General features: G+C 45.9%; 3 protein-coding genes across 3 annotated transcripts in view; 1 reads left to right on the forward strand and 2 right to left on the reverse strand.

The window, feature by feature from the left end:
- The window catches only part of opn5 (opsin 5), a 12,609-nt gene extending 8,575 nt beyond the window's left edge, over positions 1–4,034 (forward strand). Inside the window, exons 4-7 of the mRNA XM_047022320.1 lie at positions 1,548–1,718; positions 2,047–2,381; positions 2,534–2,778; positions 3,943–4,034. Of these exons, the coding sequence (XP_046878276.1) occupies positions 1,548–1,718; positions 2,047–2,381; positions 2,534–2,778; positions 3,943–4,006 (815 nt within the window). The 3' untranslated portion in view covers positions 4,007–4,034. The remainder of the gene's footprint in view (positions 1–1,547; positions 1,719–2,046; positions 2,382–2,533; positions 2,779–3,942) is intronic.
- A 13,323-nt stretch (positions 4,035–17,357) lies between these two features.
- On the reverse strand, positions 17,358–34,633 carry ptchd4 (patched domain containing 4). The gene is made up of 3 exons (XM_047021792.1): positions 34,001–34,633; positions 31,007–31,487; positions 17,358–19,607 (listed from the first exon to the last, which is right to left on the reverse strand). The coding sequence occupies exons 1-3, from the start codon at positions 34,598–34,600 to the stop codon at positions 17,956–17,958; spliced, it is 2,733 nt and encodes a 910-aa protein (XP_046877748.1). The 5' UTR covers positions 34,601–34,633; the 3' UTR covers positions 17,358–17,955.
- Positions 34,634–35,966: 1,333 nt separating this feature from the next.
- On the reverse strand, positions 35,967–37,110 carry LOC124469002 (keratin, ultra high-sulfur matrix protein-like). The gene is made up of 2 exons (XM_047022084.1): positions 36,346–37,110; positions 35,967–36,086 (listed from the first exon to the last, which is right to left on the reverse strand). The coding sequence occupies exons 1-2, from the start codon at positions 37,108–37,110 to the stop codon at positions 35,967–35,969; spliced, it is 885 nt and encodes a 294-aa protein (XP_046878040.1).
- Positions 37,111–72,089: the final 34,979 nt, after the last annotated feature.

Here is a 72,089-nt window from a genome sequence, read left to right on the forward strand (position 1 = left end):
CCCCTCTCTCCTCCGAAAACATGTGTTTACCCATCACCCCTCTGTCCTGTACTGAACACATGTGATTATCCATCACATCATACTCTGTGTGTGCAGTCTGTGCCTCTGTCTGAATGAAGAGAAATAACAGAATATTACAAACATAACAGCTTCAGCAAGTCGTGTAAAAACCTCTGTTCACCTACAACACTAGAATGCACAGAATTACTTCCTTAACGGGTCTTCAGTGGTCAGTGCACTGATACACTAGAGTGTACACCAGCAGGTGAAGTGGTCGTTAATTACATTCAAGTCCCAGTTTGTACATGATTTGCCTCACAGTCTCCTAACTGTCTGGGCTGTGTGCTATATTCTGCTCAGAGAGAGGCCTCACTGCAGGACCTCTTGACCTTACAGATACTCAGGCTGTACATGTACACATAAAATCTGCCTTACACACACGTTGTCTGTTAGTTTGAGAGCAATATCATGGCATGGAAATATCCCGATACGGGTGCTGCCATCTTGCGCTGGTGATGTAATTTGTAGCCAGAGTCTGCCCTGCACAGTAGTGATGTGTGGTGGAGCCTCGGTATCGAGGTCCCGATCGACACTTGCCCGACTTAATCGCAAACAAACTCAAACCCCTTTTTCTATTGTCAAATAACGAATTAGAAACAAACTGGTAAGAACAATTTGCACTTGAACAGACATCAGCGTGATAAGAACTACCTTAAATGAGTGCTTGAGTACTTACAAAGCAGCATGTATAACAAGCCCTGGCTGGTGTAAAGACTCATCCTCCAATCATGGGACTTCCTCTTCTTTATCTGGTCATCTGTTCATCAGGAAACACCGGATGACTTTTGTCTGCTTGAATTTTGTGAATCGCTCAGTGGAGCAACACTGGTCACATGAAGATGAGGGGCAGAACGGCAAGATGTAGATCTCTTCTAGTCTTTCACTCCTCTGAGGAGATAAAGAAGTGTTTGTTTTCTGTGAGGAGGGGGGGGATGTAAGCTTGGCATCTTGTCACAGCACGGTGGGTGGAGCAAGGGCGCAGTGGGCGGGGCCAGGGACCTGTGGGCGTGGCCAGGGGCCTGTGGGTGGGGCCATGGAGCTGTGGGCGTGGCCAGGGGCCTGGCTATGTGGGCGTGGCCAGGGGCCTGGCTATGGAGCTGTGGGCGGTGGCAGGGCCCTGTGGGCGGGGCCAGGGGAAGACTGCCAGGACTCTTACCTCTAGAATAACGTGCTCATTTAGCAGACAATAATCTGCAATCAAAGGCTCTACCACTGAGCTGTAACCCCCCCATGAATAGATGTATACACTCAGTGTGGATCTAAGATCTTTAAGTCTGATGAATGTAGAGGAGGGTTAGGGTTAGCAAGGTCAGTGTACCGAGATTAGCTTCAACATTAGCTTCAACATTCATATATACTGAAGAGATGTATTATGTACTATACATATGCACTGTCGACATGAAATCAATGCGCACAGGAAACAATCCATTCACCTGATCAGCAGTGTTAATGTGGGTTTAAACCCTGTCTGTTTGTTCCACGTGCAGTGACAGGGAAGCCGTTTTTCGTGGTGTCCAGTTTCTCTCACCGCTGGCTGTTTGGCTGGGAGGGATGTCGCTTCTACGGCTGGGCCGGCTTCTTCTTCGGCTGTGGCAGCCTCATCACCATGACCGTGGTCAGCCTGGACCGCTACCTTAAGATCTGTCACCTCCAATACGGTAGCTGCCCTTCACATGCCTGCACACGCCTGTCAATACAAACATGAATAGATACTAGTGCAATATCGGATCTACTGATTGTGATCAGCACATCAATTGCTGATTCCTCCCACCAAGGATAGCATGGCCTGAGTGCATCCTAAGCCATGAGTTTGTGCCTGTTTGGGTGTGCTGTATGCATGTGGTGATTGTGTGCATGTGGTGTGTGTGTGCATGTGGTGTGTGTCTGTGTGTGCATGTGGTGTGTGCCAGTGTGTGGGGTGTGTGTGTGTGTGTTTGCGTGTGGTGTGTGTGTGTGGTGTGTGTGTGTGTGTGCCTGCTTTCCTAGGCACGTGGCTGAAGAGGCCCCATGCCTTCTTGTGCCTGCTCTTTGTGTGGCTGTACGCTGCCTTCTGGGCCAGCATGCCCCTGGTGGGCTGGGGGAGCTATGCGCCCGAGCCCTTCGGCACCTCCTGCACGCTGGACTGGTGGCTGGCGCAGGCGTCGGTCTCCGGGCAGAGCTTCGTCATGGCTATCCTCTTCTTCTGCCTCGTCTTCCCCACCGGCATCATCGTCTTCTCCTACGTCATGATCATCTACAAGGTGAAGTCCTCCGCCAAAGAGATGTCACACTTCGACACCCGCAACGCCAACAGCCACAACCTGGAGATCAAGCTGACTAAGGTACATCACCGTTTACAGTCTGCTTTCTATCAACGTGTTGTCAAGGCTGGACTGCACACCAGCACCAACACACCTACACCTGCCTATATACCTTTATGGGAGGTTGTAAAACAGCACATAAAGAACCTGCAGTTGTTGGTCTTCTCCACCAGGTGGCGATGTTGATCTGCGCTGGGTTCCTGATCGCGTGGATCCCCTACGCCGTGGTGTCGGTGGTGTCGGCGTTTGGAAAGCCCGACAGCGTGCCCATCTCAGTGTCCGTCATCCCCACCCTGCTCGCCAAGTCATCCGCCATGTACAACCCCATCATCTACCAGGTCATCCACCTGAAGAACTCCTGCGCCCAGTCCTCCTGCATGCAGGCCCTGAGGAAACCACGTCACTTCAGGAAGTCACGGTGAGGACTCTGTCACCATGCCAACCCTGGGGACACCCCTTACTTTCACCTGTGTCTCTACTACATTTACCTTTATTCAGTTAGGAAACGCTTTTATCCAAAGCGACTTCTAAGAGTCGAGGGAGTCAGATGGCTGAGCGGTGAGGGAGTCGGGTTAGTAATCAGAAGGTTGCCGGATCGATTTCCCGCTGTGCCAAATGACGTTGTGTCCTTGGGCAAGGCACTTCACCCTACTTGCCTCGGGGGGAATGTCCCTGTACTTACTGTAAGTCGCTCTGGATAAGAGTGTCTGCTAAATGTAAATGTAAGAGAGAGCTTTACAAAGTGCATAGGTCACTGATAATAACAAAAACATTGCGGGTAGTCAAAACATGAAGCACACATTTTGAACAACCAAACTAAGTGCCAAAGGGAAGAACCACAAGAGCATTTAGTTAAACAAGTTACAATTAAACAACATGAATTGCTATAAGTGGAAGTGTACCTGTAGAAAAGCAATCAACAGTAAAAAATTATAATAAATCACAGCGGGTACAACAATTTAAATCAGTAACCACTAACCAACAAGAGCAACAAGTCTCTAAGCAAGAGTCATTGTGATTCATGAGGAAACTAAATTGGGTCCAGCAAACCTTTCCGAAGTACCGTTGTGGTCCTGGAACAAGTGCGTCTTGAGCCTTTTCTTGAAGGTGGGGAGACAGTCAGTGTCTCTGATGGAGGTGGGGAGTTGATTCCACCACTGGGGTCCAGGCAGGAGGAGAGCTTGTGTTTGGACCGCGCGGTCTTGAGCGGTGGGACCACCAGGCGGTTGTCTGAAAAAGACCGTAGGTGGCGGGTGGGGGTGTAAGGCTGCAGGAGACACTTGATTTAGTCGGGTTAGGGTTAGCCCTAACCCTGCTCAGAAGGTCAGTACCAGGGTCTTGAATCTGATGCGGGCCGTGATGGGTAGCCAGTGGAGAGAGATGAGGAGCGGGGTAACGTGGGAGCGTCTGGGTAGATTGTAGACCAAGCGGGCCGCCGCGTTCTGAATCCTCTGAAGAAGGTGGGTGGCATTTCTCTTTCTTTCTCTGTAACTCAATCTCTTTGTCACTCTCTTTATCTTTGTCTGTCTCTCTCCATGTTCTCCCTCCGCCCTTCTCTCTCTGCTTCTCTCTCCCTCTCCAGGTTCTACACCATCTCTGGCTCATTAAAAGAGCCATGTGCTAACGGAGCTCAGATCGAGATGTGACCATGACGACCACGAGACTCACAGAAGACTGACTCCTCCCTCTGTGATCAAACACGCTGGCTCTCCCTCCCCACCCATTGGCTATCCAACCCTCTGCATTTGTCCAATCACAGCTGCTCACCCAGAAATGACTCCTCCTCCTTGTGTTCTTGTCCCGATTATTGACCTTCGACCCTGCCGACCTCCCCCAAGTCAACTCCCGAGTTGTGTTCACAGTGTTTTTGTCAAAAATATATCTCAAAACCTTCAAATGGACACAATAGATTTAGATTGATTTGAGGACGGACCAACTCCAGTATGCCATACAAACGTTTTAGCCATCAAGCATTAGATGTTAGATGTAGTGATGCTGTCCAGCAATGTTCAGACTTACTGTCAGTCCAGCTCCAGTAATGGTTGATGCTGAAAGTGATTTTTATAGTATGTGCAAGCTTTGCACCTATACACGCCAACCAACAGTACCATACATGTGTGAACATGTGACACATTCCGTTGTGCACAGAGAACTCTATGATCTACCTAAAAAGAGAGTCTAGAGTTGGACTTTTCCTGCTTCAAGCAGAACAAGACTTGAAAACTGAGATCCATACACTGAGTTTCCAGAAGAACCTGTCACCAAGGTAACCTGAAGAACCTGTCACCAAGGTCATGACGTTCTTCAGAGATGCACAAGCTGCACGTCTGCAGTCTCTAATTTTCCACAAACAAGTAGGGTGTGAAGAGTGACCAGCTGTAACACGCAGCCCAGCCATGGCTGCTATGGTTGTTAGGAAACCCCTGAGCAGGCTAGGCTAGTTAGGCTAATTAGCAGCAAGCTAGGCTAACTCGGAGCGAGCTAGCTCTGAGGAACAGCACAGATGTACTTTTCATGCAGGCTCCATTTTGTATGCACTGATGTCAATCCAATACCTCTTTTGATGAAAAGCAAAAAGGCAGTTCCTGAAGTTCCAACTGAATTTCTGCTGTTTAGGTTTCTAGAGAAATAATTTGTGATAAACAGGGTAGTGAGTGAAAGGAGAGGAAGAGTTTCCTTCCGCCAACAATATTTACCAAAGATGAACAGTTCAGGGTTTTGGAATAAGTTGTAAAGTATTCTTCATTCTAGAATTTATATTTAATTCCACTGATTCCACTGATTTGAAGAGAAATAACTTTTTCTAAGTGACCGTAACAGATCCCTCGAGGCAGTTTATTGTTTTGAGAGACAGACTGCGCTAGCTCGTCTGAAGATGTTTTGTCTCTCTGACAAAAACCATCACCGGGTATCCAGGCACCATCACCGGGTATCCAGGCACCATCACAGGGTGTCCAGGCACCATCACCGGGTGTCCAGGTACCGTCACAGGGTGTCCAGGCACCATCACAGGGTATCCAGGCACCATCACAGGGTGTCCAGGCACCATCACCGGGTGTCCAGGCACCATCACAGGGTGTCCAGGCACCATCACCGGGTATCCAGGCACCATCACCGGGTGTCCAGGCACCATCACCGGGTGTCCAGGCACCGTCACCGGGTGTCCAGGCACCATCACAGGGTGTCCAGGCACCATCACAGGGTATCCAGGCACCATCACAGGGTGTCCAGGCACCATCACAGGGTATCCAGGCACCATCACAGGGTGTCCAGGCACCATCACAGGGTATCCAGGCACCATCACAGGGTGTCCAGGCACCATCACAGGGTGTCCAGGCACCATCACCGGGTGTCCAGGCACCGACACAGGGTGTCCAGGCACCATCACAGGGTGTCCAGGCACCATCACCGGGTGTCCAGGCACCATCACAGGGTGTCCAGGCACCATCACCGGGTGTCCAGGCACCGTCACCGGGTGTCCAGGCACCGACACAGGGTGTCCAGGCACCATCACAGGGTGTCCAGGCACCATCACCAGTATGGAAGACGATAGTCATAGCAAACAAAAACCTAAACCTTGAACATCAGAGGTAAGAAGCCTCTTTGAACCCTTTTGGACATGAAAAAACGAACCCAAACCTTCAAACCAGATACTATGATTAGATCCTTTCTAGCTGATTGACTGAAGGGATGTCTTTTCTATAGGCTGCTGAAGATAAAGGCAGATTATTCTGTTGATTATTCTGTTATTCTGTATTCGAGAGGAACTTAACCACCAGCTGTGACAGGAAGTGTCCTATAGCCACTAACCCTAACCACCAGCTGTGACAGGAAGTGTCCTATAGTAATACAGTAGCCTGTCTACTCTTGCTGTTGGAACTGAGTGGGTTTAGTTTGGTTCACACTAAACCGTGTTAGTGTTTTACCTTACTGATGTGATGGTTTAGTTTAGGATGTAGCTTATTATGTTTTTCTCTTTTTAAGAGATTTAAATGATGTCAGAAAATACTCTCATACAACTGCTATCAACTTTGCCTCCAAGTGTGCTTTCAACATAGAGACAAGAATCATGATCCCATTACTGACACATCTTCTTAACGCACACCCCCCAAAAAAGGAAGAAATGTCGATGCCCTTAAATCTAAGAAACCTCAGGTATTGGTGATGAGCTGTCAGTAGCTAGTTTGTTCTGTTTGTCACATTCGCCCCGCGATGTTGATGCATGAAGACAGCGTGTCCAAAAAAACTAATAGGACTTGTTACCAGCCTTCTGTTTGTATCACCTGAGCCACGTCTGCACTGGCTGGAAGGGGCTGCCACTGGCTTGGGGGTTCCCAAGGTTTGAGTCTCAGGAAAGAAAGCGATATTCAATGATTCTATTTGACTTACTCAGACATGGAGAAGCTATGTTTTCTTCATGATGAATAAACTCAGAGAAGGAAGTCGTACCCAGGGAGGATGTCTGCTGTTTGTGCTGTTCCATGTCTAGAAGCCCTTCCTGTTTTCAGCACCACATCATATCACCCTCTTCACCACATCATATCACGACATATTGCAGTTCTGTATTTGGATGCTTTCAAGTCTGAAACAACTTCCTGTATTGTACATTTGTGTGAAATCCTTCATGGTATTGACTGATTGTGTGTTATAAGTGTGTTATAGGTGTGTTACAGGTGTGTGTTTGTCTCCGTCTGGTTCCCCTGCTGTTTCCAGTTCAGTGTGCCGCATCTTCTGTACTGTCCTGGTCCTCCCAGGGTTCTGAGCTCAAAACAAGTTGCAGCTTTCCTCAACCTTTGCAAAACCAACTTGTGTTCAGTAAAGTCTTGCATATTACGTGCAAATAAAGATGCTGAAATGCATATATATTTCGATGTACTTACGGTAATGTCTGTGTTTTATTCCTTCTTTAGTGTGTCTGATCCTTATCATTGTAATGTTATGTATTTATTTAACAGATGCTTTTATCACAATGATGTACAGAACAGTCTGGCGGTGAACCTGCATCCTTTTCATCAAATGCTCTAACCACTGAGCTGGACCCGAATCACTGGAGGATAAAGAGGACCTCCCCTCCCTGACAAAATGAAAAACACAATCACAAAAGTAAATGGTAGAATCTTCCGTACAACATCCCTTATGTAGGAATCATGGTGTGTATACAGTACATGTATCCAGGGCTGGGATCTGAGCCAGTCCAGTGAGTTCCAGTGACTTGAGCTTTTTAAGTCATGACATTTAGTGTACTGTACGGACTGCTGGGGGAACATGCTTTTCACCTTCAACAGCTTGAATATTACTGGTTCAGTAAGTCGTGTGTACGAGTAACTCTTGAATGCGTTTGGGCATCGGCAGTGCACAACAAGGAACCATAGTATTTTTTTTAAAGGCCATAATTGAATAGACAGTATTATCAATAGGGGTACTTGTGGTGGCCGAGACAGAATGTTTAAAGTTAATTAGCAGAACTACTAAAGGAGACATAATGTTTAAAGTTCATTAGCAGAACTACTAAAGGAGATGTTGTTTTGACAATTGCTTAATGGCCCTTTAAATGTCATTCATCTCTGACCCAGAGCCCGGGGAGCTAAGAGGGAGGTACTGTGAAGCTTCCCCAGCTGGTCTTAATAGCAACCAGTTAGTCATATGTTTTAGAGTCATATGAAAACGCCTTCACCAGAACTATACTCTTCTGGTCAGGGGTTCAGCTAGGATCAGATTGAGTTTTTATTTGGACTGTTCTTTTCATGAGTATCTACTGCCATCTCCTGGTGAACTGCCTCCACCTCTTTATCTCTCCACCCCTCCATCTCTCCACCCCTCCTCCTCTCCACCCCTCCATCTCTCCATCTCTCCTCCCCTCCATTTCTCCACCCCTCCTCTCTATCTTTCTACTTCCATCCTCTTCCCTCCCTTCCCCTCCATATCTCCTCCTGTCTACTTATATTACAGGAAGAGGAAGACTGGTACAGGAGACAGAGAGAGGGATGGATGTATAGACAGGCAGGCAGAGAGAGGGATGGATAGACAGGCAGGCAGAGAGAGGGATGGATAGACAGGCAGGCAGAGAGAGGGATGGATAGACAGGCAGGCAGAGAGAGGGATGTATAGACAGGCAGGCAGAGAGAGGGATGGATAGACAGGCAGGCAGAGAGAGGGATGGATTGATGATCAGACTTCCAGAGGTTGGATGAATGGCAAGCCAAGGTATTGAGGCAGGATATCAGGATACCATTGGATAATCAGGGTCGTTCGTAGATATACAGTTCCTTGAGAGATTACATGAAAGAGGCCAGTAGGAGAGGGGGGGGGGGGGGACAGAGATTGTGTGTTTGTGTGCATGTGTGTGAGCAAAAGATCCAACACTGCAAAAACAGAGAAAGGGATCAATATCCTGGCCTCAGTGATGACTTCCTTTTCTTCTCTCTCCTTCTCTTTCTCTCTCCTCTCTCTCTTTGCTTCTCTGCCTTTCTCTTGTCTCTCCTCCCTCTCTCTCCTCCCTCTCTCCTTTTCCTCCCCGCCCTTTCTTTGACTCAAATGGACTATTTTCATTATCTGATGGGATTTATAATGAGTACAGATGAGATTTCATGTAACGTAATTAATTCTGAATCAGACATTGGGATTGTCATTCCTCGCTGGATGGCAGGATGTCCCTGGGGTTGGTTTGATGCTGACGGGAGAGGGGGGAACCGTCCTCTGGTAGGGTTAAAAACCACAGAGGAACCTCAAATATTTTGACTGTCTATCAGATGATCAGCACAATGTGCATCACCATGATCCCCATAACAAGTAGACTGGAATCCTGTCAGTGCGAGACTGAAGAATCAACTGAGCTGGTGAAGAGTTTCTGTCCAGGTCTGTCCGGAGGGCTGCTGGCCTCTGAGGAGGGAACTACACGTTGCACATGCTCAAATAGCAAATACAGTCATATCCTGTCTGACTGAATACAGCCTTGATTAATACACGATTCAACATAAACTATATACATATATGTATAAACAGTAAACTGTTCAAATATGTATTTATGGTGTATGTATATTTGTGTGTATATATTGTGTATACACACTATAAATATGTATATATATATATATATATGTGTGTGTGTGTATATTGTAGCAACCCAGGGGACTTGAAGGCCAGTTCACAATAAAATAGGAGTCAGACACTCAACGAAAACATAAATTGCTCTTTACTACTAGATCTCAGGATAAGGGTAGTGGGACAAACTTTAAATCAGGTTTCTTCCCATCCGTGGTCTGTTGGCCTTCATGGGGTGTGCTTATGTGAGGGGTAAAAGCAGAGAGAAAGCTCAGTTGTTTCCATCCAGTCTCTAGTTTGGGCACCGCTCCTCCAGGGTCGTCTGTCTGGTCCTCTCCCCTCCCCCTGCAGCCTTGGGCTGGCTCCCTTTATGCCCTCCCCTGATCACCTGATGGGCTGCAGGTGTGATCAGTGCCATGTGCCAAGTGGCTGCAGCATTTCCCACACTTCACACTTCCCTAAATATGTTGTAGTATAAGTATGTAACTGGGAGTGGATGTATATACACTGAACAAAATTATATACGCAAAACTTTAGTTTTTGTCCTCATTTTTCATGAGCTGAACTCAAAAATCTAAGACTTTTCCTCTGTAAACAAAATCCCTATTTCTCTCAAATATTGTTCACAAATCTGTCTAAATCTGTGTTAGTGAGCACTTCTCCTTTGCCGAGAAAATCCATCCACCTCACAGTTGTGGCATATCAAGATGCTGATTAGACAGCATGATTACTGCACAGGTGTGCCTTAGGCTGGCCACAATATAGGCCACTCTAAAATGTGCAGTTTTACTATTGAGGGGTTTCGGGAAGTCGGTCAGGGTAGGGTGAGAATTTCTGCACAAACTGTCAGAAACCGTATCAGTGAAGCTCATCTGCATGCTCGTCATCCTCCTCATCAGTTTGATCTCATCAGATCGGGGTCTTGACCTGACTGCGGGTCAGGTCGAGGGTTAGCTAAGCCTGACCCTAACCCTGGGCAACAACCCTCAGAAACACCCTGGAGACAGAACACTCTGCAGAGCAGCCTGCTGAAGCCAGTCTAATAGCATGTTTTAGAGACAGAAAACGACCCAGTTTAGAACTAAGATACTCTCCCAATAATTAATCTTCTCCGACATGTTTATTGTTTTGTTATGGATTAAATTTCCTTCAGTGAAAATAACTTGATCAAATAATGAGATCCAGAGGAGTTTCATAGACAAAGTTTTTTTTTTAATGAAAATCATATTTGTCTTCATATAAAAAAATCAGCATACTATTTATATCTTTCAACATAGCAGGCAGTAGAAAATAGCTTACATTGAAAATATTCGATAGCATTCAAAAGCATACTCCTAATAAACCCAAATCAGGCAGAAGCATTCCCTTACCGTATCCACTCTACATATATCGATTTTTGGCTGGTCAGGATATTAGCTCGGCTGCTCCATCTCTACGATTTTAAACAGACTTCATTATAAGAAGCTTGATTAGTTGAAAACTCCTGTTGGGTTGTCAGAGCTGTGTCTGAATCCTAGTGTACTCTGCTGCAGATACAAGCCCAGCAGGTCTCACCTCATCTGGCCTTCATGCCTGGGACCTCTGGCTTTGTGGAAGACAGTTTGGTGCAGCGACCGGCTGCAGGTTTAACGGAAGCAGAAACATGGTTTAGGAGTCCTGTCCCTGAACACCAACCCCTTGACTCTTACTAAAGGGTTTTGCCCCTACCGAAAAAACTGGTTATGATAGAACAAACACACACACATACACATACACACTGCACAAGATGAAACTAAAGAATGTGTGTATATCTAAGTTTGAGGGTGATTCACTGAATCTTACTACTGTCATAAATGTACAAGCCAACCCAGAACCCAACACGGTGAACTGGTGCGTCCATGATCTGACCTGGTCTGTGACATGATGCAGACCCTAACCCAGACATGATCTGGGGAGAGAGCCCCTGAAGAGGAGCAGGAGGAGAGGGAGAGAGAGAGAGGGGGAGGGAGGAAATGAGGGAGGGGAGAAAAAAAAGGAGAGGGAGTGATAAGATGAGAGAAAAGGAGAGAGGGAGGGGGATCACTGCAGTTAAGTTATGTAACTTTGTTGAAGCATTCTGCCTTCAGCAGCATGGGAGCAGTTTTCACTGAATGAAGCACCTGCAGAGCCTGCCCTGCTGACAGCCCGATGAAGAGGGGGGGAGGGGACAAGAAAAACTGGTAGAACAGGAAGGAGAGACAGAGCATGAATAAGCTATAGCAGAATCACAACATGATTAAGACAAGGTTGAGCCAAAAATAGCATCTAGTGTAGTAGGATATCACAAGAAACACACACTCACACCTTATTCTGCCAACTGCTCAGCCCTGTCACTACAGTTACAGGATTATAGGAAGCCATGAGGACTTACAGGTCCTCAAATCAAAATGTCCTGGAGCATCATTACACACAAAGAGCTCTACCTGCTCTCTCCCCTGCTCTCAGAGACACGAAGAGCATCACAGACCACAGCCAATAGAAACCAATGACGCAAATCCTCAAACCGTGTTCTTTTCTTTCATCTCCATCTCCTTCATCTCCATCTCCTTCCTCCAGGACTAACTGCATCAGGAGCATGTGCTGGTTTCCTGATTCAGCCTACAGGGTAAGGGTGAGTTTACAGCCAACCTCCCTACCCAGGCCCCCCTACCCAGTCCTCTCTACCCAGACCCCCCTACCCAGGCCTCCTCTAGACTACCCAGACTTGGATTGTCTCTCTCCTCCAGAAAAGCAACTACAGTACTTCTTAAATCTGCTCATTCAAATGAGGGCTTACTCCAGTCATCCAAATCTGTTAACACTCCCCTGCAGACTAGCAGAGAGAGCGGGAAAGAGGGTACATGTATGGAAATGGAAGATAGAGAGGGATGGACGGAGAGGAGTTTTGGAGGGCGGGGGAAGGTAGGGATATTTCAGTGAAGCTGCCAACCATAAAACCAACTCTGTGACTAATCCAGTTCATCCACTGAGCAGTTCTGTTGACCAGAGCCTGTCTGACTACCACAGACAGCACGTAGCCACAACAAGAGTGTCAACCTCTTTCCTAGCACTGGAATGTTCTGGTCAGTGAAACAATAAAGTGCAAGACAAACATTACAAGAGTTAGCATCAACAGAACTGAGCAGGGAGAAATAAAGCTTGTGTGGTCTACGCTGTGTGACGTCTGAGGCTGTTTTCAGTTGCTATGGCGTGGTGACCGCTATTCTTTCAGAGCTTGGAACTGCATAATCTTATTGCTGTGCGGTGTCATGACGATCTTCACCATGGAAACATGATGTTAGTGTGCTGGTATCTGACCTCGGACTAGACCTGCTGATGAGGCGCGTCTGCTGTTAGCTGCTGGCACACTTCACACACACACACACACACACACACACACACACACTTGCGCTGCTGCTGTCTGGTTTGGGGTTAGGGTTCTAACGCTTTCTGCCTGCTTTGGAGTCCTAGCACCCAGCTGATGATCTGCCTGTGAACTCTGCTTCAAAGTTGACTTGTATTAATCAATTAAATTAATAAATATATATGCTATTATTCATTTTAGCCGTCGATTTAATCCAAAGAAATTTTGTAACAAACAGGTTGTAAATTAATACATTTCTGTGTAACCAACTTGACTTCTAACAGGAACGTTCATTCAAAACTATACCACGTTAGGGTTAGGGTTAACTCTACCAGGTTTTAAAATCCACAAATGGACCACAGTATTCTCCGTTCTTAATTCAGATAAGGTTAACAGCCTTTGATATTGATAAGGTAGTGGACACCAAGTGAAAGCAACAGGGAGGCCAACAGTTCGCTTTAAAAATGACTACTACAGAGCGAACACAGAAAGAGTTCCAGTAGCAACAGGAAGTTGCAGTGTTCATCATGGAGAGAGTGTGATGATAGACCCATTATTAGCCCTGCTCTGCCGGTCACCAGGATACACAACAAGCACAACAAACACAACAAGCACATTCTGGAGAGACACATGAAATGGCTTTGTTATTATTTGTTGGTTTGTAACTTTGAAACAATAAAACAATTAGAAATAATCATTATCAAGCTTGATTAAACTGTGTAGGAGACAGATGTACTGAATTTCCCTGTATTATAATAGCCTTAACCCTAACCCTGTATTATAATGGCCCTGACCCTAACCCGGTATTATAATGGCCCTAACCCTGTATTATAACGGCTGGATAGTGAAGGAGTAAGAACCCCATCCCAGATTACGACCACCCTGACCCTAACCCTGACCACAACGTGAGATGTATGAAGAGTACGAACTAACATGTTGTTTAGGAGTGAGTCTGGGTGGTGGATAAGCCTCTGGTTGGACTACACTGGTGTACAGGGGCCCGTTCTCCCTACGTCGCTTATTACATCCAAGATCAAATGACACATCCCAGATTATATCATCGTGCTAATCTTGATCAGGCTAATTTGGTTCTTCCAACACCCTTGTTCTTTATGATTAGTATAGCTGGATTGAGTTATGCGTTGGTCTAAAAGGGGTCATGTATCAATAGTAGAAACCTTGATCAGCAACGCTGCTATTGGCTGCTCACATAAATCTATGGCTGCTCACCATGGCCAAAAAGAGCGCCCTGTGTTTTCTGCAACAAAGCCAAACAGAGCAAGAGCTTGCCCGAATGCTACTCCAAATTAGAAGATTTAACCAAACGGCAGGGAACACCTCAAAGTCTGCAAAATCCAGGAGAGGGCTGGCAAAAAGTGGAAGACAAATTAAATGTAGTTAAATGTTTTATCGCTTATTACAGAAGGCTAGGCCAGTTTGTCTTTGTATTTTCTTCTTTTCATAATTACTTTGTTCATCATCTAATGTCATATAATAAATTAATGTGGTTCCAACAAATTAATGATGTAAACGACATCCTCACGAGAAAACCGATCTCTCAAAAAGTAGGCTACAGTAGCCTGTCTCGCTGTGCTAATTGGATCTGTCTATCACGCAACGCTACTTGTAGATTCTGATAATTATTTGTTCACCTTCTGCAACAGGTTGGTGTCGTAAAAACGGATAAGACATGGTTGTGACAGACTTCCTGTATCACCTCTGTCTGTAAAGCCGCAATCGAATCCTGTTTACATTCAGTAAAATAAACCTGCTCCCGAGCAGGTTCAAGCTTGCGGACCTGTTGCTATGACAGCAAGTCCAGGATGAGCTTTGAAGAACCGAACAATCCAAGATAATGACAAATCTTCCACAATCAAATCCAGTTAACTGAGTAAGCGACGTACGGAGAACGGGCCCCAGGTGAGTTTTCTACACATAAACATAAACACCACAGTGTGCAAGAAAGAGCAGAACTCGACTGTTAACATCCAGTTTATTACTGGCCTACAGTACTGGTTCAAACTTTTTATTCTTTATTGCTTTTTTATAAGAAAAGAAAATTGCATACAAAAATCTTTATACTTTCTATATTTAGTTTTCTTAGAAAATATATAAAAGGAATGAATGTACAATTATTTAACATTTCAGAATATCATCCTCTGGCTTTTGCTTTAGTTTAAAACAAACACGGTTACACGTGGCTTTACAGAGTCAGTCTACACTGAAACAGCGAAGGTTGACTACGATGCAGCAGACACTCCACATACCGAAATCAAAGACATGCATACATACCATACAGTGCCATGCATACACAACGTCATTTTGGGAATTAAAATAATTTCTGTTTTGCATTTCTTTACCGTACATAAAAAAGAAAGTTCATGCCTTCACGCTGCAGTACATGGCATGGCTTATGCAGGATGTGGTGACACTAACAGTTTAGTGTTCTGCGGTAGCTAGCCTGGTTCTGGTTCTCCCAGTTTGAGTAGCTACTTCAGCTTCAAAGTGGCGGTTTGAGGTTCTACTCTGCTTGTTAGCTAGTAGCTACCTGCACACTCCTGGACTACACTGCTGTCTCCTCCAGCACACAGGAAGGTTTGAGGTTCTACTCTGCTTGTTAGCTAGTAGCTACCTGCACACTCCTGGACTACACTGCTGTCTCCTCCAGCACACAGGAAGGTCACAAACAGCCTATCTGTGGGCTTCACTTTCGCCAAGTTCAACGCATGATGATCGAAATGTTTCGTTACGGGGAGGGGATGTACAAGAAGATTTTGTCCATCTTGGGCTGAGTTTAATTGCTCCTCTTACACAACAGGGACTAACCTGATGGGTAATAATGGGTATGGTTAGATAGGGTTAGATAGGGTTAGATAAGGTTAGATAGGGTTAGATAGGGTTAGATAAGGTTAGATAGGGTTAGATAGGGTTAGCTAGGGTTAGCTAGGGTTAGACAGGGTTAGCTAGGGTTAGATAAGGTTAGATAGGGTCAGATAAGGTTAGGGTTATCTATGGTTTAATCATGTGCCATGTTTTCTTCTCAGCTCCACAAATAAACACGATGTTCCCTCCATGTGGCACCAGATACATCTGCACCCTCTGCCTATGTCCAGTCCTGATCAGAAACCACACTGCACCCTCTGCCTATGTCCAGTCCTGATCAGAAACCACACTGCACCCTCTGCCTATGTCCAGTCCTGATCAGAAACCACACTGCACCCTCTGCCTATGTCCAGTCCTGATCAGAAACCACACTGCACCCTCTGCCTATGTCCAGTCCTGATCAGAAACCACACTGCACCCTCTGCCTATGTCCAGTCCTGATCAGAAACCACACTGCACCCTCTGCCTATGTCCAGTCCTGATCAGAAACCACACTGCACCCTCTGCCTATGTCCAGTCCTGATCAGAAACCACACTGCACCCTCTGCCTATGTCCAGTCCTGATCAGAAACCACACTGCACCACTCAGAGACATCTGGTCCCTTCAAGAGGAGCCTCAACCCATTCAAGCCATCAAACAGGAGAGAATAATGGATCCCATTTCAATGTCGAAACGAATACGCACAGAAAGAATTACCTATCGACTTGTACTTCCTTCCGGGCTTGATGGGGACCTCCGGAACAGGTAGAGACCAGCTAGAGGTCGCCTGCGATGGCTATCTCGGCTTGTCTGACCTTGCCTGTGTGTGTGGGTGTGTGTGTGAGTGTTTGTGGGGGGGAATGTATGTGTGTGTGTGTTGGCCTTAACACAGATGTTATCAGGTGCGCTGGGAGTGGCAGAGAAAAAGCTATAGACTCTCAGGTCTTGAGGAAGGGATTGAGGAAGGAAGGGAAGCAGGATGTAGTTTGTCCATGAGTGGACAGCTAGTGGTGTTTGTCAATTTGTCTGCATTCTTTGTTTTCAAATCATGTCTTGTGTAAATGATAAAAATGTAATGCTTTATCACACATGGGCTATACGAAGCACGATGTTTGTGTCATTATTATTTAGTCATGGTCAGTTCCTCTGACCCACACCTGGTTCAAAAAGGATTTCGAGAAACAACAGCCTCTTTTCCTCAGATCAGTGTCCCTCAAGGGTTTTGGGGAAGCTGTAAGTTTAGGCCCTCCACTTATGTGCTTCCTGCGTCACACCAAAACCCTGGCAGCTCTGTTAGTCTGTGACACCAGACCTAATATATGCAAAACATGCATCTTATCAAAGCTACAGTTGCATTCGCTGGCAACAGAAAACAGAAGTGAAAACTGAAACAAAGCAGTTGAATACAGAACCTCCTCACTGAGGTAAACCGGGTCAATCCTCACCACATGATTTACTGTGCAAGATCATTACCCATAATGAACACAGTGTACACCATCTGCCCTGTTAAGCTTGCTCCACACTGCTGTGTGTCTGCACGGACTGTGTGGAGCATTTCAATGCGGTCCCTGTGTCTGAGATCGAAAAGCAGAAATAAACTTTGGGTCTGTATGGATGCTTGTGACAAATCAGAACACAGATGTTTCCCTCGAGGTTTGAGCGATCTGGCCACCCCCCCCCTGCCGACAGGTCCATAGCGATACCCAGCAAAGCTGTGTTCAGCTGTTTGCTTTGGTGGCTGGAGAAGCATGTTCTCTCCCTCACAACACTAGGAAGGTAGAAAGAAGGGTTGACTCTGTCAGGACAGGGCACAGGGGAGAGGGGTGCTGACTGACAGACTAAGGTGCTTGCAAGTCGTCACAGCTCCTAAATACAGACATTTGTATCTTATCAGATGTGGTCTCGTCATTGTCATGTGATAAGATGTCTAACATGATAACAATAGACAATATGAGTCAGATCGTCAAGGACAATAATACAGGAGGGTGTCCATTCACTTTCTCTAGCAGACACAGGGGGGGCTACAGGAGCTCAAAATATATTTGCTCATTTGCTAATTATTCAATGTTGCTAGTATAGATTTTTCAGTGTCTCGTGTCAAGACTGTGTGTTTACGGTGTCAAGACGAGTGGTGGTTTCTATGGTAACGCGCCTCTGTCCAGGCTTGAGGACGGACCAATGGGGCGGCTCTCTACGCTGCCCAGCATGGCTGCTATTGGCCAGGGCGCCTGGAATGCCCGCCCTCCGGGGGCCGGGTCATCTCTGACACGTCTGTGGGCGGAGCCTCTTCGCCCCAGTGCTGACGCTCATCGCTCACCTTCACCAATGATCACTCAGACGTTCGTCACATGATCAGGGTTCTCCCTGACTTCGATGCACTCTACCTCCTCCCGCTCCCGCTCCCGCTCTCGCTCCTTCCTCTTGGCCCTCTTCTTCTTCTTGTGTCTCTTCTTGGAGGGCGGGAAAAAGGTGAGAAAGACAGGCAGGATGATGAAGCAGTGCAGCACGGTGCAGCCGGCTGTCAGGAGGGAGCACTTGAACAGCGTGTAGCTCAGGTTGGAAGGCACAAACACAAGAGGCATCATTCCGATCACGAAACAAGACGCGTTTTGCAAGATGGCCGCCCCGTGCTCCTCCAGTGAGATCTTGATGCACTGCGTCCGGGTGTGTTCGTTGGCCAGGACGAACGTGTACAGGTGGGGCGCACAGTGATCCATGGCGAAGTTGAGAGTATAAATAAGGCACAGGATGGAGATGCTGTCCATGTCTACATTCCAGAGCGTCATCAGGCCTAGCACGCCTAGCTCCACCGACGTCACTGTCAGGATCAGCCAGAAGTTCCCCAGGGGGCTGACCACCAGGAAGATGGTGAGGATGAGGATGGTGAGGACGCTGAAGCTAGAGGTGAGGATGGGCGAGATGACGGAGGAGATGTAGCGATCCATGAAGACGAAGGTGGGGTTGAACACGATGAACTTGATACTGTTGATGAGCGACAGGGGGCGGAGTCTCTCCAGAAGCTCCACCACTTCCTCGCGTGTCTTTTCCGTGGTCCTGGCCACCAGGTACATCCTGGACGCGATGATGTCATACTCCTCGCCGTTCTTGGAGAAGATGATGTCCTCCGTGAAGTGCTGGTACTCCGGGCTCTGCAGGAATGAGCCTTTGAGGATGGAGATGAAGTCGCTCTTGGTGGAGGCGCTCACGTTCACCACCTTCAGGTAGTGGAAGTAGTTATCGATCCAGGAGATCTTATTGAAGCCTTGTCCCAGCGTCCTCAGGTGTTCCTGCACCGTGGAGTTCCAGTACTCAATCGGCTCGTAGATGTAGAAGCCGATCACAGGGCTGTAGTTGCTGAAGTATTTCTGCTGCGTCATGGCGTAGGAGACGCTGGGAGAGTTAGTGGCCAGCAGGTTGACCACGTTGGACCCGTCGCTGATCTGCAGACACCCCATGAAGGAGAAGGAGGCATAGATCAGATAGAGGATCACCACGAACGGCTTCACGTACGTGTTGGTGATCCACTCCGTGTAGTGCTCCCTCAAGAAGTGCTGGATGAAGTGCTTCTGATAGGGGGCGCTGTCGTGGTGCGTGGACAGGTCGTGTCCGTCGCTCATCATGGTCTTGAACCAGGTGGGCTGGCGGTCCAGGTACTCCACAGATGGGATCTTGCAGCAGAACACACTGTGGTAGCGGTTCTGCTCCAGCTGGCCTGCAAACACCAGGCAGGACCCGTAGAAGGAGAACACGTAGCAGTAGTTGACCAGGACGGCCACGCACATGCTCTGGCAGAAGATCTTCACAGACTCGATGTTGGTGAAGGGGCTGGCGCCCATGCCAAAGGTGATGATGTAGAGCGAGCTGGTCATAGTGTAGCACACCATGACGTCAGCGAAGGCGTCAGCCACACGCTCCTTGAACGGGAGGGTCTCCCGCGTCCGTCTCCAGCCTGCCAGCAGCTCAAACACTCCTTTGGTTCCGTGGCCTGCAACCACAAAGGAGAGGAAACACTTAAGGCTTTTTGATATGCTTTTATCGAAAGTGACATACAGTACAAATATCACATGCTTTTTCACTATTTTATTTACAATAATGCTTTCATTTAGGACAGCTATTATCCAAAGAAACATGCAGGGGGATTAGAACCTGTGACCTCTTGGTCTGCAAATGCTCGATGGCTGAGCTGTACATTAAATATATACAATTTATATTTTTGATCAGAAGTTCATAATTATGACTATAATATTTTGGTGCAATGGGCTGTACCAGGCACTGTTTGGTACTATTGTAATAATGGTACAGTAATACAGACTACTAATAGTATATAGTAATGTAATAATAGTGTGTTGGTAACACACTAAATATATTGTCATGTTTTGACCAATAAGGATCCTTAAATCCCCACATTGACAACCCATGTGAGGTAATTACTGTTACGTTTAAATGATGTGACGTTGGCTTGTTGGTTTGTTATTGGAGTTCAGCTGTATTAAACATCCATGAGAATCTCACCAATCACAGAGGAGGAGGACATTGGAAAGGAAATGTTCTATTTTCACCCACGCAGCCACAAATACACACAAACACACAATCACACACACAGTCACACGCACACACAGTCACACACACACAAGCCCACTCATTTCCCTGCATTTGAGTGAAGTTGTGTATTTCTGGCACAGGGGTGTGTTTGGGCTTTTAAACATTTGAATAAATGTATCACTCATCCATCTCCTGTTTGCAGGATGTCTGTGGGTGTTCTGGATCCATCTCCCTCCTCTATGTTTCAGCTGAGCCCCCCAACCCCCCCCCCCAACCCCCCCCCCCCACCCCCCCCACCCCCCCCCCCCTCCTCCTCACCAGCATCATAAATATCTCCTCGCTCGACACAGGGAAAAAAAAGTTAATTAACTATAAAGGATTACGCCAATATAATGAGTCAGGTGGATTGGTTTTGCCTGCTTTTAGTCTTATTGAGCCGCGCTACAGGTCAATTAGTTAGTGTCAGTTGGTTTAGACGATGGGGAGAGGAAGACAAACGCAACAATGTGCATCAGTTTACCTGCGTAAGCAGGCGGAGATGACTTGATGATGATGGTATTTCCCTGCACCATGTATTTGGGGATGCAAAATGTCAAATGGCTTGGTGTGATTGGAGAAGCCTGGAGATCCAGTAAAGTGATTGATGAGACACAGGTGGAGAGATTATATTAGTATCGGCCCCATCTGGTCCTCCCCCCCAGGGCACACAGTCTATGCCTGGTCTGATGTCACACGTTTATAAATCTAAATGATTTCAGACGAGCTAGAGTATGGCACTGGCATTTCTGGACATTTAATTTTCTTTCCGTAATTGATCGTGGTGTAATCAATCCAATCGATCGGCTTATCTTCCTGAACAGACAGGATTACATTATATACAGAGCTGAACATCTTCCTGAACAGACAGGGTTACATACAGAGCTGAACAAAAGGGTTTTGGTGGCATATGGAGCTAAATCAGGGCCAAATGTTTTGTTTATATGAAAACAATATATAGAGTAGAGTGTAATGTCATCCATTGCATTTTCGGGGCTTTTATTCTCGATTCAGGCATTGTTTAGCCTCCCCTGGTCCCACCAGCCTCCCCTGGTCCCACCAGCCTCCCCTGGTCCCCCCAGCCTCCCCTGGTCCCCCCAGCCTCCCCTGGTCCCCCCAGCCTCCCCTGGTCCCACCAGCCTCCCCTGGTCCCACCAGCCTGGACCACCAAACGGTCACAGCTGAATGAGCAAACAAGGGGCTCTTCTTTGTGTTGTCGCCCAGAAACAAACTCCATGGAAACAGGAGCGCTGGCTTTAAATAGAGAATGAAGTGAAGCGATCTGAAACAGCCCCTAATATGGCTTACACACACACACTGCCATCTCTGGTATCTCTGGTATGCTACGCAGCACACTGGCTCCAGTACACACAAAAACACTGTCTGCAACAAGGTTGTATGACAGCACAGCTATGAACACCCTCAGTACACCACACACACACAGTCACATGGTGGTACCTACCGCCCACAGTAACACACCAACAGTGGAGTGAATAGTGAAGAGAGAGAGAGAGGGGGGGGAATGACAAAGAAGAGAAAGAGAAAGAGGGAAAGAAAGAGGGAGAGAGAACTACACACACAAGCACAGACACACACAAGCACAGACACACACAAGCACAGACACACACATGCACAGACACACACAAGCACAGACACACACATGCACAGACACACACAAGCACAGACACACACAAGCACAGACACACACATGCACAGACACACACACACATGCACAGACACACACAAGCACAGACACACACACACATGCACAGACACGGGCACATTGAAAAAATGGGACACACGCACACAAGCACAGACACACACACACATGCACAGACACTCGCACACAAGCACATGCACTCACACACTCAGTTTTTCTTCAGGAGAGCAGAGAGCCAATATGAGGACTACGTATTTATGACCCTACAGGAACCCAAGATCCATATATTACAGAAGTGCTACAAAGGGAATTGGAAAAGGTATAAAAACAAATAGAACAGAAAGATGGAGGGGAGAGAATGAGAGGGAGAGAGAGAGATAGGGGGAGGAATAGAGAGAGAGGGTAATGCAACTGGTTCCCTACAGAACTGGAGAAGTGGGAGAACAATGAGCTGATTTACACATGGACTGTCTGAGGGAAATATACATTAAGGTTTTTAACTTCATTCATCTCTACTGATATTCAGATCTCTAACCCTAACCGTAACCACAGCTTCCAGATGACCTGGGATACGTAACACCTGAGGCCGGTCATGATATGTGGCTCCATTAGAATCAAATCAAATGTATTTGTATAGCCCTTTTTACACGCAAGCATGTCACAGAGGGCTTCACATGCGCCCATAGAACAACCAACCTAAACCCTCAAGGAAGACAAGGAAAAACTCCCAACGGGAGAAAAAATGGAAGAAACCTTGGGAGGAGCAATTCAGAGAGGGATCCCCTCCTCCAGAGACGGCTGGTAGGAGAGAGGAGCAGAACACAAGCTAAACATAGTCATACAGTGTCAATTGTAGAACCCTTCTCCCCACCTCCCTCCTCCCCACCTCCCTCCTCCTTCCCTCCTACTCCCCACCTCCCTCCTCCCCTCCTCCCTCCTCACTAACTCCCTCCTCCCCTTCTCCCTACCTCCCTCCTGCCTACCTCCCTCCTCCCTAACTCCCTCCTCCCCTCCCCTCCTCCCTGCCTCCCTACCTCCCCACTGCCCTACCTCCTCCCCACCTCCCTCCTCCCCACCTCCCTCCTCCCCACCTCCCTCCTCCCTACCTCCCTCCTCCCCACCTCCCTCCTCCCTACCTCCTTCCCACCTCCCTACCTCCCCACTGCCCTACCTCTTCCCTCCTCCCCACCTCCCTCCTCCCTACCTCCCTCCTCCCCACCTCCCTCCTCCCTACCTCCTTCCCACCTCCCCACCTCCCCACCTCCCTCCTCCCTACCTCCTTCCCACCTCCCTACCTCCCCACTGCCCTACCTCTTCCCTCCTCCCCACCTCCCTCCTCCCTACCTCCCTCCTCCCCACCTCCCTCCTCCCTACCTCCTTCCCACCTCCCTACCTCCCTCCTCCCCACCTCCCTCCTCCCTACCTCCCTCCTCCCCACCTCCCTCCTCCCTACCTCCTTCCCACCTCCCTACCTCCCACCTGCCCTACCTCCTCCCCACTTCCCTCCTCCCTACCTCCCTCCTCCCCACCTCCCTCCTCCCTACCTCCTTCCCACCTCCATACCTCCCTCCTCCCCACCTCCCTCCTCCCCACCTCCCTCCTCCCTACCTCCTTCCCACCTCCCTACCTCCCCACTGCCCTACCTCCTCCCTCCTCCCCACCTCCCTCCTCCCTACCTCCCTCCTCCCCACCTCCCTCCTCCCTACCTCCTTCCCACCTCCCTACCTCCCCACTGCCCTACCTCCTCCCTCCTCCCCACCTCCCTCCTCCCTACCTCCTTCCCTCCTCCCCACCTCCCTCCTCCCTACCTCCTTCCCACCTCCCTACCTCCCTCCTCCCCACCTCCCTCCTCCCCACCTCCCTCCTCCCTACCTCCTTCCCACCCCCCTACCTCCCCACTGCCCTACCTCCTCCCTCCTCCCCACCTCCCTCCTCCCTACCTCCCTCCTCCCCACCTCCCTTCTCCCTACCTCCTTCCCACCTCCCTACCTCCCCACTGCCCTACCTCCTCCCCACTTCCCTCCTCCCTACCTCCCTCCTCCCTCCTCCCTACCTCCTTCCCACCTCCATACCTCCCTCCTCCCCACCTCCCTCCTCCCCACCTCCCTCCTCCCTACCTCCTTCCCACCTCCCTACCTCCCCACTGCCCTACCTCCTCCCTCCTCCCCACCTCCCTCCTCCCTACCTCCCTCCTCCCCACCTCCCTCCTCCCTACCTCCTTCCCACCTCCCTACCTCCCCACTGCCCTACCTCCTCCCTCCTCCCCACCTCCCTCCTCCCTACCTCCTTCCCTCCTCCCCACCTCCCTCCTCCCTACCTCCTTCCCACCTCCCTACCTCCCTCCTCCCCACCTCCCTCCTCCCCACCTCCCTCCTCCCTACCTCCTTCCCACCCCCCTACCTCCCCACTGCCCTACCTCCTCCCTCCTCCCCACCTCCCTCCTCCCTACCTCCCTCCTCCCCACCTCCCTCCTCCCTACCTCCTTCCCACCTCCCTACCTCCCCACTGCCGTACCTCCTCCCTCCTCCCCACCTCCCTCCTCCCCACCTCCCTCCTCCCCACCTCCCTCCTCCCAACCTCCCTCCTCCCCTCCTCCCTACCTCCCTACCTCCCTCCTCCCCTTCTCCCTTCCTCCTTCCCCCAGAGCTCCAAACAGCTGAACACGTTTCTGTAGAAGTGTGGAACAAAAAGAGAGAAAGTGTGTTTTTTAGACAGAGATCAAAGAGACTGATCTAGAGAGTGTGTTGGAGAGCAAGCGAGCATAGGTTCAAGTATGTGTATGTATGTGAGTGACTGTGAATGTGTGTGAATGTGAGAATGTGTATGTGAGTATGTGTATGTTAGTGACTGTGTATATGTGTGTATGTTAGTGACAGTGTATGTGTGTATGTTAGTGACAGTTTATGTGTGTGTATGTTAGTGACAGTGTATGTGTGTGTATGTTAGTGACAGTGTATGTGTGTGTATGTTAGTGACAGTGTATGTGTGTGTATGTTAGTGACAGTGTATGTGTGTGTATGTTAGTGACAGTGTATGTGTGTGTTCCTCCTGGTGAAGGAGGCATGCTCCCCTGAAGCGTGTGACCATGCAGACGCTTGTCTACGTGAGCTGGCTCCCAATACCATGCTGAACACGACGGACGGACGGATGGGGGGTCTGTGTGTGTGTAGAGGATCAATCTGTGTGTGTGTGTGTATTTGTAGAAGATGAGTCTGTCTGTGTGTGTGTGTGTGTTTTTTGTAGAGTGTATTTGAACAGAATGAGACTGTGTGTGTGTATTTGTACAGAATGAGTCTGTGTGTGTGTGTGTGTGTGTGTCAGTCTGGTGAGTGTGTAGCTCATGTCCAGGGCTAGCAGTGATGATCAATACTGACTGCCTGTACAAAACATGCTACACGCACATACATAGACACACCCTCTACATACATAGACACACCCTCTACACAGACACACACACACAGAGACACACTGGGCCCTATCTTGCACCCAGCGCAATTGACTTAGTCAACGACGCAAGTGTCATTCCTAGTTTGCACTCGACGCAAAGCCGACTTTTCCCTCCACAGACGCACGTCGAAATGACTTTGCGATCATGTGGGCGGTTCAGCGAAAAAGGAGGCGTGTTCCGGCGCTAACGTTCCCTGGTGCTATTTTGCAGTCTCCGAAAAACAGTTCCGCCACTGACCAGGAAAAACGTGGTCTAAAGTCAATGGCGTATTATTTAGCTGCTATTTGAAGGGCGCAAGTTTGGTCGTGGGTACTGCTGGCGAGGCCACTGGCCAGGGTCTTCTTTCTGCGAAGCTACGTTACATTGTTTTGATTTATGGCATGTTACATTGCTTCAATGGTTATAAAAAGATTTTCATGAGAAATCTCTATGTATGTGAACTTGATTTGTAACAATTGTGGCAATTTCCTCCCAAGCCTGTTTAACCGAAGCTAATTTGTGTGGGTTTCTTCTCCCATCTCCATCAGGATCAGAATCTGGTTTATCTGCCATGTAGCCTGTGTTACACTAACACGGAATTTACTGTGGCAGGAAGGCGCGAACAATAAACATATAGGGCCTACCAGTCTTAAATTAAGTTAAAAAGTACATTAGTTAAACTAATTCTAAGAACTAAACAATAAAAAAATATAAACATTTCAAAAAATATATATTTATATAAAAATAAGAATTTGAATGAACAGCATGAGTGGGCAATTTAGTGCAATGAGAAAACTGCTCTGCCTTTCCCATACAATGTCACTTCTCTATCTCTTACGGCCCTGACGAGAATGTCGGTCTCCTCGGCTGTGAACCGCTCCTGGCGTGCGCCTGGCATTTCCGGCGTTATAAGAGCAATCCGCCATGTAACAAGCGCTGCTCTTAAAGGGAATGTGAGATGACGCTCTTATTGGTTTATTGCACGTTACGCCCAAACCACACCCATTTGTAATGTAGCTCCTTCAGACCAACCCATGTTAGATTTGCGCCAGGCGCAAAGTCTTTTATTCCGCCGGTATAATAGCAACAGCGGCGGAGTCACGCCCACAAAGTTACTTGCGCTTCGCGTTTTGATACTTGCGTTTCAGATCGTCAAAATAGGGGAGACTCTCTACACACACACAGACACACTCTCTACACACACACAGACACACCCTCTACACACACACAGACACACCCTCTACACACACACACACACTCTCTACACACACACAGACACACCCTCTACACACACACAGACACACCCTCTACACACACACAGACACACCCTCTACACACACACAGACACACCCTCTACACACACACAGACACACCCTCTACACACACACAGACACACCCTCTACACACACACAGACACACCCTCTACACACACACAGACACACCCTCTACACACACACAGACTGCTGTGATTGATTCAAGGTTGGGGGCAAAGCTGCATGGAATACACAAGTCCTCATTCTCAGTGACATCACAAAGTGATATCACACAGTGACATCACACAATGACATCACACAATTACCTCGTAGACCTGATCAGCGTGATTCTGGATTTTAGCTGTCTTTTAGCTGTTCATCTGAGCACCATGATCATGTTGACACCATCCTACAACGCCAGCAGCAAGATGTACAACTGTCAGCTCCCAGGCAACAGCAAGTCTCTCTTTCTGTCTAAACCCAAACCTCCACTCAGGGTCATTAATCACAGCGTCCAAAAGTCAACAAATACATTAGCAGGAGTATTTTCTTTCCTCTCTGTCTTTATCCAATAGCCTTGTTCGCCCTCACTTTGTTTAACCAACTAAAACACATTGTCACTGTCGCTCTTACAGTAATCAATAAAGTTGGCTAGATTTGACCTCTGAACATTTCCTGCTAGCAGTGAACCGTCTGGTCTGACCGTTCTGGTCAGGAGAGGAGTAGGAGTGGGAGTCGTAACAGAGGTGGTTAGGGTTAGATGTGGGAGTCGTAACAGAGGTGAGTTAAATGTTTTTACACCATAGGAAGAAAAACAGCAGATATTTTATATTTTCGAGCCCAATGCAGGGGGTTATAGTTTAGTGTTTAAAGCACTTAACTACTGATCAAGAGGTTGCAGGTTAAAACCCCACTGTAATGGATGAAAATGTCTGCTGAATATACATAATTAATATGTAACATTTTGTGTTTCATGAACACAGTCCTCGTAACAGAGCCATAGTGTCCCTGCAGCTGTAATAACTATCATGAAGCTGTCGTCTCCTCCCCCAACCTCCCATCACTACGTGTGTGTGAGTGTGTGTGTGTGTGAGTGTGTGTGTGTGTGTGTGAGTGTGAGTGTGTGTGTGTGTGTGTGAGTGTGTGTGAGTGTAGGACCAGCCATGTCACGTGTCACCATTCTTCTTGCCCTGCGGTGTCAAATCAATTCTTCCCCAACAGCCTGGTCCATTAAAGAAATGCACAATGTCTGTAAATCAGTCTGCAGTTCCCAAAGAGCAATGTTCCTGAAGGTATACATCTCCTAGAATCAGAATCAGAATTCGTTTTTTTCACCATGTATGTTATACAAACACGGAATTTACTGTTAACGAATCTTAAATTAAGTGAAAGGGCAAAAGTTTTAATATTTCTAACAACTGAACAATCTAAGAATACAACAATTTAAATATAAAATAAAATATATATAAGAATAACAATGAGTAGCGTGAGTGGTCAACAGTGCAATCGGATACCGAGAAGGTGGCTTATGCATACTGTAACTGCCATTAGATAGACTTATAATAGTTAAATAAGTGAATGAATGTCAGTGGGAGTCCTTGGCCTTGAAGAGGCCAGTAGCAGATGGAAAGAAACTGTTCTTATGGCGTGAGGTTTTGGTCCTGATGGACCGCAGCCTGGGGCTGGGTGATATGGGTGAAAAATTATCTATATAACGCTAGATATTTATATTGACATTCGATAATGATAATTAAACGATAGACCACATAGATCTGTAGTAGCTAAATAAGTCTCCTCCTCAACTTTTTCCCTACACTCGGCATAAGGTTTAGCCAGAGCAGCGAGAGAGAAATGTGTATCAATACCTTGGCGCAAACTCACACTTTCTGCATGTTCCAACGAGTGATTTTGCTTCAGGTGGTAAAAAATGTTTCTTATATATTAGTAAATGTAGTAAAAGTAATAATTGGACCAAAACGCTGTTCATGTCCAGAGACGTTATAAGAAATCCGCAAAACCGGACCTAGCAAGCGGTTGCGAATTTACGGACCTAGCAAGCGGTTGCCTTGGAGATGTTGATGACAACATGGCGTCTGCTCCAGATCCGTCGTGTTTGATTTGATACAGGGAGTGTCCAGGGTGAGGAGTCGGCCACAATCTTCCTCGCTCGCTATGCAGGTCCTCGAGGGAAGGCAGATTGTAGCCGATCACCGTCTCAGCAGTGCGGATGATACGCTGCAGCCTGCTCTTGTCCTTGGCAGTGGCAGCAGCGTACCAGACGGTGATGGAGGAGGTGAGGATGACTCAATGATGGCTAAGTAGAAGTGCACCATCATTGTCTTTGGAAGGTTGAATTTCCTCAGCTGCCGTAGGAAGTACATCCTCTGTTGTGCTTTTTTGTTGAGGGAGCTGATGTTCAGTTCCCACTTGAGGTCCTGGGAGAGGATGGCGCCCAGGAAGCGGAAGGACTCCACAGTGTTGACTGGGGAGTCACTCAGGGTGATGGGGGTGAGTGGGGCTGTATTCTTCCTGAAATCCACAACCATTTCCAGTGTCATAAGAGCATTGAGCTCTAAGTTGTTCTGGCTACACAAGGTCACCAGGTTGTCAGCTTCCCACCTGTAATCTACATTTACCATTTTAAATTTAGCAGACTATCTTTAATCAAAAGTGACAGTACAAACAGTTAGCTTAGCGGAGTTAGCTCAGTAGAGTTAGCTCAGTAGTTAGCTTTGCGGAGTTACTCCAGTAGTTAGCTTAGCGGAGAGATACACATAGATGATGTAGCAGGAAGCAGTACAGAGCATGTATGTTTCATGAGCCCTGGCTCACATCCCAGATCTCAGTCAGTTTTTCTACATTTATTATCCAGGGTCCACCAGGACACACTGACAGGCCACGGACTTAATTAACTCACTCAGACGGCATGCTGGACTGACATAGGTGGAGGAGAGAGGGAGGTGGAGTAGAAAGGGAGGTGGAGGAGAGAGGGAGGTGGAGTAGAAATGGAGGTGGAGGAGAGAGGGAGGTGGAGTAGAAAGGGAGGTGAAGGAGAGAGGGAGGTGGAGTAGAAATGGAGGTGGAGGAAAGGGGGAAGGGTGGAGTAGAGGGGGGGGGATTGAGGAGAGTACTGGAAACACTATACTATTGACTTCTGTATACTAGAGGAGTCCCTCCTGTACTAACTACCATGCTAGTGTACTAGGACACTCTCTACTTTAGCACCCCAGGGGATGGGACAGCTGCAGTCTGCTAGGCCCTGTCACATGTACTCACTCTCCTTATGTCTTCTCCTTTAACCTTCCTTCTCTCTCACCTTCTGGTCACAACCCTCTCCTGTTCTCTCTTCCTTTTACAGTGTGATTTCTCCTACTGCTCTATCTCTCTCTCTCTTCCTCTCCTGCAACTCCACCTCTCTCCCCCACCCCCAGCCCCTCTCTCATCGTGTCCCTCTCCTCTACCCCCTCTCTCCTCCTCCTCCCTCCCAGGAGAGCTGGATGTTGGGTCTGCAGGACTCTCCAGCCTTCTGTTCCTGGTTTTTACTGCAACACAGACCTCCAGGGAGTCAGGGACCCAGTCACCATCTGAGTGTGTGTGTGTTTGTGAGTGTGTGTGTGCCCTCCAGGGACCCAGTCACCTTCTGTGTGTGTGTGTGTGTGTGTGTGTGTGTGTGTGTGTGTGTGTGTGTGTGTGTGTGTGTGTGTGTGTGTGTGTGTGTGTGTGTGTGTGAGTGTGTGTGTGGCCTCCAGGGACCCAGTCACCTTCTGAGTGTGTGTGTGTGTGAGTGTGTGTGAGTGTGTGTGTGCCCTCCAGGGACCCAGTCACCTTCTGTACCCTCAGACACGATAAGCAGAGGGAGGTAACATATTGTAAAAGCAGCTGAAGTACAGTAAATACCAGCAGACAGGCACTCCTGTCCCACATACGTACTGGATCTAAAGAGCTCTAAATAATGAAAGAAGAGCACACAGACACACACAGCAACACACAGCAACACACAGACACACCAGCAACACACACACACCAGCAAACATACACAAACAAAAGACACACACTGCGGCAGAAGCACCACCACTGTAACCATAACATGAGTCTCCTCTGCTGGTCACCCTGGGGGGGAAGCCCCACAGTGATCACTCTAATCCCCCCTGCTATCAGCCTCCACATGGAAACCCCTGATAAGACTGGAACAAGGCAGCCAGCCAGCCAGCCAGCCAGGCAGCTGCAGTCTCCAGTCAGTGGAACAGACATATGAGCAGTATCAAAAGACAGCAATCCAGTCTTTCACCCCACCCTCTCAGCCTATCCATCCACCCACCCCACAGCCCCCCCTCACCTCCCCACAGCCCCCCTCATCCCCCACAACCCCCCCCTCATCCCCCACAGCCCCCCCTCATCCCCCCACAGCCCCCTCTCGTCCCCCCACAGACCCCCCCCCTCATCCTCACCCTCTCTCTCCCACTCACCCATAGCGAAGAAGGGCACCCCCAACAAGGTGGAGTTGAACTTCCCGTCTGAGATGAAGAAGATCCCTGCAGCGGTGACGTTGGCGATGCAGATGGTGAGCACCCCCAGCAGACCCAGGAAGGGCTTCCCCCGCAGACAGTCTCTCATGGAGCTGGAAACAGTGGCAGACAGCAGCACCAGCACCAGGCTGACCAGCACCTCCCCCTGGGCCAGCACCCCCGTCTGGTGGAAGTCTCTCCACAGGCTGAAGGAGGTGAGAGCCTGCAGGTGCAGCTCCTCACTGGGGCCCAAGAGACGCTGGATGAGGGCGCAGAACTCCTTCTCCCAGCGCTCTGCGATGGTGTCTTGCACGGCTGGGCCATGGTTGCGGAGGTAGTAGGAGATCTGGGCGGCGCGGGCTAACTTCACCTGCTGCTCCCGGCTGCCTGGGGAGAAGGAGATGCCGCCCAGCTGGTGGCCGATGAAGGTCACCCGGCCGTCCTATGGGACAGAGACAGGGGACAGACGTCATATGGAGGCACAGACTAGTCCTGTTACAACTTGAACCATCAGAACACACATACACTCACAGTTCACTAACACAGTATCAGAGATTAATTTTAATTTGTATGTATTTATTCATTCTCATTCCCTTTCAATGACAACCTGCTGCGGTAACCCTAAACCCCTCCAGCATGTTTACATCATAAACCAGAGACAGGACACCAGACCCACACGCACAGCAGAGCGTCATGTCAAACCACATCCAGGCCTGCTGGTTTTCACTCAGGCTTATTCTGAGTGTCCCGTCCTGTGGGCTGCAGGGAGATGAGGGGGAGATGAGGGGGAGATGAGGGGGCGATGAGGGGGCGATGGTCTGGTATTCACTTCCCAGGAAGGTGGCTGATACTTGGAGATGAGGGATGTGACACAGGACACACCTCCGGAGACGGCTTTTCCAGACGAGTGGGCAAACAACCAATGGGTAAGTAACGCGGCGCTACTAAGCATCACTTTAACGCTGCAGGCGAAGAAAACCTTTGCCCATTGGCTTGCGGCATGGAGATCCACTTTAAACTGACCAATCACAGAACTCTGATAATGTATTTGTCATGGTAATAGTCAGTTAAAAATCTAACATTTATCTGCAGCAAATTCCAGTGTTTCTTCAACACGAGGAGTGCTCATGGAGATGAGTGGACCAGCAGTATGTAAACACTCAATAAGTAAAATGGTGTTAAATGAACACTTTGAAATGTACTGTGTGGTGTATCACAGAGTGTGTTGTCGCAGCAGAGCAGGTGTCATGGTGGGTCCACAAGGGGAGTGTACCTTGGATTGTGGACCAAGCAGTTAGGATGTGGAAATGAATTAGGGGCAGGGCTGTTATGTGCAGGCCCATCCACTGAATTACGCACTGATACAGGAAGAGGCATTCTGGGACAGGAAACAGGGCTACTGGAACAGGAAACAGGCTACTGGGACAGGAAACAGGACTACTGGGAAAGGAAACAGGACTACTGGGACAGGAAACAGGACTACTGGGACAGGAAACAGGACTACTGGGAAAGGAAACAGGACTACTGGGACAGGAAACAGGCTACTGGGACAGGAAACAGGACTACTGGGAAAGGAAACAGGACTACTGGGACAGGAAACAGGGCTACTGGGACAGGAAACGGGGCTACTGGGACAGGAAACAGGACTACTGGTACAGGAAACAGGGCTACTGGAACAGGAAACAGGACTACTGGGAAAGGAAACAGGACTACTGGGACAGGAAACAGGACTACTGGAACAGGAAACAGGGCTACCTCACACTGGCTGTTCTTATTGGAGGAGATCAAACATCTCCTTGACAGGTGTCTGACCAGTGTGTTGTATACTGTAGGGATACACACACACACACAGTCTGACCAGTGTGTTGTGTACTGTAGGGATACACACACAGTCTGACCAGTGTGTTGTATACTGTAGGGATACACACACACACACACAGTCTGACCAGTGTGTTGTGTACTGTAGGGATACACACACACACAGTCTGACCAGTGTGTTGTGTACTGTAGGGATACACACACACACAGTCTGACCAGTGTGTTGTATACTGTAGGGATACACACACACACACACACACAGTCTGACCAGTGTGTTGTGTACTGTAGGGATACACACACACACAGTCTGACCAGTGTGTTGTGTACTGTAGGGATACACACAGTGTGTTGTGTACTGTAGGGATACACACAGTGTGTTGTGTACTGCAGCCTGGATCTCAGGCCTGTATACCCTCTGTTTAACAGGGACTTATTTAAAGCCACAACTGGCGAGTTTGTTTATCCCCAAACAACCATTAGTTGTTGCATTTATGATCAATACAATTGTTACACGGGGATATTGTGGCTCTGTAACAAACTCAGACCATGGCTTCAGCAGAGACTGTAGGCTAATCCACGGCATCTGCAACGGCGGCAGTCCATGCATACTCAAGCTGTTAAGCAGCGTTTTACAAGAGAAGTCGGGCTGCACGATAGCCGCTCCATGCCTCCAGTATGTAAGAAAAGCTGACAGGAGCGAGGGAGACACTGCATCAAAAAAAAAATGAAAGAAAGAAAGGAAGCCAGGAGGACATTCCCCGCGCTCTCCGGGAGCAGTGGAGGACGATGCAGCCGAATCCTAACCCGCACTGAGCCGACTAGACCGCGAAAGGATTCCCTCGCTGATACCGAGGAATCATGCAGTGTAGATCGGGAGCTAGGGGGAGCAAATACGTACACCTCCTTCATTAGCACGTTAGGCGTCGATGTCAACCTTCAAAGCATAGCCGTAGATGCACTCTATATATAGATGTCTATATAATCCCGGAAATTCTGTTTAGGGCTATCTCGCTGCACGTAAGGCACGTGTAGCTATTCAGACAGAACCTGGCACGTAGGCTATGAGTAATTGATGCGTCCTAGAGACACTGCCTTTCGTTCATCATTAATATCCCTCACCAGGGGCCTGTGTCTTACCTTTAATGTTGTGTTTGGATAGCTCACCGGCACCTTGGAGAAAGTGCTGTTTGAGAGGATAGCCGATCGAATGTCTTCGAATATTGTGATTATATCATCCAAGAGGCATCGCTTATCCCGATGACTGAGGACGCAGAGATGAGCGAAAGTGTAATTGAATCCCTTGTAATTGACACGCAGTTCCAACACCTGCTTGTGAACCTGCAATACCTGGTCTGCTAGCTCCAGAATGTTCCCCCCTGACTTAGCCAGCAGGATCAGCCTCCCGTATCTGCCTGGAGTGTGCAGGTCTGAATACAGCTTGTGTTTAGACTGGTCAATGGGGAACAGGCTGTTGGCGAGACTCCGCTCTATTTTAGCGAGACTGTGCGTCGGGGCAACCAGTATCTCGAGGTCCGTCTCAGGCTTGAATCTGCTCAACACGGTAGATCCAAAAATGATGGTTAGGACTGCGGGTACGGTAAGGAAAAATACCGGATGCCGACTAACGAACAAGCCCAGCCAGTAGAAGGAAGCTTTGAGCCCTCTGTGGATCACTTGCCGCAGCATCCTCCTCCAGATCCAGCTTGCAGATGCCCCGTCTCTTCCGATGAGGCACATGTGACATCAGGCTCGCTTGCCCAGCTTGTTCAATCCGTACGAGAATAGTCCAGACACACGTTACACCTGGAAAACGGCACTGCAGCAATTTGCAAACGAACACAGTCAGATATTGATCATCACTCGACCCTAGCACGATCTCCTTATTTGTTTAAGCCATTCCTCCCTGGTTCTGATAGAACACCGCGGATCCGTGACTACCGGTGATGCTCCTGCTGCTCGAGCAGCCAGGCGCGGCGGTGTGATGTGCATGTGCGCGCGGTCCTGGCTACTCTGTTGGTGGGCCTGATTGATGTACTTGACTGTAACCATGTGCCGGGTTGAAGGGGAAGACTCGGAAACGCTGATGACAGGTTATTTTAAGAACACGCGCAATAGGCACAAGCGCCATGAAATATTTAGTGGCGTCGTTTGCTACACGGACATATGCACTTTCCTGGAATTACTCTCATCGTTTTATGATTATGAACCGAGAAAATCCTACAGTATACTTTTAAAGGTAAATACAGATTAGCCAAGAAAAGGCCGCTGTGTATCCTTGTTATAGATAAAGGCCTCTTTTCAATCTGAAAGCCCTTGCTTTCTCTCCATTTCTCTCCTGAGAAAGCGATAAAGAGATGGAAAAAGAGACTGAGGTAAAGAGAGAGAAAGTCAGTGGGAGATTTAGAGAAATAGAGGGAGAGGGAAAGAGAGAGAGAAAGAGAAAGAGGGAAAGAGAAAGAGGGAAAGAGAGAGGAAGACAGACCACAGGTCCTCTAAAACCTTTCAAAGTCATGGTGAGTTTGCTGATGGTGTGTTTTTATACCTCATGAAGCTTCAAAGTCAGAGAACACACTCTGGACCAGGCCTCTCTCCCCTTTATATCTCTCTCTCCCCTCTATCTCTCTCTCCCCTCTATCTCTCTCTCTGCCCTCTATCTCCCTCTCCAGGAAACACTATGCTGAATGTGACAGGAAACACTATGCTGAATGTGGCATGAAACACTATGCTGAATGTGGCATGAAACACTATGCTGAATGTGACAGGAAACACTATGCTGAATGTGACAGGAAACACTATGCTGAATGTGACAGGAAACACTATGCTGAATGGAACTTGATCTGAATGGAAGCTTCTGTTGGTATTTGACTTGCCAACATGAGAAGCCCTCTATACACGATGATACAATTTCTAAAGAGTACAAATAAGTCTTCCATTCTCTGGGTACAGTACGGTACACAGTTTCCATGATTTACTCCAGCTGTGTTTTGAATGCAAAGCCTCTGTTATTTAGAGTATTGAGTGGGAACCTGAAACACACATCCTATTGATGAACAGCATCTGTTGTGTGACCTTTCTCCTGGTCATCTGTTCTGCCACTGTCCAATCAGGACCCTGTGGTTGGTCTTATCAGGTCCCAGGACCCTGTGTTATCTAAATCTTCTCTCTTTGAGATATTTTCTGCCTCGGTGTCAGTGTGAATCCCGTAACCCTTGCCGATGGCACACTGTAATCCTGGAGAGTACTCTTAAACTCTCAGGGCACCTCCGAGTTAATAACCACTATTCATCAACACCCACGCTCACACGCACACACACAGGGATGCACGCACACACAAGTACGCTCATGCATTTGTATTTATACACACACAAACACACATACACGCACACACACATACCCAGACGTCCAGAGACAGACAGGCACACACACATACACCCGTGGTGAAAGACGGAGGACTGTGTACAGAAACAGACAGTCCCACACACCTGAGTCCCACACTCCTGAGTCCCACACTCCTGAGTCCCACACACCTGAGTCCCACACACCTGAGTCCCACACTCCTGAGTCCCACACACCTGAGTCCCACACTCCTGAGTCCCACACACCTGAGTCCCACACTCCTGAGTCCCACACACCTGAGTCCCACACACCTGAGTCCCACACTCCTGAGTCCCACACACCTGAGTCCCACACTCCTGAGTCCCACACTCCTGAGTCCCACACTCCTGAGTCCCACACACCTGAGTCCCACACTCCTGAGTCCCACACTCCTGAGTCCCACACACCTGAGTCCCACACACCTGAGTCCCACACTCCTGAGTCCCACACTCCTGAGTCCCACACACCTGAGTCCCACACACCTGAGTCCCACACTCCTGAGTCCCACACACCTGAGTCCCACACACCTGAGTCCCACACTCCTGAGTCCCACACACCTGAGTCCCACACTCCTGAGTCCCACACACCTGAGTCCCACACTCCTGAGTCCCACACTCCTGAGTCCCACATACCTGAGTCCCACACACCTGAGTCCCACACTCCTGAGTCCCACACTCCTGAGTCCCACACTCCTGAGTCCCACACACCTGAGTCCCACACTCCTGAGTCCCACACACCTGAGTCCCACACACCTGAGTCCCACACTCCTGAGTCCCACACACCTGAGTCCCACACACCTGAGTCCCACACACCTGAGTCCCACACTCCTCCTGCTCCCCTTGGTCACATATTGGTACTTGATCTGGAGTCATGGTTGAGTGGTTCTATCTGGGGGCGGGTCTCCTACAGAGTTGGATTAGATTTATAACACAAACAAATGTAACGCGATTCAAAAATGTATTTTGTGATTCACAAATAAATGTCACGCTATTCACAAATGTATTTTGTGATTCACAAATAAATGTCACGCTATTCACAAATGTATTTTGTGATTCACAAATAAATGTCATGCTATTCACAAATGTATTTTGTGATTCACAAATATATGTCACGAGATTCAACATCTTTGACCCCATTATATTTATTTGCAACCTGACAAACACGAGTTACAAATCTCTGCATTTTTGTGTGGATTTTTTTTAACTTTCCTGACGTGCTCAGATTCACAAATGCATTTTTTCTTAAATATATTCTCTGCAGAGATCATCAGATGTCTCTTCCAATTTTAGCCAATGCATTTGTGAATCTAAGCGCGTAAGGAAAGTTCCACAAATCTACACACACGACAATACATTTTTGATTTGCGTTACATTTGTTTGTAAATTATGAAACTAATCCAACTCCATAGTCTGCCTGCCTCTGAGCACTAGAGAGTCAGCCTGCCTGCCTCTGAGCACTAGAGAGTCAGCCTGCCTGCCTCTGAGCAGTAGAGAGTCAGCCTGCCTGCCTCTGAGCAGTAGAGAGTCAGCCTGCCTGCCTCTGAGCAGTAGAGGGGCAGCAGAGGGTCAATACAAGGCAGGCAGCATGACGACCATAAACACCTTGATGGAACACACAGACCAGACAGGGGAGAAGGCAGGGGAAGTGGGGATGGAGGACAGAAATCATCAACATGTTTTGGAGGTGTGTGTGTATGTGTCAACCCAATTCATCCATCTATCCATGAGCCTGTCTTTTTCTGCCTTACAAAGACACACTTACTTCCCCAAAAAAAAAAAAAAAAAAATCCCCTTTTCCATGTGATTAAAGTTCTGTTTCCTCTCTAAATTTAGTTCCTGCAGTCTTCATTTGTAGACCAAGCACCTGTGACAGCCTTCCAGTGTGTGTAAAAGTGACTTAGCAGAACACCACATGACTCAGCTGATGAGGCCCCTCTCTTCTTGTCCTTGCCTGTTCTCCCTGGAACCACTAAATGAGTCCTCCACTTTCAGAGCAAACTCGTTTCTCCTGACTTGTGAGTCATTAAGGCTCTTCCAGTTCCCCCAAAAGCAATTCTATCATGCATTTTAACAACAATCTTACACTTCTTGTGGAGTTTTGTATGCGTGGTATTTGTTTTTACATTGAGGCTTATTTTTGCTATGGTTTTTTCTTGTTATGCTTCTCATGAATAATAATCTAAAATATCTCCTTTCATTAAGTATTGATGAAGGTAAACATAGAAGCATTTGCTGTGAAAGGAACGTGGTCTTGAAGCTTTGAGAGAAAGAGGGAGAGAGGGTGGAGGGAGCAGGAGAGGTAAAGAGATGAGAGAGAGCAGCACAGAGAGAGATGAGAGAGGTGAGATAGAGAGAGAGAGCAGCACAGAGAGAGAGAGGTGAGATAGAGAGAGAGAGAGAGAGAGAGAGAGAGAGAGAGAGAGAGAGAGAGAGGAGAGAGGTGAGATAGAGAGCAGCACAGAGAGAGAGAGAGAGAGAGGTGAGAGAGAGAGAGAGAGAGAGAGAGAGAGAGAGAGAGAGAGAGAGAGAGAGATGAGATGAGATGAGATGAGAGAGATAGAGAGAGAGAGAGAGAGAGAGAGAGGGAGAGAGAGAGAGAGAGAGAGAGAGAGAGGGAGAGAGAGAGAGGGAACAGACAGAGAGAAAGACACTGAACCGGCAGAGATTCTCTATGGGTGAGAGAGCATTGCTTTAAACACAGCCAGTAGAATCCTTGCAGAGATCTGCTCTTATTGTTCATAAATCACCAGGACAAGAGTCAGAACACCACCAGCTCTGCCACCACTCCAAGCTACACCACGTCCATTCCAGTAGATTGGGATCTGGCCCATCTACTTCATGACGTTTGTGTATATGTGTGTTTATATGTGTACATTTGTGTGTGTATTTGTATGTGTCCATATGTGTGTGTATTCTGTGTAAATAATTCTCCATAGCTTCAGTAACAGAACACAGATGACACACATGTGCATGAATATTCATGGTTGCCTTTGAGTGGAACAGCACGATACACAGTATGAATTGATCACGCGGCACGATCCCACATGCAGTAGGCTGTCATTATCTTCTGACTGTGTGGGTGGTCTGTAGCCTCTTCATGTGGAGAATGCATGTATGAATGTAGCAATTACTGTGACGATGGTCCAACACTAACCACAGTAAACAATCACGGTAATGAAAGGGAGGTTTCTCTATGGAAAACATGCCTAGTACTGAGGCTGTCAGCAGCAAAGACTGGGGAAACTCTAATGTGTGTTTGTGCCTGTTTCAGCTGGGGTGGATATATTATTATTATTTTAATTGATTTATTTTCTGTGTCACCTCCAAACCTATTGTTTAAACTAATATAAGTGAATGCACTGGTAAATCGTGTAAAGGGAACAAAACGTATTCTGAATGACCTGCCTATAAACGCTACGGCCATTGCGTTATTACATTTAGGCAACATTACGTGTATTCATTTTATCCAAATCGACTTCCAACAGAGAGCTTTACAAAAGTGCATAGGTCACTGATCATAACAATGAGATAGTCCCAAACAGATGGAGCCCCCACAAAAGTTTCCCCACCTTAATTTTTTTATCTAAACTTGTTAATTTCTCTACCTAAAACCCACTAGAGGACAATATTGAAAAGTATGTTTTCAAAGATTTCTTCTGGGGGATCATGCCCCCCAGATCCCCCTAGTTTTGCTGGGTCACAGGAAAAATAATAGGCTTTATCTAGGGGCTTAGCCCCCCCAAAAGTGGGAACCTAGATTCGCCCCTGAATAACGGCAACGGCAAGGCTGTACAAAGATTTTTTTTTTGAATTATGGCTTTGTCAATTGTGCTGGTCCTAGCCAGGATGCAAGGCCAATGTGTGTCATCTGCAGCAAAAAACTGGCGAACGAGAGTCTGAAGTCAACTACACTTGAGAGACATAAAAACCCTGACCCCGATTTCGTGGACAAACCGTTCGATTTCTTTCAAAGAAAGGCACAGGAGATTAAAACATCTGCAAACATTCTCCGGAGAAATGTCACATTAAATGACAAAGCCAACTTGCCTCTCACATGGTTGCTTAACGTGTGGCCATTGAGAAAAAGCCACACACTATTGCTGAAAAATAAATTTTGCCTGCCACAAATTGACAGCTTATTAACAATGGCAGTAGGCCTACAAGTTCTGAAGTAACAATAAAATATCATTTATAAAATAAAATAACAATAAAATATCCTAATTAATGTTCAATAATGGTGAAATCCACCTTTTAATTTGTGATTTACGAATAATGTTGATTGGCTTGGGTTGCGAAGGCAGCAACGGACTGGGGGAAAAAGTGTCCCGGGAGTTACTGTCAGACCGGCCCACTCAGTACACGGTGTGTTGCCCACTCAATGCATCGCACGTATCGTCAGGGGCAGATCTACCGGGGTGGCATGGGATGGCAAATGCCACCCTAAAAATAGCCTTACCACCCCAGTTGACAGCTTTGAAAACGAAAAAACTAAGAAAAGTTGTGGCTCATTGGACTTTTGCGAGAGCGAATTTCTAATATCCCACTGCAAGAGAATGCAGCACTAGACGACTCCAACCACCCTCCCCACTCCGCTGAGTCGGACATTTGCGAGAGTGAATTTCTAATATCCGAATGCGAGTAAATGCAGCACGAAAACGCCTCCATCCATCCTCCCCACACCGCCACCGAAGTTGCTTTCTTTGAACACAAGGAAGGCGCAAACTGAACATAAAAGGCTCCAACTCAAGGAAGAAATTGTCGGCACGGACAGCAGACCACACTGGAGGAATGATGTGTCAAGAAAATTAGAAAAGTGCAGGGCTAACGGAGTTGCAACATTACTTTACTGTTGAATTGAGGTTAATAACATTAACTCGTGAATGCTTTGGGCAACAAAGCAACAACAAAGATGACTGTGGTAAAGTTAGTTTGAAATGTGATATTCAACACATATTCAGACGCCCAACGCGTACGTTTAGGGACCGTCAACAAATTACACATTTCAAAAGTCAATAGCTTTTCAACAACATGAACTAGGAGCGTCAAAATAATGTTAAACTGTTGAAGATGTATGCATTCATGCCACACAGCCTTCTGTTCATTTTCATCTCAGGTTATTAAAATATATTTTATTCAAAATAAATCTTCAAACTAAATAGCTGTTTGGTCATGTGACCTATAATCTTCAAATTCATGTCAGTGTTTACTGACTATGCATACATGTTGCACAGCCTTTAGTTTTTACATTTTGATCTCGTACACATTTGGGATGCCACCCCTCAAGATCTCCTGCTAACCTCTAGCCACCCCATGAATATTTTTCTAGATCCGCCCCTGCGAGTGACGCAAATGTTGAGTAGGCAAGACAAGGAAACTTTATATATTATACGTTATACATGTTCAAGCTGTGTAATATGGAAAATAGTTGGAGGTGCCGGCGATGTCAGAGGGAGGGCCGGTTGGTGAAGTGGGCCGGTATTTTGGACCATCCCAACCCCGTCGGCACCCCGTTTTTTTTTTGTTGCCATTTTAGCTAGCTTTTTTCCAAAAAGCTAACAAGCTACTCAACTGTTCGACTGTCTATAGGTAACCACGTGCAGGTTGGTGACGTTGGTGACTGTGGTTAGCGACAGTTAGCTTCACTTTTCGCCTTAAAAAAAGACTTAGTCAAGCAGACTCAATTACATTCACATCCTTTGTGTGCATCACCGTCCTGTCCTGTTCATTCAGCAGGATGCTATCTGTTCATCTGGTTACTTAAAGACATATTGATACAGTTTCTGTTGTAGGTCATTTTAACACCCCCTTTTGCTTCAGGACACACACACTCACAGCAGTCAAAGCAACCCTGAGTCATGATTCACCTTGGCGTAAGTTCAGGGAAGCCCACTTGCTGTTGAAATGTTACGTTCATTTCCAGAGAAGCTGTGTGCTGGCCCAGCCACCAGAGTAGCTGTGTGTTGGCCCAGCCACCAGGCCTGCATGAAAGAGAAATGGACACACTGATGTTGGTATGTACTGAAACCCCCGTATTTCTTACACATCTCCCAGATAGGAGCTGGTGTGAGACGGCTTGTTGGGGAGGCTTCCTGGTCAACCCACCACAGCACCTCTGTAGGTCAGTAACCCTCACACCGTTGCCAGGTTGGAGGAGTTCTTATTACTGTGTATTATTAGTGAGTGCTTATTAACACCCTGTCACATATGCCCTCCATCCACACCTTCCTTTCCCTCTCTACATCAGATAACACCTCCCTCCCTCCTCCTTCCTTTCCTCCCTTCTTAAGATTTCCCACCTGTGATAATAATTAATTGACAGTTTTTCCTTCTTCCTCCTGGCGCATACAAATGTGTGAGTGGAGGAGAGAGCTGTCCGTCACCCCCTGGCCCTGTGGAGGTGGTGTGTGTGTGTGTCAGTTGAGGATAAATTATTTGCACACACAAACATATACATACACACATGCACACACTCACTTTTGTACATTCAGTACAAAAATAATGATACAAAAAAAGGAAAAATCCAAATTGATGGAAACTTTCCATGAATGGAAACTACATTCTTATCTTATTAGGGAAGCCTGAGCAGGTCTATGAGTGGATGGGGAATTAATTATCTTTGATCTGTCTAATGATGTTGGTTCTCATGCGGTTTAAATTGGGCCAAACTCTTTGAGATGAGTGATCTGTCTGTTTCTAATGAGCCAGACTCTTTGAGAGGAGAGTGATCTGTCTGTTTCTAACCTGCCTGTTTCTTTTAGAGAAGGAGAGTGGTCTGCCTGTTTTACTGATGTACTGTTATACTCTCCGAAACACGCAGAAAGATACATTAACCCAACCTAAAGTAAGTAAGTAAGTAAAGTTTATTTGTATAGCACCTCTCGCAGATAAAATCAAAAAGTGCTTCACAACAAAATGCTACATAAATCAAATCAAATGTATTTGTATAGCCCTTTTTACACGCAAGCATGTCACAGAGGTCTTCACATGCGCCCATAGAACTGCCCCTCAACAAACCTAAACCCTCAAGGAAGACAAGGAAAAACTCCCAGAAAAACTCCCAACGGGAGAAAAAATGGAAGAAACCTTGGGAGGAGCAATTCAGAGAGGGATCCCCTCCTCCAGATAGATATAACACTACAAATAAAGAAAACATAACATTTAAATAGAAATAGAAACATGACAGACAGCCATAAAAAACGCTCAACTAACTAAAAGCCTGCTTGAATAGCAAAGTCTTGAGTTACTTTTTAAAAGCTTCGACAGAAGTTGCACATTGTAGGAAGGGAGGCGAGGCATTCCACAACCTAGGGGCCACTGCTCGGAATGATCGATCCCCTTTAGTTTTGAAATGAGTACAGGGAACCACTAAAAGCTTCTGACCCAATGACCTCAAATTACGGGTGTGGGTATGAAGCTGTATTAAATCAGAAATGTAGGGAGGAACTTCTCCATTCAGGGCTCTGAAGGTGAGGACCAGGATTTAAATCAAATTCTGTACTGGACTGGTAACCAGTGAAGTGATGCTAAAACAGGTGTAATGTGTGCTCTTTTATTAATGTGCGTTAAAAGCCTTGCGGCAGAGTTCTGAACGGCCTGGAGACGGTCGAGCTCCTTCTTGTTCAAACAGGTAAAAAGACTATTACAATAATCTAAATGAGAAGAAATAAAAGCATGAATAATCATCTCCAGTTCACCCTTGGACACTACTTTTCTTAATTTGGAAATATTCCTCAGTTGGACCAGTTCTAACTAATTGTTTAGAGTGACGCCCCAAGGACATAGCTGAATCAAACACTCCACCTCAGCTCCTGAGGCTCAACAGAATCAAACACTCCACCTCAGCTGCTGAGGCTGGACAGAATCAAACACTACACCTCAGCTCCAGAGGCTCAACAGAATCAAACACTCCACCTCAGCTCCTGAGGCTCAGCTGGACAGATGGGCCTAACTCACCAATATGCTGCTTCATCTGTGGGATTTTACATTCAGGGGCAATAATTTGAGTTTCTGTTTTATCTGAGTTTAAAAGCAAAAAGTTGTCCCCCAACCACTGTTCAATACTAGTTAAGCAATTGATTAAAGACAACGGTTTATAGAACTCAGTTTCCTTAAACGAGCAGTAGAATTGAATATCATCCGCATACAGATGGTAAGATATGTCACCAAATTGACTAATACTCTGTCCTATAGGAAATATATACAAGAGGAACAGAATAGGTCCGAAAAAAGAACCTTGAGGTACCCCACACGACAATTCTGCAGTTTCAAACATGATCTGATTCACATAGACACTGAAACTTCTACCAGACAGGTAGGATGAAAACCATTTAAAAACTGATCCAGACATCCCTACCAGATCACGAAGTCTATTGATCATAATATTATGATCAATAGTGTCAAAAGCAGATGAGAGGTCCAATAGGACAAACACTGTTTTTGTCTTAGAGTCAGCTGACGTCATAATATCACGACAAACTATAAGTAGCGCAGTTTCCGTAGAATGCTGTTTCCTGAAACCAGACTGGAATTTGTCGAACAGCTCGTGATTCTCTAGGAAAAGAGTGAGTTGCCCTACTACAACTTTTTCAAGGATTTTAGACATGAATGGAAGTTTGGAAATTGGCCTGTAGTTCTTAGGTTGTAATGGATCCAAACTGGGCTTTTTAAGTACAGGCTTAACAACAGCATGTTTAAAAAATCTAGGAATGACACCAGTTAAGAGAGAAGTATTAAACAACTCAACAATCCAGGGGCAAAAGCTTGTACAAAAAGCACAGTAGGAACAACATCCATAGGAAAAGATGAGGGTTTCAATGTTTGTAACAGAGAGGTGATATCATGTAAACTCTCTCTCTTTCTCACACACACACACACACACACACACACTCTGTGTAATCCAGCTGGTCCCTGTGTTTGTGTAATCCAGCTAGTCTCTGTGTCTCTATGTAATCCAGCTAGTCTCTGTGTCTCTGTGTAATCCAGGTAGTCCCTGTGTCTGTGTAATCCAGCTAGTCTCTGTGTCTCTATGTAATCCAGCTAGTCTCTGTGTCTCTGTGTAATCCAGCTAGTCCCTGTGTCTCTGTGTAATCCAGCTAGTCTCTGTGTCATTATGTAATCAAGCTAGTCTCTGTGTCTCTATGTAATCCAGCTAGTCTCTGTGTCTCTGTGTAATCCAACTAGTCTCTGGGCCCTATTTTGCAAGCGCAATTGACTTAGTCAACGACGCAAGTGTCATTCTTAGTTTGCACTCGACGCAAAGCCGACTTTTCCCTCCACAGAAGCACGTCGAAATGACTTTGCGCTCCCGTGGGCGGTTCAGCGAAAAAGGAGGCGTGTTCTGGCGCAAACGTTCCCTGGTGCTATCTTGCAGTTTCCGAAAAACAATTCCGCTACTGACCAGGAAAAACGTGGTCTAAAGTCATTGGTGCATTATTGAGATGATATTTTAAGGGCGCAAGCTTGGTCCGTGCCCACTGCTGGCGAGGCCAGGGTCTTCTATCTGCGAAGCTACGTTACATTGTTTTGATTTATGGCGTGTTATATTTCTTCAATGATTATAAAAAGATTTTCATACGAAATGTCTATGTATGTGAACTTGATTTGTAACAACTGTGGCAATTTCCTCCCATGACTGTTTAACTGAAGCTAAGTTGGTTAGGTTTCATCTCCCATGCCCATCAGAATCAGAATTCGGTTATTCGCCATGTAGCCTATGTTACAAAAATACACAATTTACTGTGGCAGGAAGGTGCAAACAATAAACATATACGGGTATAAATTAAGTAGCCTACAAAAATACATTAGTTAAACTAATTCTAAGAACTAAACAATTTAAAAATATAACAATTTAAAAAATTAAGTATATATAAATATTAGAATAATTATTTGAATGAGCAGCATGAGTGGGCAACTTAGTGTAATGAGAAAACTGCTCTGCCTTTCCCATACAATGTCACTTCTCTATCTTTTACGGCCCTGACAAAAATGTCGGTCTCCTCGGCTGTGAACCGCTGGCGTTCGCCTGGCAATCCGCCGTTATAATAGCAATTCGCCATGGAACAAGCGCTGCTCTTAAAGGGAATGCGAGATGATGCTCTGATTGGTTTATTGCACGTTACGCCCAAACCACACCCATTAGTAATGTAGCTACTTCAGACCAACCCTTTTTAGATTTGGCGCAAAATCATTTATCCCGCCGGCAAAATAACAACCAAGCTGAAGTCACGCCCACAAAGTTACCTGCGCTTTGCGTTTTGGTACTTGCGTTTCAGATCATCAAAATAGGAGGGTCTGTGTCTCTGTGTAATCCAGCTAGTCTCTGTGTAATCCAGCTAGTCTCTGTGTAATCCAGCTCGTCTCTGTGTCTCTATGTAATCCAGCTAGTCTCTGTGTCTCTGTATAGTCCAGCTAGTCTCTGTGTCTCTGTGTAATCCAGCTAGTCCCTGTGTCTCTGTGTAATCCAACTAGTCTCTGTGTAATCCAGCTAGTCTCTGTGTAATCTTCCTCCACTCCTGTCAAGCACCCCTCTTTAGCTCCTTTTATAAGGGAGCGTGTTGTTCCCAGAGAGGGAGAGAGAGAGGCAGAGAGAGGGAAAGAGAGAGGCTGAGAGAGAGGCCGAGAGGGAGGCCGAGAGAGAGGCCGAGAGAGAGGCTGAGAGAGAGAGAGGCTGAGAGAGAGGCCCTCACACCCCGTCCTCTACTTGCTCAGGAAGCTTCACTCATCACCAGGTGCTGACAGACTTCCAGGAGACAGGCTGGGATGGTTCAGCCAGCCTCATTATGAGACTCTGCAGTGAGACAAGGCTGCCTCAGACAGCACAGATCTGAAGACTGCAGTGAGACAAGGCTGCCTCAGACAGCACAGATCTGAAGAATGCGGAGGGTGTAATGAAAGATTGAGTAGGAGTCTAAAATTTGCTGGCTTTTGTTCCCATTAACCTAATTGGAGAGGAGAGAGAAGCGCTAGAGAGAGGAAAGGGGAGGAGAGAGAAGTGCTACAGAGAGGGGAGGAGAGGGGAGAGAAGTGCTAGAGAGAGGAGAGGAGAGGGGAGAGAAGTGCTACAGACAGGGGAGGAGAGGGGAGGGGAGAGAAGCGCTAGAGAGAGGGGAGGAGAGAGAAGCGCTATCTCGTTGTTATGATCAGTGACCTATGCACTTTTGTAAAACTCTCTCTTGGAAGTCACTTTGGATAACAGTCTGCTAAATGCAAAAATGTATGTGTAATGTAAATGTAAACACAAGCTGCAGAGAGAGTGGAGGAGGCCTTGGCTCAGGAATGGCTGCTCTCACAGACAAGCTGAGGAGAAAGAGAGAGATGGAGCACACATGGAAGAAAGCAGCATCACCACCAGCTCAGAGATAAAGGCATCTGACTGACAACTGAGAGACTGGGTTATGCCCTCCCTCCCTCCCTCGTCTCCTGTGGTGGCCCTTAGTAATGTGAGGTATTTGAAGGGTTAAACAGAGGAGCAGCCAAAGGTCAGCTTGGTTCCAAAACGGATACTGGCCGTTTTGGTTACTGAGTCCCTTCCCTCCCCCTGCCGTCCCCGTAAAGCTCTGTGGGAGAGAGACTAGGTGTTTGTCTCATGTTGATGATACGTGCAGGGGCAGGCAGTTGTTTAGTGTGGCTGGTGTCCCTCCTCTCTCCTCTTTTCTCTCTCCTCCTCCTCTCTCAACATCTCTCCTCCTCTCTCTGTCTCTCTCCTCGCTCTCCTCCTCTCTCTCCACTCCCTCCCTCCCTCCCCTCCTGCGGTGGCTCTTAGTAATGTGAGGTATTCTCTCCCCCTCCCTCTCTCTCCTCTCTGTCTCTCCTTTCTCTATCTCTCTCCTCTCTCTCCTCCGTCCATCTTTATCTCTCTCTCCCCCCTCCCTCTCAGTCTCTCTCCTTCTTTCTCACACACAGTCCAGCACCTCCTCCTGATGAATCTATAAATAACTTCTGGATGAGAGTTTCCCCTCCCTCTCTTCCTGCTGCTGCTTTAAACCCCTGCAGACACATGTACACAGACACACACACACGCACACAGACACACGCACACGGACAGAGACACGCACACAGACACACACACGCACACAGACACACACACGCACACAGACACACACACACGGACAGAGACACACACATGGGGACAGAGACACACACACGGGGACAGAGACACACACACGGGGACACGCGGACATGTACACAGACACACGCCAGGGCTCGAGGCCAGGAAGGAACAGCGATCTCTGCTTGGTAATGTGGAGGATGGCTTGGTAATGTGGAGGATGGCTTGGTAATGTGGAGGATGGCTTGGTAATGTGGAGGATGGCTTGGTAATGTGGAGGATGGGGCCAAGCTCATTTAAGGGTTTCCAGGGTGACCAGGGAGACACAGGGCAAAGGATTTTTGCCACAAGGATCACACTTTTTGAGTTGAGTGAACACGAAATCATTACGCCATGCAATATTACAGATACTGTAAGAAATCAAAGATTATAGCGAATCTCCGACTCAGCGTTCACATTCTATTCCAGCAGTTGTTAAACTCCTAGCTATATTACAAATATTGGCATCTGGATCATTTCAAACAGTCATCGCTGTTTTGAGTTTGGTGGCTGATCCATGACAGAAAGAGAGAAGGAGGCCCATTCAATTGCGCGTTTAAATGCTCGCAATGTACGGTATAGTGGGCAGAGAAAGGTGCTGAGTACCTGATGACCTGCAGGTTTTGTAAATACGACGTAAACTGAAGTATCACAGCGTGTGCAATCTGCGGGTTGGCCATGGCGCTAATAACGCTACGTCTGCGAATGTACGTACATGAGGCCCTCAGTGTGTCTGATGGAGACATATTGTGTTTAAACAATAAGCAACATCATGAACTTGTTACCAAGAATACAGAGCTACAGAAGAGATGAAGAGCAAGGCGTAGTGTGTTGTTAAGGATGTTTGGTGCTGAGGCGTCTAGCCTTTCCCTGCAGACAGAGACAGTTGCCCTGGTTTAGACGTCTGGGTCGGACATTATTAGACGCTGGCCTTGTTTCTGAATCCTTAACAGGCTGCAGCGTCCTCACCAACGCTGTGAAGCTCCAGCTGACACCGTGATGACTGAGCAAGGTGACTTCTCCCTCTCCCTCTCTCTCTCTCTCCCTCTCTCTCTCTCCCTCTCTCTCTCTCCCCTCTCTCTCTCTCTCTCTCTCTCTCTCTCTCCATCTCTCTCTCTCTCCCTCTCTCTGTCTCTCTCTCTCTCTCTCCCTCTCTCTCTCTCTCTCTCTCTGTCTCCCTCTCTCTCTCTCTCTCTCTCTCTCTCTCTCTCTCTCTCTCTCTCTCTCTCTCTCTCTGTCTCCCTCTCTCTCTCTCTCTGTGTACACACACACACACTCACCACACAGACACAATCAATCTCATGGGGGGAGGGCTTGAGTTATGCAGATTCGTCACTCAGGTCATTGTAACTAAGGCATCATGACACAAATTTTCCGTAGCAACGAGGCCTGGAGAGCCCTCTGCAGGCAGCAGTGATGCTGAATACCAGAGAGAGACGTGTGTGTGTAGGAGTGTGTGATTCTAATGTAAGTGTGTATGTGTTTAATGTGAGTGTGTGTATGTGTGTTAAGGAGTGTGTGTCTAATGTGAGTGTGTGTAGGAGTGTGTGCGGGAGACCAGTTTGATACAGAAAGATCAAACGGAAACAACAGAGAGAGAGAATGAATTCCACCTTAGCTGCTGCGTCCAACACTGCTGTGTCCAACACTGCTGTGTCCAACACTGCTGCTGTGTCCAACACTGCTGCTGCGTCCAACACTGCTGTGTCCAACACTGCTGTGTGTCCAACACTGCTGCTGCGTCCAACACTGCTGTGTCCAACACTGCTGTGTGTCCAACACTGCTGTGTGTCCAGCACTGCTGTGTGTCCAGCACTGCTGTGTGTCCAACACTTCTGTGTGTCCAACACTGCTGCTGTGTCCAACACTGCTGTGTGTCCAGCACTGCTGTGTGTCCAACACTGCTGTGTGTCCAACACTGCTGCTGCGTCCAACACTGCTGTGTGTCCAACACTGCTGTGTGTCCAGCACTGCTGTGTGTCCAACACTGCTGTGTGTCCAACACTGCTGCTGTGTCCAACACTGCTGTGTGTCCAGCACTGCTGTGTCCAACACTGCTGTGTGTCCAACACTGCTGTGTGTCCAACACTGCTGCTGCGTCCAACACTGCTGTGTGTCCAACACTGCTGTGTCCAACACTGCTGTGTGTCCAACACTGCTGTGTGTCCAACACTGCTGCTGTGTCCAACACTGCTGTGTGTCCAGCACTGCTTTGTGTCCAACACTGCTGTGTGTCCAACACTGCTGTGTGTCCAACACTGCTGTGTCTAACACTTCCTGTCACAGAAACCTCGGTCCCTCCTTCCAGACTCCCAGAACAGTCAAACAGAGACTGGGAGAAGCCGATCAGCTAACAGCGCTCATATCACCTCTCTCCGCAGGGAGCATAAGCAGGTTATTATTCTCAGTGTGAACGAGAGCAGGTGAGCCAAGCGTGTGTCTGCAATGGCCCCCCCGCCCCCCCCCCCCCTGCCCCCCCCACTGCCCGCCCCCCTGCAATGGGCGGGGTGATAGAGCAAGCTAGATTAACTGGGGGAGACATGGAGGGAATCTAAAGACAGACTGAAAGGCATTAGAGAATGTTTAATGGCTGAATCAGTACGTTGAGGCGGCGAGGCTGTGGAGAGGACTGGAGAGGAGACAGCATCACCCTACACACACACACATACTCACTCACACGCGCACACACACCTCCCCTCTCCTCCAAGTGAAGGGTTTTCCTTCTTACAGCCTCCCTATGTCAGCAGGTCGAGAGAAAGAAACCTTGAGGAAAGTACTCAGTCATCCTGGACTGTTCTTCTCCCCTCCCCTCCATCCCTCCCCTCATCTTCCGGCTACAGCTGCACCTTGACCCCAGGGTGATATTCATCACTCGCTCAGTCTCTCCGTCTGACAGCCCATTCTACCAAACCATCAGGCTGACATGATGAAGTGATGAGTGGAATGGGTACATGTCATCTGTTAATGACGTCTAGTGAAGGCAGCGTGTTCTCATTCTGCTGAAGAACCCTAACCCTAGGGTCGATAACCCTAACCCTAGGGTCCCTAACCTTAACCCTAGGGTCCTTGACCCTCACCTTCCTAACCCTCATTCTGCTGAAGAACAGACGTGAAGGAGCCCTCCTCCCCCCCTATTCCCCCCCCTCTTCCTCAGGCATCTCCTCCCCCCTCCTCCTCTTCCTGCTCCTCTTCCTCAATGTTTAGAGGACAATGTTTAGAGGACAATATTTAGAGGACAATGTTTAGAGGACAATGTTTAAAGTAATGCACACATGATCAGATCTGCTTCTCCAAACACATCAAACACTCCGACCTGCCTACCTGTGAAAGACAGGGATACTAGATCATTATTTTTGCAGAGCTCAGCTAGCTAGCATGGCTATACTGATGTTCTCTGATAATGAACCAATGCATTATTATAATAACAAGAATAACAATTAAATATAGCTGCAAGCAGCAATGTGGTGGCCAAGCAGGTCAGATGACCCAGAAGAAACTTTCGACATCTAGTGACTGCGGTTTACCTGGCTTTCTTTGCAGTGGCTTATAGTCTCGCTAAACAGAGAATCAGAGACATGACAAGCTTGTCAGCTTTGGCTGGATTTGAACCTCTGACGTTGCCAAGACACCAATTTATCCTAGTGAGCTATTCTCAGTGCTGGAAATCAGATTTCAGTGACTGCGTAAAAATATAAAGAATTTTTCCTGTGGCAAGCGGTTGTCAGATTTGTCCCAAGTTTAAACAGCTGTAATTCAGTCCTATTTTGATATGTCAATGTGATTGTGGTCTGAAGATAATCTGTGTAAAAGTTGGTGAATATTTGATACATTTTGAGTAGGACAAAAACGTTTTATTAATTAATGAAAATGGTGGCATCAATTTGGCTGGTATCACAAGTTAACATGTGTCAGACATGGGATCGCCCCCCTAGAGGTTAGAGGACACATATCTGTAAAGCACAATAAATCTGACTCTTCTTGAGTATAGATCCCCTGAGATTGAAACATTATCATTACCATTATGATTATACTGTTAGACAGCTACTGTGGCATACCTGGCTTCACTAAACAGATAAACAAGTATCATGACATGCGTGATGACTTTGGCTGGATTCGAACCTATGACCTTACACTTCAGAGGAACCCGTCTTATCCCAGTGAGCTATTCTCAGTGCAAGGAATTACTGTGTTCAGTTACTATGTAAAAAAAAGTAAGCCGTTTTTCCTGTGGGAAGCGTTGTCAGATTTGAACCAAGTATAAAAAGTTGTAATTCAGTCATATTTTGACAAATCGAGGTGATTGTAGTCTGAAAATGATTTGATTACATGTCCATGAAAATAGGAGCAACGGCAAACGAGGAGTTCAAAAAAGTATGTTTTTATGAAAATTCCAAATGGCCGACGCCCAAAATGGTGGACACGGGACAATGTGATATATTTCGACTTGGTATGCCACGTAGAATCAGAAGAGACCAATCTTGTGATTTATGACAAATCTGTTCAGAAGTAGAAGACGGTCTGGACCTTGATAAGTATCACTCCCTCCTCAAATCCTTCTCTTCTCACATAACTGGTGCCAAAACCCTCTACTTTCTTAACAAAATTAACTCCGCTTCAAACCCCCACAAACTTTTCTCTACCTTCTCCACCCTTCTTAACCCACCTCCCCCACCCCCTCCCTCTACCCTGACAGCAGACGACTTCTCCTCTTTCTTTGAGAAAAAAGTCGCCGACATTAGCAGTCGGTTCCCTAAACCCACCCTTCCTACCCCCTCACCCTCCATTTCTGACCCAACTAAATGTCTAAACTCCTTATCTCCCCTGTCCGAGGCAGAGCTCTCTGACCTCATTCTCTCTCATCGCCCCACCTCCTGTCCCCTTGATCCTGTCCCCTCCCCTCTCTTTCAAACCATCTCCCCCTCTATCATAACTTTTCTGCTCCATGTTCTAAACTCCTCTCTTACCTCTGGCACCTTCCCCTCTGCCTTCAAACAGGCCAGAGTTACCCCTTTACTCAAAAAACCCTCCCTTAACCCTGCCGTCCTCCAGAACTACAGACCGGTATCATTGTTGCCCTTCTTTTCTAAAACAATTGAACGTGCTGTATCTAACCAACTGTCTAACTTCCTTTCTCAGAACAAACTGCTCGACCCCAACCAATCGGGCTTCAAGACCGGCCACTCCACAGAGACTGCCCTCCTTTCAGTCACCACTGCCCTCCAGTCTGCCAGAGCGGCTTCCAGGTCATCCGTCATCATTCTGCTGGACCTTTCTGCGGCGTTTGATACGGTTAACCACCAGATCCTGCTCTCCACACTTTCTGAGATGGGCATCACTGGCACTGCACTCCAGTGGATCTCATCCTACCTGTCGGGAAGATCCTACCAGGTCTCCTGGGGAGGCAAACTGTCAGGCCCACGCCAGCTCTCCACTGGTGTCCCACAGGGCTCCGTCCTTGGTCCCCTCCTCTTCTCTCTGTACACCACCTCACTTGGACCAATCATCACCTCCCATGGCTTCTCCTACCACTGCTACGCTGACGACACGCAGCTGTACCTGTCATTCCCTCCGACCGATCCGGGGATCTCAGCTAGGATTGAGGCCTGCCTCGCAGACATCTCCGCCTGGATGACTGAGCACCATCTCCAGCTGAACCTTGCCAAAACAGAACTTCTCATCATCCCGGCCAAACCCTCCATCTCCCATGACTTCTCAATCACCCTGGGATCTGCGACGGTGACCCCCTCATCCTCTGCCAGGAACCTTGGGGTGACCATGGACGACGAGCTCTCCCTCACGGCCCACATTGCTGCGGTCTCCCGGTCGTGTAGATTCACCCTCTACAACATCCGGAAGATCAGGAGATACCTGTCTGAGCACTCCACCCAGCTGCTTGTCCAAGCACTTGTCCTCTCCAAGTTGGACTACTGCAACTCGCTGCTCGCCGGTCTCCCATCATGCGCAACCCGCCCTCTTCAGAGAATTCAGAACGCAGCGGCCCGTCTGGTCTACAATCTACCCAGACGCTCCCACGTTACCCCGCTCCTCATCTCCCTCCACTGGCTACCCATAACGGCCCGCATCAGATTCAAGACCCTGGTACTGACCTTCCGAGCAGTGAATGGAACTGCGCCCGACTACATCAAGTCTCTCCTGCAGCCTTACACCCCCACCCGCCACCTACGGTCTTCTTCAGACAACCGCCTGGTGGTCCCACCTCTCAAGACCGCCCGGTCCCAGCACAAGCTCTTCTCCTGCCTGGCACCCCAGTGGTGGAATCAACTCCCCACCTCCATCAGAGACACGGACTGTCTCTCCACCTTCAAGAGAAGGCTCAAGACGCACTTGTTCCGGGAGTACAATGGTACTTAGGAATGGTTTGCTGAATCCAACGCTAGTTTCCTCAAGGTTCACAATGACTCTTGCTTAGACTGTTGCTCTTGTTGGTTAGTGGTAGCTGATTTAAACTGTTGTATTCTTCTTTTTTAGTTAATCCTATTTTTATTGCTTTCCTACAGGTACACCTGCACTTAGAGATCAATGTTGTGTAATTTTAACTTGTTTAACTACATGCTCTTATGGTCTCTTCCCTTTAGCACTATTTTTTGGTTGTTCACAATATGTACTTCTTGTCTTTGACTACCCGCAATGCTGTGGGGCTATCTTGTTGTTATTATCAGTGACCTATGCACTTTGTGAAGCTCTCTCTTGGAAGTCGCTTTGGACAAAAGCGTCTGCTAAATGAATAAATGTAAATGTAAATGTAAGTTATGATGCAAGAAATCCGATGCACTGGCTAGATGTAGATTCACTATATCTACAAAGCACAATAAATCGGATTCTTCATGAGTATAAATCCCCTGAGAATGAAACATTATCGTGGCCATTATGATTATACTGCTCGACAGCTACTGTCACATACCTGGCTTCACTAAACAGATAAACCAGTATCATGACATGCCTGAGACTTTGCCTGGATTTGAACCTACGACCTTGCACTTCAACGGAGCCAGTCTATCCCAGTGAGCCATTATCAGCACTGGGAATTGCTGTGTACAGTTACTGAATACAAAAAGGAAGCCGTTTCTCCTGTGGCACGCATGGTCAGATTTGGCCCGAGTTTAAACAGCTGTAATTCAGTCATATTTTTACATGGCAAGGTGATTGTGGTCTGAAGATAATCTGTGCCAAATCTGGTGAATATTGGATACATTGTGTAGGAGTAAGGAAAAAAGTTTTATTCATTCATTCAAAATGGCGGCCTCATCAATTCGTCTGGTATCACGCGTTAACATGCATCAGACGCGGGATCTCCTAAGATATCACAAGACATAGGAATTGCTTAAATACGCCAAACAAATCAACAGTTATTGGTCAAAACACAATCCTACCTATTGTAATGCCCCCTAGAGGTCAAATGACACTACCTGTCTCAAACCTCTTAATAAGAGGGCCTTGAGTCCATACACCAAGTTTGGAGTCAATGCATCAAAGCTTGGCTAAGATATTACCTCACTTCCTTTTTCCGGATCAGTTGCTCAATTTGATTGGCTGTAGCTAACAAACGGTTGCAGAAATCAAAACGCCATGTGATGTCTTTTGTGAGGCTTGGTCTGAAAATGTTTGCCTATTGCAGCGCCACCTAGAGGTGAAATGGCATGACCTATTTTGGACTTCTTTAGAACAGGGTCCCTCGTCCCTATACCAAATTTGTTGTCAATGCAGTAAAGAGGTGCTGAGATATGACCTCACTTCTTTTATGGTGGCTTGGTTGACGATTTTGATTGGCTGATGACTTTGATTGGCTGTTCCAGTCGAGTGTAGAAAGTCTAAAAAACATGTGATTTCTTTTGTGTGGCTTGGTCTGAAGATGATCTGTGCCAAATTTGGTGAAGATTGGACAAACCTTATAGGAGAGGTAGCGAAAAAACGTTATATTCAAAATGGCGGCCACATCAATTCAGCCACATCAATTTGATGTGGCTGTATATAACAAACGGTTGCGAAAATCAAAGCTCCAGGGGATAATTTTTGTGAGGCTTGGTCTGAAGATCATCTGTGGCAATTTTGAAGAAGATTCGACAAGAATTGTAGGAGGAGTAGCGAAAAAACGCTTTTCCTTTACATTCAAAATGGCGGAGAATCTATAGAACTGGGTATGATGTCATAGAGTGCGTTGAACTCGTCTTGATCCAGGGAATCCAACGGTACCTCATTTTTGAAAATCGGTCATACGGTTCAAAAGTTACGTGTGTAAACACAAGTCCAACTTTGACCAGTTGGTGGCGCTAGAGTGCTCCAATGGGAGACATGAAACTTGGTGAATATAAAGAGGGGGCTGTGCTTAATGAGTGTGCCAAATTTCACAACTTTTTACCATACGGTTCTAGGGGCTGCCATAGACTCCAATGACAGAAGAAGTGTAATAATAATAAATATAGCTGCAAGCAGCGATGTGGTGGCCAAGCAGTCAAATGACCCATAAAACACTTTAGAAATCCTCAGAACAGGGTTCCGAGTGCATGCAGCAAGTTTGGTGTGAATCCATCAAAGATTGGCTGAGATACGACCCAACTTCCTGTTTGATGGCTTAATTGCACATTTTGATTGCCTGTACCGGGCAAACGGTTCTGAAAATCTAAAAATCATGTGAAGGCCTTTGTGAGGCTTGGTCTGAAGATAATATCTGTCAAATTTGGTGAAGATTGGACAACATGTGTAGGAGGAGTAAAGAAAAAACGTTTTTCAATTAATTCAAAATGGCGGCCGCATTAATTCGGCTATTATCACAAATGATGATGGGTCACACACGGGACGTCCCAAGATATCATGAAACAAAGGAATCACTTAATAAAGGCAAACAAATCAACAGTTATTGGCCAAAACACATTTTTGCTTCCCGCGGCCACGCCCAGTAATGACATGACACCAAATTCATTGGACAGCCTCAGAAGAGGAATCCGAGTCATCAAACCAGGTTTGGGGTTGATTTCTTAAAGATTAGCCGAGATATGATCCAACTTCCTGTTTGGTTGCTTTGTTGCCAATTTTGATTGGCTGTACCGGACAAACGGTTTTGAAAATCAAATATCCTTTGATAACTTCTGTGAGGGTTGGTCTGATGATGATGTGTGCCAATTCTGGGGAAGATTTGACAAAAATTGAGGGAGGAGAAGCAAAAAAAACGTTTTTTCACAAAATTCAAAATGGCAGAAAATCTATATAACCGGAAATTGACGCCATGGTGTGCGTTGAACTCATCTTGATCCAGGGAATCCAACGGTACCTCATTTTTGAAAATCGGTCATACGGTTCAAAAGTTACGTGTGTAAACACAAGTCCAACTTTGACCAGTTGGTGGCGCTAGAGTGCTCCAATGGGAGACATGAAACTTGGTGAATATAAAGAAGGGACTGTGCTTAATGAGTGTGCCAAATTTCACAACTTTTTACCATACGGTTCTAGGGGCTGCCATAGACTCCAATGACAGAAGAAGTGTAATAATAATAATAAATATAACTGCAAGCAGTAATGGCGGATTCCTCCAAACATTGCGAACCATTGAAAAATGTATATTCTTGACAAATTGGAACTGTATAGAAAAATCTATGCTGCAGAATTACCAATGGGATACCAAATCTGAAATATAATACCACCAGGATCCACAAGGGCCTTTATTTCAACTCAAGGAGTGAAGGGAGGGGGCTTGGTTAGCCTATCCATTCCAGAAAGCCTTTGTGCTTTAGGGCGTGGAATGTAGCGCCACATATGGGTAATGGTGGGACAGTTGTGGTTTGGTAATTACCCTTGGTCTATACTTTCAAAAAAGCTCGACCAGAGAATACCCCCCGCTCTCAGGGTACCGAGCTTCAGCTCAGTCATGATGCTGGGATGAATGTAGGCCTATATGTAGAGACCAGGGAGACAGACACACCGGCCAGCTGCCCTGATGGGTCCGTGGTAGATCATTAATGCGGGTTGTATCCTACAACGCTCGTGGCCTCCGAGTAGGACATACTGCTGCTGATAGATCAAGACGTTTGGTGGTGGACACATTGCTGGACGAGAGTGACATTGTCTGCCTTCAAGAAACCTGGATGACCAAGCAAGATCTGGACAAATTGAACTCCCTACACAAGAACTTTCATGGTGCTGGAGAGTCCACTACCGATCTCAGCATGAGAATGGTTTGTGGGAGGATAGCTGGTGGTGTAGCTATACTGTGGAACATAAAATATGACCCAACGGTAAAGGTGGTGTGGCTTAACGTTGACTGGGCTATTGGGTTGGAGTTTAATCACAATGAAAATAAATGTACTATTGTAAATGTGTACACACCATATGAATCCTATGACCATGAGGATGAATTTCAGAACAGGTTAGCTTTTATTCAGTCCTTCATAGAGGACAATAGTTCATGTTGTGTCTATGTCATGGGTGATTTTAATGCTGACATGTCAGATAAGTGTTTATTCGCACAACATCTGCAGCAGTTCTGTAATGAAACTAAATTAATTATATCAAGCGTTATTGCCTGATACAAGTTTTACCTATATAAGTGAAACGTGGCACACAACTTCCTGGCTAGACCATATTGTAACCACAGGCGATTCTCATGACTCACTGGAAAGTATAGAGATGTGTTATGGGCTGGCCACCACTGATCACATACCAGTTGCTATGCTGCTAAATGTTGAGAGTGTACCCTTGTTGCTGGCCCCCCAAGAAAACTGGACTGGTCAAAATTGACCAAAGAGGTTCGGCACAGATATTCTCTATTAACTAATTCTCGGATATGAACTGCAAGGATAAACATAATGCTGAAAAGCTCTGTGCCATGTATGATGATATTGTCAAATGTCTTTATGCTTCCAGTGAACCTTTTATTAATCACAAGAGTAAGGTCCCTAACGCACGGCCTGTCTGGAATGAGTTTGTGTCTGAGCAACATGCTGCTGCTAGAGAAGCCTTTAGAGTCTGGTCAGAGGCAGGCAGACCCAGACAGAGAGTGCTGCTTGATAACAAAAACCTCACAAATGCTAGATTTAAATATGCACTCGTTTCATTAAGAGAAATGAAAACACAATGAGAGCAGACTCGCTGGCCAGAAAGATGCAGAATAACAATCTTACTGACTTCTGGAAGGAGGTCAAGATCATAAATAATAACAGAACTCCCCTCCCTTCTGATATCAAAGGGGTTAGTTGTCCAGAGAAGATTGCTGATCTATGGCATGAGCACTACAGTAAACTATTTAATTGTGTTCAAAGTAACACAGTGAGAATTGATAATCAATATAAAGGTATCTCTGCAGACTTGATAGTTAGATCAGTAGATATTTATGATGCCATCCACATGCTAGACAACAACAAAGCTTGTGGTATGGATTCCATTTCTGCAGAGCATCTAAAAAATGCCAGTTATAGACTCAGTCCATTTCTAGCCATGTGTCTCACTGGAATTATGGTTCATGGTGTTCTACCGAACTCTATTATGTCAGTACTGTTAGTGCCTGTTGTTAAAGATAAGGCTGGTAAACTGAACAGCATAGACAACTGTAGCGCCTCTCTAGTTTGGTGGATTTGTAATGAGAGGTGGCTAACCTGAGTTCGTTAGTAATTGTTACTAACTTAAACCAATTTAACATATGAAAAAAACAATACAACCAACTGTTAAACAAAAACAGGAAAGATTTACTTCAGACAAAAAATCAGTTCTTCAGTTATTGGTTCAACATTTACATGACATCGTAATGCACATGGACACACAATACAAACTAGCCGGCAATGCTAACTACACGAATACCTTAATTCAGTACAGTTCTACGGTGCAGGCCTGAGTGTAGCTCGTGTGCGTTGTAGCCGTAAACAAAATGGCTGTTTCGCCAGGATGGCACAAAATAACAAGGAGCTGGTACCTCGGATCAGCAGTGCGGTAGCACACGCACTGCGGCAGAAGGGCGGCAGCAGGTGAAGGAGAGACCGACCAAATACTCTTGTGGATTTACGAGACGAACCAACTCAGGAAGAAGACTGAGGACGACGACAATCCCGACCTCCACCGGCTCCAACCTGGCACTCGCTGTCGCTAGTCTGGCGGCAAAGCCCGTGCTTAATCCAAAACCGCCAACAGCCAAAAACCTCTTTCTGGGTTATTGTTGTTGGTTGAGATATTCACCCAACAATATAAACATAACACCACTAATGATAATATAAAATCTTCACTCTTGGTATTTTACCGTACGCTACAATTTTCTTCTCCCTCCAACTCCTCCGCTCGCTCTGTCTTTTTCTACTCCAACCTCATCTACCCCAACTTCCCGTGTTACCCTGCCCTTTGACCTCAAACCGGATTGGCTTAACATCATAATCAAAATTAAAGCAACAACATAGATTCACAAAACATTCATCTTACTCTCTTCATATTTGTAACCGGTACATTTTAACATGCGTTTTTTAAACAACAGATATACATTTCCAAATGCTGTATTCAGTAAAACATGAACAATATGCATTTCTCATCAAATCAAAATCATACTCTCAAACCTTAAAGTCTATTTATTAAACTATGAACTTAAGTATTATGTATTCAAACTTTTATATTTATGTAATAGGATTGTTTCAACAGAAATGTTTACCACCCGGGCTACACAACTATCGACCCATTGCATTGGCCAGTATCTTGTCTAAAGTGTTTGAGAGAATTATTTGATTGAAATTGGAAATGTATATTCTGACTGCAGAAAATCAGTTTGGTTTTAAAAGAAAACATGGTACTGATCTCTGTATCTATGCTCTGAAGGAGATTGTCTCAGGTACACAAGTCTTAATTCATCTGTATTTTTATGCTTTATTGATGCTTACAAAGCTTTCGATCGAATTTGTCATGAAAAACTGTTTATGAAGCTAATAGCGAGAGGTGTCCCTAAACCTCTTGTGAGGATTTTGGTGTTCTGGTATGCAAATCAAACTTTTCATGTTAAATGGGACAATGTTGTATCAGCTGCTTTCCATGTTGGTAACGGAGTTCGACAAGGAGGAATTTGATTTCCCTTTTTGTTTAATATGGATATGGACGACTTATCAAGCCAGCTGAATAAGACAAATACAGGCTGTCTTGTTGGTGAATCTATTGTCAATCATCTGATGTACGCAGATGATCTGGTTCCACTCAGCCTGTTGCAACAGATGCTATGGGTGTGCTCTCAGTATGGCTTAGATCATGATATAAAATATAATGCAAAGAAAAGCCACATAATGATAGTCAGAAGTAATCAGGACAGGAAATTAACCTTCCCTACCTTTTATTTATCTGGCAGTCCCCTTGGTGTTTGTGAGGAAATAAAATATCTGCCATGTCATTTCTGATGATTGGACAGATGACAACGATATGTATCAACAGCGCTGTAAAATATATTCTCAGGCCAGTATGTTATTAAGGACGTTTTCTATGTGCTCAGATTCAGTTAAATGTTCCCTGTTTAGAACCTACATAACACCATTGTACACTGCTCATTTGTGGTCTATGTACAGGTAAAGGAGTATACAGATACTGAAAGTAGCCTACAATGATGCTTTTAGATTGCTACTTAATGTGCCAAGGTGGCATAGTGCTAGTCAGTTGTTTGTTTCTAAGCACGTACCAACCTGTAAGGCAATCCTGAGACAACTGATGTATGGTTTCAATGATGCTTTTAGATTGCTACTTAATGTGCCTAGGTGGCATAGTGCTGGTCAGTTGTTTCTGTCTAAGCACGTACCAACCTGTAAGGCACTCCTGAGACAACTGATGTATGGTTTCATGTGTTTATTTTAGCATTATTTTAGCGTTAGCGATAAGTTCAATTTGCTTTATATCAATCATTTTTGGAGATATGAAGTTGCCTTTGCACACGGTAACATGTTGTAGTGTCTTCCATCGATATACCAAGTTTCGTGTTGATATCTCAAAGATTTGCTGAGACATGACTTCACATCCTGTTTGGCGGCTTTTCTGATGAATTTGATTGGCTGTACCGGACAAACGGTTGCGAGGATCAAAATTCTTTTCGATAACTTTTGTGAGGCTTGGTCTGAAGATCATCTCTGGTAACTTTGAAGAAGATATGACAAAAATTGTAGGAGGAGTAGGCTTTCAAAGGTTTTTGATAAAACCGGAAATAGCGGAAAATCTATATAACCGGAAATTGACGCCATGGGGTGCGTTGAACTCGGCTTGATCCAGGGAATCCAATGGTACCTCATTTTTGAAAATGGGTCATACGGTTCAAAAGTTGCGTGTGTAAACACAAGTCCAACTTTGACCCGTTGGTGGCGCTGGAGTGGTCTAATGGGAGACATGAAACTTGGTGTAGGTATAGAATCAACTATCTTTAATGAGTGTGCCAAATTTCACAAAAAGTTGTCGAAGGGTTCTAGGGGCTGCCATTGACTTCCATGGAACAAGAATAATAATAAATATAACTGCAAGCAGTAATGGCGGATTCCTCCAAACATTGCGAACCATTGAAAAATGTATATTCTTGACAAATTGGAACTGTATAGAAAAATCTATGCTGCAGAATTACCAATGGGATACCAAATCTGAAATATAATACCATCAAGATCCACAAGGGCCTTTATTTCAACCCAAGGAGTGAAGGGAGGGGGCTTGGTTAGCCTATCCATTCCAGAAAGCCTTTGTGCTTTAGGGCGTGGAATGTAGCGCCACCTATGGGTAATGGTGGGACAGTTGTGGTGTGGTAATTACCCTTGGTCTATACTTTCAAAAAAGCTCGACCAGAGCATACCCCCCACTCTCAGGGTACCGAGCTTCAGCTCAGTCATGATGCTGGGATGAATGTAGGCCTATATGTAGAGACCAGGGAGACAGACACACCGGCCAGCTGCCCTGATGGGTCCGTGGTAGATCATTAATGCGGGTTGTATCCTACAACGCTCGTGGCCTCCGAGTAGGACATACTGCTGCTGATAGATCAAGACGTTTGGTGGTGGACACATTGCTGGACGAGAGTGACATTGTCTGCCTTCAAGAAACCTGGATGGCCAAGCAAGATCTGGACAAATTGAACTCCCTACACAAGATGTTTCATAGTGCTGGAGAGTCCACTACCAATCTCAGCATGAGAATGGTTTGTGGGAGGATAGCTGGTGGTGTAGCTATACTGTGGAACATAAAATATGACCCAACGGTAAAGGTGGTGTGGCTTAACGTTGACTGGGCTATTGGGTTGGAGTTTAATCACAATGAAAATAAATTTACTATTGTAAATGTGTACACACCATATGAATCCTATGACCATGAGGATGAATTTCAGAACAGGTTAGCTTTTATTCAGTCCTTCATAGAGGACAATAGTTCATGTTGTGTCTATGTCATGGGTGATTTTAATGCTGAAATGTCAGATAAGCGTTTATTTGCACAACATCTGCAGCAGTTCTGTAATGAAACTAAATTAATTATATCAAGCGTTATTGCCTGATACAAGTTTTACCTATATAAGTGAAACGTGGCACACAACTTCCTGGCTAGACCATATTGTAACCACAGCCGATGCTCATGACTCACTGGAAAGTATAGAGATGTGTTATGGGCTGGCCACCACTGATCACATACCAGTTGCTATGCTGCTAAATGTTGAGATTGTACCCTTGTTGCTGGCCCCCCAAGAAAACTGGACTGGTCAAAATTGACCAAAGAGGTTCGGCACAGATATTCTCTATTAACTGACAGCTTACATAGTGATGTTGCATTTTCTAGGGATGCCCTAATGTGCACGGATATGAACTGCAAGGATAAACATCATGCTGAAAAGCTCTGTGCCATGTATGATGATATTGTCAAATGTCTTTATGCTTCCAGTGAACCTTTTATTAATCACAAGAGTAAGGTCCCTAACGCACGGCCTGTCTGGAATGAGTTTGTGTCTGAGCAACGTGCTGCTGCTAGAGAAGCCTTTAGAGTCTGGTCAGAGGCAGGCAGACCCAGACAGGGAGTGCTGCTTGATAACAAAAACCTCACAAATGCTAGATTTAAATATGCACTCGTTTCATTAAGAGAAATGAAAACACAATGAGAGTAGACTCGCTGGCCAGAAAGATGCAGAATAACAATCTTACTGACTTCTGGAAGGAGGTCAAGATCATAAATAATAACAGAACTCCCCTCCCTTCTGATATCAAAGGGGTTAGTTGTCCAGAGAAGATTGCTGATCTATGGCATGAGCACTACAGTAAACTATTTAATTGTGTTCAAAGTAACACAGTGAGAATTGATAATCAATATAAAGGTATCTCTGCAGACTTGATAGTTAGATCAGTAGATATTTATGATGCCATCCACATGCTAGACAACAACAAAGCTTGTGGTATGGATTCCATTTCTGCAGAGCATCTAAAAAATGCCAGTTATAGACTCAGTCCATTTCTAGCCATGTGTCTCACTGGAATTATGGTTCATGGTGTTCTACCGAACTCTATTATGTCAGTACTGTTAGTGCCTGTTGTTAAAGATAAGGCTGGTAAACTGAACAGCATAGACAACTGTAGCGCCTCTCTAGTTTGGTGGATTTGTAATGAGAGGTGGCTAACCTGAGTTCGTTAGTAATTGTTACTAACTTAAACCAATTTAACATATGAAAAAAACAATACAACCAACTGTTAAACAAAAACAGGAAAGATTTACTTCAGACAAAAAATCAGTTCTTCAGTTATTGGTTCAACATTTACATGACATCGTAATGCACATGGACACACAATACAAACTAGCCGGCAATGCTAACTACACGAATACCTTAATTCAGTACAGTTCTACGGTGCAGGCCTGAGTGTAGCTCGTGTGCGTTGTAGCCGTAAACAAAATGGCTGTTTCGCCAGGATGGCACAAAATAACAAGGAGCTGGTACCTCGGATCAGCAGTGCGGTAGCACACGCACTGCGGCAGAAGGGCGGCAGCAGGTGAAGGAGAGACCGACCAAATACTCTCGTGGATTTACGAGACGAACCAACTCAGGAAGACGACTGAGGACGACGACAATCCCGACCTCCACCGGCTCCAACCTGGCACTCGCTGTCGCTAGTCTGGCGGCAAAGCCCGTGCTTAATCCAAAACCGCCAACAGCCAAACTCCTCTTTCTGGGTTATTGTTGTTGGTTGAGATATTCACCCAACAATATAAACATAACACCACTAATGATAATATAAAATCTTCACTCTTGGTATTTTACCGTACGCTACAATTTTCTTCTCCCTCCAACTCCTCCGCTCGCTCTGTCTTTTTCTACTCCAACCTCATCTACCCCAACTTCCCGTGTTACCCTGCCCTTTGACCTCAAACCGGATTGGCTTAACGTCATAATCAAAATTAAAGCAACAACATAGATTCACAAAACATTCATCTTACTCTCTTCATATTTGTAACCGGTACATTTTAACATGCGTTTTTTAAACAACAGATATACATTTCCAAATGCTGTATTCAGTAAAACATGAACAATATGCAGTTCTCATCAAATTGTTTCAACAGAAATGTTTACCACCCGGGCTACACAACTATCGACCCATTGCATTGGCCAGTATCTTGTCTAAAGTGTTTGAGAGAATTATTTGATTGAAATTGGAAATGTATATTCTGACTGCAGAAAATCAGTTTGGTTTTAAAAGAAAACATGGTACTGATCTCTGTATCTATGCTCTGAAGGAGATTGTCTCAGGTACACAAGTCTTAATTCATCTGTATTTTTATGCTTTATTGATGCTTACAAAGCCTTCGATCGAATTTGTCATGAAAAACTGTTTATGAAGCTAATAGCGAGAGGTGTCCCTAAACCTCTTGTGAGGATTTTGGTGTTCTGGTATGCCAATCAAACTTTTCATGTTAAATGGGACAATGTTGTATCAGCTGCTTTCCATGTTGGTAACGGAGTTCGACAAGGAGGAATTTGATTTCCCTTTTTGTTTAATATGGATATGGACGACTTATCAAGCCAGCTGAATAAGACAAATACAGGCTGTCTTGTTGGTGAATCTATTGTCAATCATCTGATGTACGCAGATTATCTGGTTCCACTCAGCCTGTTGCAACAGATGCTATGGGTGTGCTCTCAGTATGGCTTAGATCATGATATAAAATATAATGCAAAGAAAAGCCACATAATGATAGTCAGAAGTGAGCAGGACAGGAAATTAACCTTCCCTACCTTTTATTTATCTGGCAGTCCCCTTGGTGTTTGTGAGGAAATAAAATATCTGCCATGTCATTTCTGATGATTGGACAGATGACAACGATATGTATCAACAGCGCTGTCAAATATATTCTCAGGCCAGTATGTTATTAAGGACGTTTTCTATGTGCTCAGATTCAGTTAAATGTTCCCTGTTTAGAACCTACATAACACCATTGTACACTGCTCATTTGTGGTCTATGTACAGGTAAAGGAGTATACAGATACTGAAAGTAGCCTACAATGATGCTTTTAGATTGCTACTTAATGTGCCAAGGTGGCATAGTGCTAGTCAGTTGTTTGTGTCTAAGCACGTACCAACCTGTAAGGCAATCCTGAGACAACTGATGTATGGTTTCAATGATGCTTTTAGATTGCTACTTAATGTGCCTAGGTGGCATAGTGCTGGTCAGTTGTTTCTGTCTAAGCACGTACCAACCTGTAAGGCACTCCTGAGACAACTGATGTATGGTTTCATGTGTCGACTGGACAAGTCTGAGAACTGAATAGTAGAGGCCCTGGTCAACCCTCTAAAGAGCTGCTATCGATTACTTGGAACTTAAGACTACATTGGCACAAAAGTCTTCATACTTTTTATGCACTGTATTATCTATGTTTTATGTTTTCGTTTTACTCTCTTTTTTATAGCTCTATGTCTGTTATTTTATGTGGAACTTGGCGTCTGAAATAAAGATTTATATATATATAAATATATATATATATATCAATGTTTCAGGATTTGTATAACTTTTTACCATTGCATACAAAATCGGAAATGCAATACTAAAAAGATCAGCTTTTGTTAAGAGATCCAAGATTACAAGATCCACAAGGCCTTGGCTAGAAACCAAGGAATGAGTGGGGGCTTGGTCAGCCCACACTCTCCTGAAATGTTGCGTGTGCGTCTTGCCAAGCCCGCGCGTGTGTAAGTTAAGGCTGAGTGTGTGAGGATGTGGAGCACGCGCGGGCAGGAGGAGGGGAGACATTCATTGGAAATTTGGCTAGAAATTAGCCAAGCAAGCATGTTTCAAATATTCACCAAAAATCGACCTTTGATCTTACAGTCAACTTTTTCACAGATTTGTGTTATAAACATTCTCAAGAGTCTTCATATGAACTTGTGATTGAATCAGAGTATCAGTTTTTGACTGGCTGATGTGTAAAGCATTATTTTAGCGTTAGCGATAAGTTCAATTTGCTTTATATCAATCATTTTTGGAGATATGAAGTTGCCTTTGCACACGGTAACATGTTGTAGTGTCTTCCATCGATATACCAAGTTTCGTGTTGATATCTCAAAGATTTGCTGAGACATGACTTCACATCCTGTTTGGCGGCTTTTCTGATGAATTTGATTGGCTGTACCGGACAAAGGGTTGTGAGGATCAAAATTCTTTTCGATAACTTTTGTGACGCTTGGTCTGAAGATCATCTCTGGTAACTTTGAAGAAGATATGACAAAAATTGTAGGAGGAGTAGGCTTTCAAAGGTTTTTGATAAAACCGGAAGTAGCGGAAAATCTATATAACCGGAAATTGACGCCATGGGGTGCGTTGAACTCGGCTTGAACCAGGGAATCCAATGGTACCTCATTTTTGAAAATGGGTCATACGGTTCAAAAGTTGCGTGTGTAAACACAAGTCCAACTTTGACCCGTTGGTGGCGCTGGAGTGGTCTTATGGGAGACATGAAACTTGGTGTAGGTATAGAATCAACTGTCCTTAATGAGTGTGCCAAATTTCACAAAAAGTTGTCAAAGTGTTCTAGGGGCTGCCATTGACTTCCATGGAACAAGAATAATAATAATAATAAAACTAACAATAACAATAGGTTTCCTCCTGACGGAGGAATCCTAATAAAACTAACAATAACAATAGGTTTCCTCCTGACGGAGGAATCCTAAATATAACTGCAAGCAGTAATGGCGGATTCCTCCAAACATTGCGAACCATTGAAAAATGAATATTCTTGACAAATTGGAACTGTATAGAAAAATCTATGCTGCAGAATTACCAATGGGATACCAAATCTGAAATATAATACCACCAGGATCCACAAGGGCATTTATTTCAACTCAAGGAGTGAAGGGAGGGGGCTTGGTTAGCCTATCCATTCCAGAAAGCCTTTGTGCTTTAGGGCGTGGAATGTAGCGCCACATATGGGTAATGGTGGGACAGTTGTGGTTTGGTAATTACCCTTGGTCTATACTTTCAAAAAAGCTCGACCAGAGAATACCCCCCGCTCTCAGGGTACCGAGCTTCAGCTCAGTCATGATGCTGGGATGAATGTAGGCCTATATGTAGAGACCAGGGAGACAGACACACCGGCCAGCTGCCCTGATGGGTCCGTGGTAGATCATTAATGCGGGTTGTATCCTACAACGCTCGTGGCCTCCGAGTAGGACATACTGCTGCTGATAGATCAAGACGTTTGGTGGTGGACACATTGCTGGACGAGAGTGACATTGTCTGCCTTCAAGAAACCTGGATGACCAAGCAAGATCTGGACAAATTGAACTCCCTACACAAGAACTTTCATGGTGCTGGAGAATCCACTACCGATCTCAGCATGAGAATGGTTTGTGGGAGGATAGCTGGTGGTGTAGCTATACTGTGGAACATAAAATATGACCCAACGGTAAAGGTGGTGTGGCTTAACGTTGACTGGGCTATTGGGTTGGAGTTTAATCACAATGAAAATAAATGTACTATTGTAAATGTGTACACACCATATGAATCCTATGACCATGAGGATGAATTTCAGAACAGGTTAGCTTTTATTCAGTCCTTCATAGAGGACAATAGTTCATGTTGTGTCTATGTCATGGGTGATTTTAATGCTGACATGTCAGATAAGTGTTTATTCGCACAACATCTGCAGCAGTTCTGTAATGAAACTAAATTAATTATATCAAGCGTTATTGCCTGATACAAGTTTTACCTATATAAGTGAAACGTGGCACACAACTTCCTGGCTAGACCATATTGTAACCACAGCCGATTCTCATGACTCACTGGAAAGTATAGAGATGTGTTATGGGCTGGCCACCACTGATCACATACCAGTTGCTATGCTGCTAAATGTTGAGAGTGTACCCTTGTTGCTGGCCCCCCAAGAAAACTGGACTGGTCAAAATTGACCAAAGAGGTTCGGCACAGATATTCTCTATTAACTAATTCTCGGATATGAACTGCAAGGATAAACATAATGCTGAAAAGCTCTGTGCCATGTATGATGATATTGTCAAATGTCTTTATGCTTCCAGTGAACCTTTTATTAATCACAAGAGTAAGGTCCCTAACGCACGGCCTGTCTGGAATGAGTTTGTGTCTGAGCAACATGCTGCTGCTAGAGAAGCCTTTAGAGTCTGGTCAGAGGCAGGCAGACCCAGACAGAGAGTGCTGCTTGATAACAAAAACCTCACAAATGCTAGATTTAAATATGCACTCGTTTCATTAAGAGAAATGAAAACACAATGAGAGCAGACTCGCTGGCCAGAAAGATGCAGAATAACAATCTTACTGACTTCTGGAAGGAGGTCAAGATCATAAATAATAACAGAACTCCCCTCCCTTCTGATATCAAAGGGGTTAGTTGTCCAGAGAAGATTGCTGATCTATGGCATGAGCACTACAGTAAACTATTTAATTGTGTTCAAAGTAACACAGTGAGAATTGATAATCAATATAAAGGTATCTCTGCAGACTTGATAGTTAGATCAGTAGATATTTATGATGCCATCCACATGCTAGACAACAACAAAGCTTGTGGTATGGATTCCATTTCTGCAGAGCATCTAAAAAATGCCAGTTATAGACTCAGTCCATTTCTAGCCATGTGTCTCACTGGAATTATGGTTCATGGTGTTCTACCGAACTCTATTATGTCAGTACTGTTAGTGCCTGTTGTTAAAGATAAGGCTGGTAAACTGAACAGCATAGACAACTGTAGCGCCTCTCTAGTTTGGTGGATTTGTAATGAGAGGTGGCTAACCTGAGTTCGTTAGTAATTGTTACTAACTTAAACCAATTTAACATATGAAAAAAACAATACAACCAACTGTTAAACAAAAACAGGAAAGATTTACTTCAGACAAAAAATCAGTTCTTCAGTTATTGGTTCAACATTTACATGACATCGTAATGCACATGGACACACAATACAAACTAGCCGGCAATGCTAACTACACGAATACCTTAATTCAGTACAGTTCTACGGTGCATGCCTGAGTGTAGCTCGTGTGCGTTGTAGCCGTAAACAAAATGGCTGTTTCGCCAGGATGGCACAAAATAACAAGGAGCTGGTACCTCGGATCAGCAGTGCGGTAGCACACGCACTGCGGCAGAAGGGCGGCAGCAGGTGAAGGAGAGACCGACCAAATACTCTCGTGGATTTACGAGACGAACCAACACAGGAAGAAGACTGAGGACGACGACAATCCCGACCTCCACCGGCTCCAACCTGGCACTCGCTGTCGCTAGTCTGGCGGCAAAGCCCGTGCTTAATCCAAAACCGCCAACAGCCAAACTCCTCTTTCTGGGTTATTGTTGTTGGTTGAGATATTCACCCAACAATATAAACATAACACCACTAATGATAATATAAAATCTTCACTCTTGGTATTTTACCGTACGCTACAATTTTCTTCTCCCTCCAACTCCTCCGCTCGCTCTGTCTTTTTCTACTCCAACCTCATCTACCCCAACTTCCCGTGTTACCCTGCCCTTTGACCTCAAACCGGATTGGCTTAACATCATAATCAAAATTAAAGCAACAACATAGATTCACAAAACATTCATCTTACTCTCTTCATATTTGTAACCGGTACATTTTAACATGCGTTTTTTAAACAACAGATATACATTTCCAAATGCTGTATTCAGTAAAACATGAACAATATGCATTTCTCATCAAATCAAAATCATACTCTCAAACCTTAAAGTCTATTTATTAAACTATGAACTTAAGTATTATGTATTCAAACTTTTATATTTATGTAATAGGATTGTTTCAACAGAAATGTTTACCACCCGGGCTACACAACTATCGACCCATTGCATTGGCCAGTATCTTGTCTAAAGTGTTTGAGAGAATTATTTGATTGAAATTGGAAATGTATATTCTGACTGCAGAAAATCAGTTTGGTTTTAAAAGAAAACATGGTACTGATCTCTGTATCTATGCTCTGAAGGAGATTGTCTCAGGTACACAAGTCTTAATTCATCTGTATTTTTATGCTTTATTGATGCTTACAAAGCTTTCGATCGAATTTGTCATGAAAAACTGTTTATGAAGCTAATAGCGAGAGGTGTCCCTAAACCTCTTTTGAGGATTTTGGTGTTCTGGTATGCCAATCAAACTTTTCATGTTAAATGGGACAATGTTGTATCAGCTGCTTTCCATGTTGGTAACGGAGTTCGACAAGGAGGAATTTGATTTCCCTTTTTGTTTAATATGGATATGGACGACTTATCAAGCCAGCTGAATAAGACAAATACAGGCTGTCTTGTTGGTGAATCTATTGTCAATCATCTGATGTACGCAGAT

The sequence above is a fragment of the Hypomesus transpacificus genome, chromosome 6 (genome assembly GCF_021917145.1).
Source record: "Hypomesus transpacificus isolate Combined female chromosome 6, fHypTra1, whole genome shotgun sequence".
NCBI classification, from domain to species: Eukaryota; Metazoa; Chordata; class Actinopteri; order Osmeriformes; family Osmeridae; genus Hypomesus; species Hypomesus transpacificus.

Bases quoted from the DNA above. Each gene is read 5' to 3' on its own strand.
- ptchd4 (XM_047021792.1), bottom strand. From the start codon at position 34,600: ATGTGCCTCATCGGAAGAGACGGGGCATCTGCAAGCTGGATCTGGAGG. The intron at 31,488-34,000 runs GTAAGACACAGG...TCTGTCCCATAG, and splicing joins ATCCAAACACAACATTAAAG to GACGGCCGGGTGACCTTCAT. The intron at 19,608-31,006 runs GTGAGTGGGAGA...TTGTGGTTGCAG, and splicing joins GGTGCCCTTCTTCGCTATGG to GCCACGGAACCAAAGGAGTG.
- LOC124469002 (XM_047022084.1), bottom strand. From the start codon at position 37,110: ATGACTCCAGATCAAGTACCAATATGTGACCAAGGGGAGCAGGAGGAG. The intron at 36,087-36,345 runs GTGTGTGGGACT...CCAGGATTACAG, and splicing joins CTCAGGAGTGTGGGACTCAG to TGTGCCATCGGCAAGGGTTA.